The sequence below is a fragment of the Calidris pugnax genome, unplaced genomic scaffold (assembly GCF_001431845.1).
Source record: "Calidris pugnax isolate Ruff unplaced genomic scaffold, ASM143184v1 scaffold496, whole genome shotgun sequence".
Classification (NCBI taxonomy): Eukaryota; Metazoa; Chordata; class Aves; order Charadriiformes; family Scolopacidae; genus Calidris; species Calidris pugnax.
The window spans coordinates 302,764-364,601 of NW_015091286.1; the positions used below are offsets into that span (position 1 = coordinate 302,764).

General features: G+C 45.2%; 4 protein-coding genes across 5 annotated transcripts in view; 3 read left to right on the plus strand and 1 right to left on the minus strand.

Annotated features, from left to right (window-relative positions):
• LOC106899060 (scavenger receptor cysteine-rich domain-containing group B protein-like) overlaps positions 1–7,092 on the plus strand; it is a 7,494-nt gene extending 402 nt beyond the window's left edge. The window contains exons 2-7 of one of the 2 annotated variants that reach the window (XM_014960720.1): positions 1,389–1,415; positions 2,480–2,806; positions 3,221–3,550; positions 3,931–4,260; positions 5,604–5,933; positions 6,810–7,092. In XM_014960720.1, coding sequence (XP_014816206.1) covers positions 1,389–1,415; positions 2,480–2,806; positions 3,221–3,550; positions 3,931–4,260; positions 5,604–5,933; positions 6,810–6,844 — 1,379 coding nt within the window. In that variant the 3' untranslated portion in view covers positions 6,845–7,092. Of the gene's footprint in view, positions 1–1,388; positions 1,416–2,476; positions 2,807–3,220; positions 3,551–3,930; positions 4,261–5,603; positions 5,934–6,809 lie in introns of both variants that reach the window. The other variant, XM_014960719.1, reaches the window with a different exon arrangement.
• Positions 7,093–8,493: 1,401 nt separating this feature from the next.
• On the minus strand, positions 8,494–21,236 carry LOC106899058 (deleted in malignant brain tumors 1 protein-like). The gene is made up of 10 exons (XM_014960717.1): positions 21,043–21,236; positions 17,976–18,299; positions 16,542–16,865; positions 15,507–15,830; positions 14,745–15,068; positions 13,987–14,310; positions 11,753–12,076; positions 10,672–10,995; positions 9,073–9,396; positions 8,494–8,753 (listed from the first exon to the last, which is right to left on the minus strand). The coding sequence occupies exons 1-10, from the start codon at positions 21,143–21,145 to the stop codon at positions 8,743–8,745; spliced, it is 2,706 nt and encodes a 901-aa protein (XP_014816203.1). The 5' UTR covers positions 21,146–21,236; the 3' UTR covers positions 8,494–8,742.
• A 12,902-nt stretch (positions 21,237–34,138) lies between these two features.
• Positions 34,139–38,827, plus strand: LOC106899070 (butyrophilin subfamily 3 member A3-like). The gene is made up of 5 exons (XM_014960734.1): positions 34,139–34,249; positions 36,176–36,241; positions 36,999–37,271; positions 37,837–37,935; positions 38,580–38,827. Exons 1-5 carry the CDS (start codon positions 34,228–34,230, stop codon positions 38,630–38,632), a joined length of 513 nt encoding a protein of 170 aa, XP_014816220.1. The 5' UTR covers positions 34,139–34,227; the 3' UTR covers positions 38,633–38,827.
• A 5,714-nt stretch (positions 38,828–44,541) lies between these two features.
• On the plus strand, positions 44,542–57,323 carry LOC106899069 (butyrophilin subfamily 2 member A1-like). The gene is made up of 12 exons (XM_014960733.1): positions 44,542–44,652; positions 46,579–46,644; positions 47,402–47,674; positions 48,240–48,338; positions 48,983–49,009; positions 51,956–51,982; positions 53,010–53,036; positions 53,470–53,496; positions 54,330–54,356; positions 55,785–55,805; positions 55,922–55,948; positions 56,548–57,323. The coding sequence occupies exons 1-12, from the start codon at positions 44,631–44,633 to the stop codon at positions 57,042–57,044; spliced, it is 1,140 nt and encodes a 379-aa protein (XP_014816219.1). The 5' UTR covers positions 44,542–44,630; the 3' UTR covers positions 57,045–57,323.
• The last annotated feature ends 4,515 nt before the right edge of the window (positions 57,324–61,838 follow it).

Sequence of the window (61,838 nt, forward strand, 5' to 3'; positions counted from 1 at the left end):
TTGGGACTGACACCGATACCCCTTGAGAAGTGTCTAATTTGGGAACTGAATCCCAGCCCTCATGAGCAAAGGCTGCACCACACAAGGTGGAGTTCCCTGCCCCTGTTTCTCTGCTGTGTGTGTTCTCAGGATCATAGAATGGTTTGGGTTGGAAGGAGCCTTTAAAAGTCATCTAGTCTAACCCCCCCATAATGAACAATTAGGAATCTCAGCCTACAAAACTTAAATGTAGCTTAAAAAAAAAGGCAGGTGGAAAAATGAATTACCTGAGTAATAACTCTAATGCTTGTCCTGGTGTCAGCAGCTCTGCCCTTGCCTGAGGCCGTTGGTCAATGCTTGGGTTCTTGCCAGACCGATGCATTTAGGAGCAGAAATCATTGTATGTGTGGAGCTCTTCTTTGCTGTTGACCTTCTACAGTAGGTACAAAGTTCCCTTCTCCTGAGTTTCCAGGAAAAAGAGATCCTGGCAAGTTTTCCCTCAGGCTCTCCCTCCCACGGTTTGCCTCCACCTCTAGTTAATCCTCAGGGAAATCTTCCGAAGGGGAACAGCCTCTTTGAACAAGTCTCCAGATGCATTCAACTTTGAAGACGCTTCTTTCCATAACCCTATCAGCAGGCCCTTAGCTCTTCCTGTGGCATTTCATTGCTGCCATTAATGTCCGCAGGACCGACAGCAGTCCTGGGGCTAGTTTTGTCTGGTGTCTGCCTGAAGTTCAGAGATGCCAATGCTTCTTCATGGTCTGGCCCTGACCAAAAGGAAAAAATAAAATGCTGTGCTGCTTGCAACCCATCACATTTCCAGCAGTTTCATTCCGCACTGTACCCCATACCTCGCTGTTGGTAAGAGCTGGGTGTCACATTCAGAATCTCTAGGGAGAGACTAGCACCTCCAGATCCAATCTGATGCTCTGTTCTGGGCACAAGCCCTAAAATGAGATGGGTATCCATCAGCCATGACTTAACTCTTTCCACGGGATGTCATAGGAATCTAGATAATCTCATTGAATTGAATTGAATTGAACGGAACTGAATCTAATCTAACCTAACCTAACCTAACCTAACCTAACTGTCTAGTCTAATCTATCTGGACACTGACTTTAAGGTGAGTAAATCCAGATGAGAGAACTCCCAACCACTCTGTTCTGCTATTTTCACATTTTTTTTCCAGTAGACTTTGTTTTTTAAGTTTTCTCTCGTTATCTCTTTATCAAGAAAGACCCATGGACACGCACCAGGCAAAGCCCACTGACAGCTGGCCTTGGGAGACTGTGAGCAATGATGGGCTCTTAACAGAGCTCATGGTCTTATCTCTTGCCCGTTTTTTTGCTGTCCTGAACCCCCGTGCTCTGCAGAGCTCAGACTAACGTCCCATATTTCTTCTGTTTCAGCTTCTCTTGCCGGAGTCCTGCTGGCAGGTCAGTATTCATAGTAGAGCGTGGAGCAGCACGCACAGCTACAAAATGTGATGCAGAATGAGGCTGTGTCTGATCTGGAGATTTAAATATGTTGCTCGGGACCAAGAGACTTTGGTCCGGAACCCTTTTCTGTGGCCTATGATCTTCTCTCTCTAAACTGCATTCTCCTAATTAGCCAATGGAGAAGATCTGACCCTACCTCCTGTGTGCATCTGTAACTGATGAGTGAAAGGAGCAGTACTGACCCAAAACACTGACAAAACAGCTGTTCATTTTAGCAAAGTTAAACCAGAAGTTGGTATATCCTCATTGCTGGGGTCCCATCACCATGAGATGAAGGAATGCCTGGTGTCCCCTTGGCTCCATGAGCCAGCGTGGAGGTGCTTTAGGGTTTCAGACTCTGAATTTCTCTTGCCACAGCACTCCAGATCTATGCAAAAGGACAACGATATCCAGAGAGATTTGGTTCTTGGTATGAGGGTGGAAAACAGTGTTGTGATCAGAGGTTTGGCAACTGGAGCAAGGTTTTGAGAGGGACTGTGTGTCCTGGTGGGTTCAACAGCAGGAGCAGGCCTGAGTAGGTCCTTTCTGCTCCTGTGTGCTGGCTGTCTGGAGGTCCACAAGAGCACCCAGCACTCATTGTCAGTAGCTGACCAAACCCAACCCTTCCCTTGGGGAATGGGTAGAAATATCTCAGTTCTCTCCTCCCTGCTTCCAGTCCTTGTAGCAGCATTTAGTAGGAGAAACTGACCTTAGCTATGGGGAAACTTACCCAGAAACTAAATGCTGGGGTAGGTTTTGGGGTGAACTACACCTCTCTCTTTACAGCTGAAAATGCACCCTGTGATTTGTATCTCAAAACAGACTTATGGAGCCAAAAAACCCTGTGTCTTTTGGCCATTCCCAGCTCAATACCCAATTCCCAATCACCAAAGATTTCGGATGCTAAAATGTCCTGGGCTTTTCTTCCTCCTGGTTTGTCAATAAAGACAACCTGTCTGGGGAGGAAGAGCCCTCTTTCTCATTCCCTGCCCTCACCATGAGGTATCTGCTCTCTCCAGAAGATGTAGACACAACCAAACTTGAGATCCGCCTGGTGGATGGTGCCAATCAGTGCTCTGGGAGAGTCGAGGTGCTTCACAACGGTGTCTGGGGGACCGTCTGTGATGACCAGTGGGATTTACGGGAGGCAAAGGTCGTGTGCAGGCAGCTGGGCTGTGGGACAGCGCTATCAGCCCCTCGGGAATCTAAATACGGGGAAGGGAAAGGCCAGATCTGGCTGAGTGACGTGAACTGCAAAGGGACAGAAGCGTCCCTCACTGAATGTGAAGCGAAGCCGTGGGGAGACAACATCTGCAACCATGTGGAAGATGCCAGCGTGGAGTGCTCAGGTAACCCTCAGGTCTTTTCTACTTCGTACCACATTGGCCTTTCTGCTTCAAATAAGCCAGGGTGCAGTTTCTGACCCATCCAGTTAGGAGGTCAGAGATGCAGAATTACTCTGTTGAGCTCCAGCTTCCTACTCCACTTGACCCAGACAAGTTGCAAAACAACACCTGGACCTGGAACAACCTGAAGAGCTGGGAGTGGACACAGATAGTTCCCTCCCTCCCCTGACATCCTCCATCCTGATATTTATTTCCCTTCAACTTTTCTTCTCAAGCTAGAAACTAGGAGAGAGTCTTTGACAGCCATTTAGGACGAGAAGAGGTAGTTTTGGTGCATCATGGGTGATTCTGCTTTCTCCAGGTGATCAGGGGCACAGAGACTTGTCCGAAAACTTCTCCCTTGTTTGTTTTTGGCAGGAACAGAAATACCTGAGCCAGGCCCAATCCGGCTGGTAGGAGGCCCAAATCGATGTGCTGGGAGGGTTGAGGTGCTTCATGAAGAACAGTGGGGCAGCATCTGCCATGATGACTGGGATCTAAATGATGCCCAAGTCGTGTGCAAGCAACTGGGCTGTGGGGATGCGGTGCTGGCCCCCATTGGAGCCAAGTTTGGACGAGGATTTGACACCATCTGGCTGGATGATGTGAACTGCACAGGGACGGAAGCTGCTCTCTCTGAATGCCCGGCGAGGCCATGGGGGGAACACAATTGTTACCACGGGGAAGACGCCAGTGCAATTTGTTCAGGTAATCCTTCCATTCTCCTGCTTTTACCAATCATGCGTTAGGGTGTCCTCACAGTCAACACAAGCAAAACTTTGGACAGGAACAAGGACTTTCTATGGACCACTCCTCTCCTACTCAGTTGGTACTCAATCCTGATAGTCCTGCTGGTGGCCTGGGGTCCTTACACCATGGAAGAGGGCTTTAGTCTGGGAGGTTCTCTCTTCCCTGCTCCGTGGGTGCTCTGGGGTGATTTTTCTTCAGGTTAAGACTGCCATTGTGCTTCTTGCTTGGAGAGTTGCATGTCATATGTGGAGAAAGCTGTGGAGGAGAGGCAGGGAAGGGCAGGGATACTCAAGGAGAGGGGGGACACACACCAATGCCTTCTCTGGATGTGTTTGCAGAGTCGGGGATCACCGTCTCCACTTCAGTCCGCCTGGTGGGTGGCCCCAACCGCTGCTCCGGGAGAGTCGAGGTGCTTCACAACGGTGTCTGGGGGACCGTCTGTGATGACCAGTGGGATTTACGGGAGGCAAAGGTCGTGTGCAGGCAGCTGGGCTGTGGGACAGCACTATCAGCCATTCCAGAGTCAAAATATGGGGAAGGGAAAGGCCAGATCTGGCTGAGTGACGTGAACTGCACAGGGACAGAAGCGTCCCTCACTGAATGTGAGACGAAGCCGTGGGGAGACAACATCTGCAACCATGTGGAAGATGCCAGCGTGGAGTGCTCAGGTAAATTCCCCTCCATCCCCTATCCTGCATGTGCTGGGCAGTAGGATGGGCAGATCTCACCACACACATGCCCCCTACCTGAACCAGGGCTGGTCCTGAGCCCCAGTGTGGCTCTGTGGATATTGCAGTGAGGTGAACAGCAGTTTTTTCAAACAAGTAAAAAATGACAGGACAAGAGGAAATTTCACTGAATTTCACTGAATTTTAGAGTTGGAAGGGACCGTAGAGATCATCTAGTCCAACTCCCCTGCTGAAGCAGGATTGCCTAGAGCTAGAGCATGTCACTCAGGACTGCATCCAGGTGGGTCTTGAAAATCTCCAAGGAAGGGGACTCCACACCCTCCCTGGGCAGCCTGTTCCAGGGCTCCGTCACCCTCACCAGAAAGAAGATTTTTCTCATATTTGAGTGGAACCTCTTATGTTCCAACTTGTGCCCGTTGCCCCTCGTCCTCTCACTGGGAACCACTGAAAAGAGTCTGGCTCCCTCCTCCTTCAACCCTCCCTTGAGATACTTGTAGGCATTGATAAGGTCTCCCCTCAGCCTTCTCTTCTCCAGACTAAAGAGTCCCAGCTCTCTCAGTCTCTCCTCATAAGGGAGATGCTCCAGTCCTTGAATCATCTTTGTTGCCCTTCGCTGGACTCTTTCTAGTAGTTCCCTGTCCCTCTTGAACTGGGGAGCCTCAAGTTGCACCAGGGCAGGTTTAGGATGAATATTAGGAAAAATTCCTTCACCAAAAGGGTTGTCAAGAATTGGAACAGGGTTCCCAGGGAAGTGGTTGAGTCACTATCCCTGGAGGTATTTAAAAGATGGGTAGACGTGGTACTAAGGGACTTGCGTTAGTGGTGGACTTGAAAGTGCTAAGTTAATGATTGGACTCAATGATCTTAAAGGCCTTAACCAACCTAAATGATTCTATGATTCTGTGTCTGCTGGTGGGAACAAGAGTGGGACACAGCTGATCAACTCATCTCATCCCTGGGGGCAGTGCTTGCCCAGTGACCCAGGGGGGACACACGAATGTAGCTGACCCAGGGGCAGTATTAAATCCTCTCCTACCTGAGTCCTTTTTCTCACCTCTGGGCTGCAGGGTGATTAGCATCAGCAGACTCCTTCAAGCAGACACAGGATAGCCTGCAGCCATCCACGAAGACCAGGAAGACTTCTCCCTGCCCTTTCCCCACAGCCCCCCTCCCTGGGTTTTCTGTCTTCCTTCCCACCCCAGAGAAGCCCAGCCCTTGCCATATCTCCAGTCTGATGAGACACCTGAGCAAGGCAAGCTTTCCACAGATGGTGAGGTGTGGAGGACACTCCCTTAACATTTATTTTCTGGGCATTGGTGCAGAGGTGGACATTCCTGAGGAGGGGCCGATCCGGCTCGTGGACGGCCCGAACAAGTGTGCTGGGAGAGTTGAGGTGCTCCATGAGAACCGGTGGGGCAGTGTGTGTGATGACCACTGGGACATGAAGGACGCCAAGGTGGTGTGCAAGCAGGTGGGCTGTGGGTCACCGCTGTCGGCTCTGGGAAGTGCCCGCTATGGCCGAGGATCAGACATCATCTGGCTGGACGATGTCAAATGCAACGGGACGGAAGACAGCCTCTTTGACTGCATGGCCAGGCCATGGGGTGAACATAACTGCTATCATGGAGAGGACGCCGATGTTGTTTGTGCAGGTAACTACCCCTCACCGTGGCATCTGAAGTGATGTGGAGACACTTCTAGCAGAGCCAGCAGGCTGGACTGCAGGGGACAGAAGGGGAATCACATGGCTCCCCCCAGATCGGGATAATGCTGGTGGAGTCAGGGAAATGGATACAGCAGGGAGCCGTAAGGAATATAGAACATCTGGTTAGGGTGGACGCGGTGGGACCAACTGGTGGGAGAAGGGCATAAGCAGAGCAGAGGCAAACACAGTGGTGACAGTCTGACTATGGGATGGATCCTGCTGGGGAGATGCTGACAGAGGGGTTTTGTGTAGGGCAAGGCTTATAAAGGGCAGAGAGAGGGAAGGTAGGGTAGTTTCTGGGGCAGGACGTAATGACAAGCATCTGTGGGGGCAAAAGTGTCTGGGGCAAGATGTACATCATCCATATTCAGTTACTGGATGAGTTGGACGTCCTGAAGCTCTTGGGAGTTGAGTTCCTGACCCCTTGTGCCCTATTTCTTGGGCGAGAAGCTTGGACAGGCCCTGCACAGGTGAAGTGGGGGTCTTTGGCTGGTTTGGAGGAGCGGGGCTGTAGGTGCTTGGATTTCACCTGGGTTCTGCATAGGGTCATTCTGTCAGGACCATGTATTGCAGGCTTCTGGATCAAACAGTGCATCCTGCAACAGGGTCAGAGTCTGCACCTCCTGTGCAGTCCTGTTCTGGCTTCCACAGGGCCCTGTCCAAAGCTCAGGTGTTGGATTCCCAACAGCTGCAAATGTATGGAGCTGCAGACTCAACCTGCAGACCTTCAGGAGCAGAGTCCTTGTCACCTCTAGCAGGCAGTTCTGGTGTCAGAGAGTTTCTGGGAGCAGATTTTGCTTTATTTTGTTGCCTTTCTCTGCAGTTAACAAGAACCTGGAGGAACCAGAAGCACCATGAGTAGCCCCAGTGGGCTTGTCGCAGGAAGATGGGCCAGCAAGATTCAGCTGAAGGCGAAGGGCAGGGATGTTGCAGAACCATCAGCGTGCCGTAATGGGATCCAGAGTTTGGCAAAATCATCCTCTCTCACCCTTCGAAGGATCTACAAACTTGGCTATGACTGCACTGATGGAAAACCCAGCTCAACACATTATTCCCACTGAAAAGCAAATATCACCAAGTATCAATAAAGTTCCCCTAAAACAGAACACCTGGCAGTCTTATAAGTTGCCTGTAGACCTCTGCTGCCTGAGCACATATCTGGCAGGGAGCTGTTGGTCCAACATGGTGAATATTTATGTGCTGAGTGAGTGTGATGAATATTTATACCATTGGTGTGACAGCATACCATTTCTCAGGTCTGCAGAGGAACATTTGGCTCTGCTAACATTCAGACCAGTATCAAGGGCAGCCATAGGAGCCTTGGGAAGGGTGTTGAACATCACATAACACAAGTTTATGTCTGAAGGTCTGTCTGTCCCTCCTTAGCGGGGGAACTGCCCCCCACGTAGGGAACAATTCACCCCTTTTTCTCCTTCACTTTTCCCACAGTGAAAAGTGGATACATTTCCCGTTTCAGGGATGTCCATTCCAGGCTGACCCTTCAACATAGAATTTTCTAAAAAGCAATGTGCTTTGTGCCTGGCAGCACACACACAAAAAAAGGCTTTAATCCCAATCAAGCAAAGACCAAAGATCTTTAGCTCAATATTGACATCAGGTGTCTCCAAGTTAGTTGGCCACCTAAAGCTAGTTTTATGGGAAGGAGAGATGACTGGATTCTCTTGGTAACCTTCCCCCAGACCAGTCTGCCCCATTCCAAAGCAGGTCTAAAGCAGCTCATATCATCATGCTTTTGGGAGGTGCCTTCGTTCAGTGTAGCTCTGAGGAGGGCAGAAATGAGGTGAAGTTGGTGGTGATCTGACCACAATACAAAGCATCACACAGACTCACGGAACAGGAAGTTCAGGTACATGTCTACATTTGTATTTGTTTAAAACAGAAGGTGAGAAGAGGCACAGAAATGGTTTAAGGCTTGGAAGGAATGTCTCAGAGAGCCATGAGGTTCAGTCTGTCTTACTTTTGGGAGGGCAAGGTAGGTGATGACTTCATTGCAGTAACTGAGAACTTCTGGGGGAAGGGTGCTTGCTACCCAAGCTGTCCAAGCCCACACAGCAAGAGACGAATGTTTATATATTGTATCACTACAATCAGCACAAGACACATTTTATGGATTAGAGGCAATATCAGCAGGAGAGGATGAACTAACAGGGGAACCATATGACTTGTTGGGAAGAGAAGGCATGAGAATGTGAGATGTTTCAAGGATTCAAGTTGACTTCGGGTGCCAAACAGTCTTCTCCAAGTATTTCCTCCATCCATGAGAGAAGATCCCTGGACACTCATCTTGGGGCAGGAATCGAGGCCAGTGGGACTCTGTGCAGGCGTCCACAGAGGTACCCAAATTATAGAATTATAGAATGGTTAGAGTTGAAAGGGACCTTAAAGATCATCGAGTTCCAAACCCCCTAGATAGACATAACATCACCCAAAGCTCCTTCTACAGCCAGAGGGAAGAGAGTCATCTGAGGTGATTCAGAGGGTAGCTGGGTTGTCTTACCCCATGCAGGTGCCTCTCTCATTGCATTAACTGAATTGGCTTCCAGGGCAAAGATGCCCCTGATCTGGGTACGTCAGTTGGGTGCTTGAATTTGAGTGTGATAGATCTGAGTCTCAGTTCTTCTGTATCGTATGCTCTTTGGACTTCAGAAATCACTTTTGTTTGGATTAAATGAATGTCACGCTCATGTTGGTGGGCAATATCATCTCTCTTCTCCACTCTGGAACATCTGTGAGGTTTAGATCCCACCTGGAAGGAAATGTACACAATCCAGACCTGTAAAAGCCGCTTGTTTTAGCCTGACAAGCTACTGAAAGCTAGTGGTGTGCATATTTAGTGATATGTAAAAAATGCAAATAGGAAAAATGTGCTGCCACATGGAGAGATGGGAATCATCCCTCAAAACACCAAGCTCCAACTCCACGTCTCTGATATCACCCCATCCTACTTGTCTAAGTCGAGAAGGTTAGCCTGGGAAAGGACAAAGAGCCACCAGCCTCAACATCCAGCCTAGATGGATTAGGAATTAGTCTAATTCCTGATAGGATGGGACATGGATGAAGGTTACCTGAGCATACGACGCCCGCATCTTCCCCATGATTACAGTTGTGGACTCCCCAGGGCCTTGCCGCACACTCAGAGAGGGCTGCTTCTCTACCGGAGCATTTCACATCATCCAACCAGATACGACCAAAACCTTGCCCAAAATAAGCTGAACCTGGGGCAGACACGGCTGTCCCACAGCCCAGCTGCTGGCACACCACTGCAGCATCGCTCAGATCCCAGCTGTCGTGGCAGATGGTCCCCCACTGCTGGCTATGAAACACCTCAACTCTCCCAGCACAACGCGTGGGGCCATTCACCAGCCGGAGCGGAGGCACTTCCGGGGTACCTGCACAAAAAGCAACCAAAAAGGCTGAACGCACACAAATACACTGAGTTTGAACCCTGCTGACACATTGTAGGGGATGAGCACCACTCAGGATGTCCCATGGATGAAGAACAGATGGCTAAAGAGGATGTTTTGCGTGTCCAGTCAGGGTTGCCCCAAAGTCTGTGCGGCTCTGCACTGCCCACAGACTGGCAGAAATGCCCCAGTAAGGACTGGGAGTGAGATTTCAGACTCCCAGCCAGTCAGACGTGCTCATTCACCCCTTCCAAGCAGGCACGTTTCAGATGGTATGTTTGAATCGCTGCTGACTCTGGTGACATGGGACCCTGTGCTTGCTCTTGTTTAAATAGCAGTCTGCTGGGCTGAGCTCTGAAATAAATATCTACTGTTACCTACAGACAAAATCTGTACAAAGGGAGCAATTTGGGAGCCTCCCATTAGGTGTCGTTTCCCATCTGAGACGTGTTGGGACACCCTTGCCATCCTCCAGCTGTCATGTCGGAAGGGTGTGGGTCTCATAGCTCCAGGGTCACATCAGCCAGCCTCACGCGGGCGTCTGCATGATGCTAGGTGGCTTATATACCGTTAGGTACCTACGTCCAGGAACATGGAGCGTGCTCAAATAAACCGGGTCACATACATGAACTTTGTAATGTCCACCAGTGAGCAGACTGGCCAATGCCCATGTTCCAAAAACTTTCATTTGGCCTTTTATTTTACTGCAGTTACTGCAATACTCACCGTATGTGCTCTGGATAATTTGCTAGGAGAAAGCAGATTACGGTAATATATATATATTAATAGACACTTAATCACTTAATCTTCCTTGAAAACTCTCATGGCTAGTAAAACAGGCTGAACTGCACAATAAATTGTCTGAAAAAGCATCAGCCGACCCTTTCCTCCAATGAAGCAGTGTGCCAAATAAAATCAGTCAAAAGGGGAGGTTAAAATTAGGTTGATAACAAAGGGTCTGTCCTGTCACAGCTGAGAACCTACCACTGGGTGGCAGCAGTTCAACCAGCGCAGCTGCAGGTGAGTACTTTGCTGTGTTTAAGGCAGGGGAGATGCCTCCTCCAGAAGGAGCATTGAGTTCTCCTGAAGTTTCCCCAAGTTTTTCATGGAAGGAAGGAGGGACTCCAGAAAAGCTCTGCTAGCTTCTTACTCTGACTTCTCTACAGAAATGTAGAGAAGAAGGGTGAAAAGTTGTGATTTGTGTTTCCTCCACGTTTCCCTTCCGAACACCATTGAGACTGAGACACAGAGAGGAGTTACCTGAGCACACCACACCAGCGTCTTCTCCGTGCTTGCAGTTATGGGACCCCCAAGACTGGGCCCTACACTCAGAGAGAGCAGCCTCGTTCCCTGAGCAATTCACATCGTCCAGCCAGATGGGGTCAGGCCCGTGCCCAAAATGAGCTGAACCAGGGGCTGACAGTGCTGTCCCGCAGCCCAGCTGCCTGCACACCACGCTGGCTTCAGCTGCACCCCAGCCATCGTCACAAACGGTTCCCCACTGCTGGTCATGGAACACCTCGACTCTCCCAGCACAACGATTTGGACCATTCACGAGCCGCAGGGGAGCTGGTTCCACAACACCTGGATCAAAACACAGTTGAAAAGTGTTTGAGGAGCTTTGCCCGCCTCTGAGCTCTGTGGACAGGTCAAAAAAACCCTTCTTGCAGGGTTCTTGTGCCAAAACAAGTTATGGATGTGGATGCTGATCACCTGAACATGTGAGCTTTGCTACCTAGATGAGCAAATTTGTACCTGCAGCAGGTTACTACAGGAAAGAGCTTCCCGAAGCTGAACTCTTGGCTCAGGGCCCAGGGGTAAGCTGAGATGTGGCCAGAAAGTGGGAGTTCTGCCCAGCCAGGTCAAGGCGGGCCAGGGCAGCCTGTCCCGCTTGTTTTTCCTCCCTGGATCACCTTCCCAGGAATATTCCCCAGCCAGTGTGGCACAGTGTGCCGTTTTGATTTAGAGTGCAAAGTGCCCTTTTATCTCATCACTCAACACAGCCCTCCCACACATCACCTTCGTCCCACACCCCACAGCACCTTCGTCTGCCATCTCCTCACTTGGCCCATACTGCAGATGGGATTTTAGCTACTTAAATACACATGCTCTTTTGGGGAGCCATTTTATTTTGCCTTGTTTCCAGCTGCTGCTCCAGAAGAGCACAAAATCCCTTTTTGTACTTGCCAGCGCTGTGGAAATGTCTTGGAACCCCTATAAAAATCTAAAATAGCACTGGATTCATGCTTTCTATATCTCATCTAAAAGCAACACCCTAGTAAAATGTGTCCCTCGGGGCCAGAGAGGACTCTCCCTGAAACATTGCATTGCATAATGGTACCTGAGCAGATCACACCAGCATCTTCTCCGTGGTTACAGTTGTGGTCTCCCCAAGACCGTGCCCGGCATTCAGAGAGGGCAGTTTCAGCCCCTGCACAGTTCACATCATCCAGCCAAATCTGTCCGGTTCCTTGTCCAAACGGAGCAGAGCCAGGGGCTGAGACCGCTGTCCCACAGCCCAGCTGCCTGCACACCACTTGAGCATCCGTTAAATCCCAGCTGTCGTCGCAGATGGTTCCCCACTGCTGCTCATGAAACACCTCAACTCTCCCAGAGCAGAAATTCGAACCGTTCACTAGGCGGATTGGGACTGGTTCTGGAACACCTGGACCAAAGAAGCAAGACCAAGTAAATTTTATTCTGGCAAACAGGTTCCTGTTAGCCACACCAGCAAACACAGAGTGCACCCCCTGGCTTAGCACGATCTGAGGGAACAAGCAGCACGGAGAAAGAAAGTTTTATGCAGTTGTTTTCCCTCCTCTTGCCCCCAAACTCAAGGAATGTTGTTGTCCAAAATCTGAGACCTCTTTCCCTCTCTTTTTTGACTGGAAAGATACCTGTGGCAAGTGCAGATGACTTTACTGACCAAGGGAAACGCCTTCAGCAAGAAAGGCTTCTTTAGGAGAACAGTGAGAAAGCTGAGATACAATTATTCTCCACTAGACTTGGAGCCCTTAAGCATAAACTTCCATGAGATGATGGGCTTTCCTAAGCGTTGGTACCTGATGCCACCTGAGATGCCCAGGGAATCCTGGACAACCCAATGGAGTTAGCAGACTTAATGCAGGGATCAAAGGAGATTGGCTCCCTTCTGGATATGCAATTAAAGACTGGGTGGGATGTAGTGGGACATCTCAGATGACACTAGACACCTATGTTTAGGCAGCTGAACCTCACTTTTACAACTCTGCTGTGGACCCTCAGTACCCTTTGTAGTCAATGGAAGGAAATGAGCACTGCTGAGCTGCAACTTCTTTAATCTGCTTTGGGCAACTGCATCGGGATGGGTCAGATCCTGCCACTGACTGCACTGACTCACTCCTTGCTGGCTGCAAAGGGGAAGCAGGGTGTTTAATCCAAAGACAGGCATCTGCATTTAGTCAGTGAATCCCCAGAGTGTTTTCAAGATGTGGGCAAGTAACCAGAGGAAAGCACTTTACCTCCTGCAAGGGCTGGCAAAAATTTACCGCTTCAGGGAGGTAAAACGATCATATAGAGGATGAAGAAGAATGAATCAAGCAACAAGTCTTCCCAAAGGGATTTGTGAGATACAAAAGATTGAGAGTGACAATCTAGATTGTCAGGCTGTTCCGAGAAAGACATGGACATGCATAAATGGGAGTGATGACTACAAGTTATGCAAACCAAGCTTTCAGAACTACTCTTCACTGGCAAAGCCTTGGCTGGCATAACAATAAAAGAAATACGCCCAACGTTAAGGAGAGACCAGAGAAGAATAACAGAACGAGAAGAAGCTTTAAAATGTGTCTCAAGAGGGAAACGGGAAGAGGCTGAGGTAATGGAAAAGGGCTGTAATGTTCTTAACAAAAGGTAGATGCAAAGAATAAGTGGTAGCAATGCGCACTGCAAAGAGACAAGAGGCTGTAGAATGAATTTCAGGTAATGATAGTGAGCTCAGGGCTTCATTCTAGTGGCAACAAAGTGCAATACTGCAACACTGCGAGGAAATTTGTCTCAACTGTGGAGGTTTCAGAGAAGACACTGGAAAAACATTGGTGAAAAATGGTCTTATCAGGTGGTTCTAACAAGTGAGGGAGGAGAGATTAAGTGGAGTTCTGAAAGAGGTTTTCATAATCTTGTCTGGAAGTGGCAAGAGAGAGAAAAATGAGAGGTGTATCTTGATTTTTCAAGTGTGATAAATTCATTTGGGTTGTCACTCACAGCAGTAAAAGAGTCCAAATGGCCCTATACCCTCTGTAGCAGGGGGAATCACACCAGTCCGTCAATGCCACTGGCTTTACTGGTAACTCACATGGGAAGGAGTCCCAAATTTAAATTCTCTGCAGAGCCAGGAGCAAGCTGGACTGTGGCATCACTGTGCCATGATTACCTTTTGAATGGGAAGGATAGAGGAACACAGATGATCTACCCACAACCCCATTTCAAGCATTTTCTCTGTACAGTTTTAGCATGATAAGATGGGAAAGGGGTACCCTATGGCGTTTCAAATATCCTTCCACATACCCTAAAGCTGGTGACACAGAAGAGACTTACCCAAGCACACAACACCAGCATCTTCCCCATGGCTACAGTTATGGACTCCCCATAGAGTGGTTTTACATTGGGACAGGGCAGTTTCAGTCCCTGTGCAGTTCATGTCATCCAACCAGATAGGGCCAGATCCTTCTCCGAAATAAGCAGAGATTGGAATGGACAGTGCTCTCCCACAGCCCAGCTGTCGGCAAACAACTTCGGCATCACTTATATCCCAGCTGTCATCACATACCGTTCCCCACTGCTGGCCATAAAAAACTTCAACTCTCCCACTGCAACGATGTGGTCCATTCACTAACTGCAGTGGAGCTACTCTTGGTATATCTGAAGGAAAAAAAAACCACAAAGGCAGAGATATACATGAAGTTGCCATCTGTTTGATTAAAAATAAGATAAAATGTATGTGAGCCTAATGACATCCAGGATGCATTTTTCGAGTTGCGTAACGTTGGGATATTTTCCCCAGTTCTTGCACTCAGAGATAAGTGGACAACAGACAGCGTACTGTGTTCTGCAGAATATGTCAGAGATCCAAGCCAAGGACAGCACACAGCTTCTGTTTACAGAAACAGCTACACACAAATTTAAAAAAAAAAAAAAAGAGGAATTTTTGACAGATCTCCACTATGATGAAAGAGAGATCACAATCCAGATTCAGGACACTTCAAGACAGATCCTGCTGCTGAGGTGGTGCAGGAATACCCCACATGGATAGAAAAATCTTCCCCATCATATAGACAGACACAGAGAGGAGTTACCTGAGCACACCACACCAGCATCTTCTCCGTGCTTGCAGTTATGGGACCCCCAAGACTGGGCCCTACACTCAGAGAGAGCAGCCTCGTTCCCTGAGCAATTCACATCGTCCAGCCAGATGGGGTCAGGCCCGTGCCCAAAATGAGCTGAACCAGGGGCTGACAGTGCTGTCCCGCAGCCCAGCTGCCTGCACACCACGCTGGCTTCAGCTGCACCCCAGCCATCGTCACAAACGGTTCCCCACTGCTGGTCATGGAACACCTCGACTCTCCCAGCACAACGATTTGGACCATTCACGAGCCGCACGGGAGCTGGTTCCACAACACCTGGATCAAAACACAGTTGAAAAGTGTTTGAGGAGCTTTGTCTGCCTCTGAGCTTTGCAGAGAAGACAAAAAAACCCTCCTTGGAGAGGTCTGGAAGCCAATGGGCTTGCGTCCATAACGTGTCAAGTGGCAGTAGATGCCTATGGTCTCACAGCTTGATCCTGCATTCTTGGCTGGAGCTTTTGCAGTAAGTCACCTGCAGAGTGGTTATAGATGAGCACCCAGGTTACTCCCCGAACAGCAGAGCACTGAAACGGGGAGGAGGGAACGGTGCAGTTGAGAGTGCTGAGTCCCCACTCTACAAGCATGGCCATCAAGACTGGCCAACAAAGTCGCCAACACCCTAATCCCCACAAGAGGTCCAGGGCCACTTGCACCCTTCTGACAAATACAGGCAGTCCCCAGTACCCCACATTTCATGTCATGCATTAGTAATACCTGAGCACTCCACGCCAGCGTCTTCTTCATGGTTACAGTTGTGGTCTCCCCAAGGCCTGGCCCGGCACTCCGTGAGGATGGTTTCAGTCCCTGCACAGTTCACATCATCCAGCCAAATTTGTCCGGTTCCTTGTCCAAACGGAGCAGAGCCAGGGGCTGAGACCGCTGTCCCACAGCCCAGCTGCCTGCACACCACTTGAGCATCCGTTAAATCCCAGCTGTCGTCGCAGACGGTTCCCCACTGCTGCTCATGAAACACCTCAACTCTCCCAGAGCAGTTGCTGAAACCGTTCACCAGCCGGACTGGAAGCAGCTCAGCAAATCCTGTTTTGAAAAATAACGAAGACCTCAATTTCTGTTGTATTTTGTTCTACGCTGACAGGGTAGAGCACTGCGCTGCTCACTCCTGGATTGCATCAATCTGGCATAGACTTTGCTCCTTTTTTCCTACCAGCTCAGCAGATCCTTGCAGTAATTTCAGTTTCTTAGAGCGGTGGTCTCCAGCTGACTCCTCCTGTTGACTAGTCCCTACTGAAATCAGCCAGCTTTGCTTGAGCCTTTATCTCATCAGAACACAACAGCTATGCCTGCAGCCTGTTATTGTGGTGGAGGAGTCACACTGCACTGGCCAGCTGAGCTGGGAAGGGACCGGGACCTGTGGACTAACACTGGTCCAGGAGCACCAGGTTGCCTTATGGCAATTCCTGTGTCAAGGAGTCTTAGTATCTGGGATCATAATTTTTGGTAAAGCAGAAAGTGTTGACTGATGACTGCTAACAGCAGATGTTGAAGTTTTTTAGCTCTGGTGTTGGTGAACACCAGGTATCTGGTGCTGGGGACTGTGAGACAGGCCAGACAAATCTGACTGAAGGTTCTTATTTCCCTCACGCATGTGAAGTCAACCCACTTTTGAAGCATCCTGTATCACTTTCTTTGGAAGACCTGTCTGTGCTGAAGGAGAGGTCCTGCAGGATCTGTTTGAAAGGGTCACCCACAAACAGCTTCCCCCCCTGACATGCCATGAATGATGGGTACCTGTACAAACCACACCAGCATCTTCTCCGTGCCCGCAGTTATGGCTTCCCCAAGGAGTTGCTCTGCACTGGGAGAGAGCAGCTTCTGTCCCTGTGCACCTGATATTGTCCAGCCAAATGGGGCCAGATCCCTGCCCAAAGTAAGCCCCATGGGGAGCCAGCAAGGCCTCCCCACAGCCCAGCTGCCTGCACACCACTTCTGCCTCGACCAAGTCCCATTTGTCGTCACACACAGTTCCCCAGTGCTGGCCATAAGACACCTCAACTCTCCCAGAGCAGGGGGTCAATCCATCCACTAGTCGAAGCGGGGCAGGTTCTGCAAAGCCTAGAGGGAAAAAAAAAATGAAAAAAAAAAAAAAATAATCAGGAAAGTATCTGGTAACAGAGTCTGGTGTATCCGTCCTCCACCTGGAAAGGAACGTAGCATCTCTCACAGTTTTGCATGGGAAAACATTGCATAAAGAGGCAACGCAGGCACTTCCTCCATGACCACAGCGTGAAGTGCTCAGCAACGTATTTTACAAACTAACATTTGCTTGGGATGACAGAGAACAAGCCCCAGTCTTAATATGGATGTCTTGCACTTTTAAGATGCTCTGTCCTCTGTCTGCCTTTGCAAGGGGTTTCCAGCCCGCTCTGTCTTGCTGCCAGGCCTTTATAGATGTACCACGTCCCTCAACATGCACCAGAAGGTCTAGATACCTAGAGGTGCCAGAATCACTGTCATACTATCTAGTTCTATCCACCTCTCAACCTCGTGTTAATGCTGGTTTTGCACACAAGTCAATGAACAAAGTGTGGATTTCTCGATATACTAAGACCCTAAAAACTTGGCAAAACTCTGTACACGATTACAGAGGAGAGGCACTAATTAACACCTTCCTGTCACAGGAAAGGCAGGTGGAAACCAACTCTTCTCCTTCCGGTGTTGTCCAAGTAATCAGCATATTCATAATAACTAGCTCAGCATCAAATGCCTCGTTTAGACTTGAGGCTCCAGTTACATGGGAGGACGTGATACTGATGCACTGGGAGGGACAATGCTGACAATGGGAAGAACCTCACTCAATGCAAGAGCTTTCGGGGAACTTCAGAAGGAACTATGTCTACTGTCATGACGATGAGGTCGCGGGGCTGCCAAAGCCACTGCTCCCTGCAGTGAGAAAGGATGCTCTACCAAAACCATGAGCATGAGGAGCCCTACAAATAATTTCTGTAGCACCACTGTCTTTTACCGGTGGCTCTTATGGTGGTGGATTTTAATTTAGGAGAAGAGGCAAGACAACTCTATGGCTTAACAGTGTGAATCACCTTTTATCTTACAGTTCTCTTGGATGCTGGGGTCCGTGCTGCTCCAAATGGAGCCTCCTACAGCACCTCCAGCATCTCTCCACACCCCACAAAACCCAGTCATGTCACGCAGAGTGAGATTTACCTGAGCATACAACACCAGCATCTTCTCCGTGCACACAGTTATGGCTTCCCCAAGGTTTTGCACTGCATTCAGAAAGGGCAGCCTCAGTTCCTTTGCAGGTCACATCGTCAAGCCAAATGGGGTCAGGCCCTCTCCCAAAGTAAGCTGAGGAAGGAGCAGACAAAGCAGTCCCGCAGCCCAGCTGACGGCATACAACTTCAGCGTCGACTATATCCCAGTGGTCATCACAGACAGTTCCCCATTGATGGCCATAAAACACCTCCACTCTCCCAGCACAGCGACTTGAACCATTTACTAATTGCAGCTTAATTGGTTTTTTAATTTCTGGATTAAAAAAAGGAGAAAAAAAAAAAAAAAAAGAGCAACAACAAAACCGGGATCAGGTATTGCACATGGAAAGACTGCCTAGAGATCAAAGGAAAGGAAATATCTCTGCTGGCACCACCCAGGACTTGACAAGGTGAAGGCTGATGAGGCTCTTCCTCTGTGGTTTCAGAGCTCAGAATTAGAGACATAAATAGCATAGATTGGGAATCCCTTACGAAAAAGGACTCTGCAATTCCACTGTGATGTTACTCCAAGGGTGGGGACTCACCACACATCAAGACTTATAGACCTGTTGGTGTCTTCATGTGAGATGGATATTGAAATTCTAGTTGGCCAATGGCATCAGTGGAGCTGCTCAGCTGCCCAAATATTGGCATTGGATTTAGTTGCCCAAATCAGCATTCAGCAGCATTTGCAATGCCGTAGGTATTCCCTCTTAGGGTCTCCCTTGGGGCTGGTATCTCACCTGCCAGGTATATCACCCCAGGGCATAGAATCAGAGGATACTAGAATGGTTTGGGTTGGAAGGGACTTAAAGATCACTGAGTTCCAATCCCCTGGGTTGGCAGGGACACCTCCCACCACACCAGGTTGCTCCAAGCCCCATCCAGCCTGGCCTTGAACCCCTCCAGGGATGGGGCAGCCACAGCTTCTCTGGGCAACGTGTTCCAGTGTCTCACCACCCACACAGTGAACAATTTCTTCCTAATTGTTCAAATCTGATCTAAACCTCCCCTCTTTCGATTTAAAACCATTACTCCTCATCCTATCACTACATGCACTGATCAAGAGTCCCTCCCCAGCTTTCCTGGAGCCCCTTTTAGAACTGTTATAAGTTCTCTCCAGAGCCTTCACTTCTCCAGGCTGAACAATCTCAACTTCCTCAGCCTGTCCTCAGAGAAGAGGTGCTCCAGTCCTCTGATCATCTTCGTGGCCCTCTGCTGGGCTCATTCCAACAGGCCAATGTCATTCCTGTGCTGAGGACTCCAAAGCTGGACGCTGTACTCCAGGTGGGATCTCACCAGCGCAGAGTAGAGGGGCAGAATCACCTCCTGGACCTGCTGGCATCTCTGATTGCACTTGGCAACTCTGTGTTGGGAACTGACTCTACCCTAGATTTCCATTGCTTGCAACAGGAAACATCCAGTCCTAGTGGCAACTCCTGCATTTAGACACATATATATCTATGTCTTAATGTGGCCCCAAATCCCCTTCCAGATCAAACTATGGGAAAGTCAGTTTGGAAATTTGTTTTTTTTATTCAGTGCCGAGTGGAGCAGCATTTGGGAAATACTGACTCAAAAGTCTGTCAGCCTCCCAATTGCCTTTCCACCTCCTGGGGTCCATGGCCTGCTTGATTAAGTTTTACTCCCCACTTAACCATGATGTAGAGGGGTAGGATACACCTCCAAGCCTTCCTCACCCAGTTCCTGGAGCTCAGAATTCATTAGCATCATGCTGTGACACCCGAGTTAGGACTGGCTCCCACACATGTGACCCACCATTGAATTTGTCATACCAGTCTCAGTCTGGAGAATAAATGCATCCACCAGGAAAGAGCGATGTCACAAAATGCTCACAAATGCAAAATGTCAAAGATGATTCAAGGATTGGAGCATCTCCCTTATGAGGAGAGACTGAGAGAGCTGGGACTCTTTAGTCTGGAGAAGAGAAGGCTGAGGGGAGACCTTATCAACGCCTACAAGTATCTCAAGGGAAGGTTGAAGGAGGAGGGAGCCAGACTCTTTTCAGTGGTTCCCAGTGAGAGGACGAGGGGCAACGGGCACAAGTTGGAACAGAAGAGGTTCCACTCAAATATGAGGAGAAACTTCTTCACGGTGAGGGTGACAGAGCCCTGGAACAGGCTGCCCAGGGAGGGTGTGGAGTCCCCTTCCTTGGAGATTTTCAAGACCCGCCTGGATGCTCCTGAGTGACATGCTCTAGCTCTAGGCAATCCTGCTTCAGCAGGGGAGTTGGACTAGATGATCTCTATGGTCCCTTCCAACTCTAGAAATTCAGTGAAATGCAGTGAAAATACAAATGGAAAGAAGCCATGTAAATGTCCAAGTTCCCTGGTGTATTTCACCCATGAAATATGTGCACGGAAAGCATGTGCATCCAGGGGGTATCCTCCCTTCTCCCTGCCCATTCACTTCATGGTGGTGGCATAAGAAGCAAGAATAGTGTGGAACAGGGGAAAAAAACCCAAATCCTATGATCTTTGTTCTGCCCCACTAATAAAGCAAGCACAAACAACACCCCACACATGGTTTAACTGGTAGAACTGAGCTGGGTAACATTGTCACTGGCACAGAACCATAGAATTGTCTAGGTTGGAAGGGACCTTTAAGATCATTGAGTCCAAACATCAACCCCACACTGACAAAAACCGTCACTAAACCATGTCCCTCAGCACCACATCTGCCCATCTCCAGGGATGGTAACTCCACCACTTCCCTGGACAGCCTGTTCCAGTGTTTGATAAACCTTCAGGTGAAGAAATTTTTCCTAATATCCAATTTAAACCTCCCCTAGTACAATTTGAGACCATTTCCTCTTGTCCTCTCACTGGTTACTGGGGAGAAGAGACTGACCCCAGTGCTTGAAGCAGCCATCCCCATTCTGAGCCCTAAGAGTAGCACTGATGGAGAAATAAAATTTTGCAAACAGGCTTAAAAACCTCCCTCTACATGGCACAGACTCCTGGGGTGACACGGGGAGGGGTGTAAAAGTGAGTTACCTGAGCACACAACGCCTGCGTCTTCTTCATGATTGCAGTTATGTTCTCCCCAGGGTCTGGTCCTGCAGGCAGAAAGGTCAGCTTCTGTACCGGTGCAGTTCATGTCATCCAGCCAGATATGACCAGTTCCTTGACCAAAGTGAGCCGAGCCAGGGGCTGACAGTGCTTCCCCACAGTCCAGCTGCCTGCATACGACCATGGCATCGGACAGATCCCAGCCATCATCACACACGGTTCCCCACTGCTGTTTCCAAAGCACCTCGAGCCGCCCTGCACAGCGGCTGGGGCCGCTCACAAGTCTGATGGGAGCTGAGTTGGCAATACCTGAATCCCAAAACAAGCCAAGGTGGAAAATGGGCATGAGCCAGGTTCTGGCTGATAGTGGAGAATGTTAACATCTTGCTCTTGCAGAAATTGCATCTTGTTCTGTCTGGGAAAGGATTTCCGAAATGCTCACCACTTTTTTTTCCAGCAGGAACATTCTAAGAAAAGCTTGCTGGCTAATCAGTGGTGTAAATTTCTTGCACAGATAGTGTTAGGACCTCTAACACACCTGTGCATCTCTATAAGCAGCTGCAAGATCTTAGTCATCTAGGGCAGTTCTGATAATGGGATTCCTACTAACATGTCCCGCCCAGACACATCAGATATTCAAAATGTTGGATAAGAACCAATAATTTCCAGCTATGGAACAGTCCCAGCACATCCTCCAACATGGTATGTGACAGCTCCACAACGCAGAAACCCTACACTGTACCCTGCACACAGTCAGGAAGACAGGAGGAAAACCTTAGATTATGGTTTTAGGAAGATGGACATCCCAGAGTAATTGCCCAACCTGAGGTGCTGTAGCACCATGGGTCTCAAATCATCCCTCCCCACTCTCGTTGTGCAGCTCCCTGCTCCACGCACAAGACTGTGAATGTTCCTCCTGAGGTCTGCTGCTCTCCCTGTGTTGTGTAAGTTATAGAAGGAAGCTTTCAGGTCACTTCTCTGGGTACAAACCAGGATACACACATGCTTATCCAAAATGCTTGTCAGAGCTGTGCCAACTGGATCTCGCTCACTTGGTTCCATGTGGAGCAGAGTTTGTTCACCTAAATGAAGGTTTCTAGTGCCATTTGTAGACCTGCACCCTCCAAAGCAGTAGACGGAGTCCAGGATTGAGAAACTAGGGCAACTCAAATGGCTCTAGGCACCTACCTTAAGGCAACTGCCTGGAGTCTGTAGGGTAGGATTCACCTCCCAGTTGCTGACAGTTGCAGCATTGTCCATGCTAAATTGGACTCCCACACAATGCAGAAGAGAAGGTATTTCCAGTCAACATCCATCCATAAGGGAGGAAGACTTGAGGTAGAGAAGGGCGTCTTTCTCTAGGCTACTGTTGGGATCAAAGCCTGGCAGAAGATGCCAAAGACCTCTCCTTTTTCAGACAGGCCCTGACAGATGCTTAAACTGTGTCTACATCTTTGATCCTGAGCGCTGCTCCCCATGGCCTTTTTACACTTCTATCAGAGGCTTTACAGCAAGGGTTGCCACCTAAGGCTTGCCAGGTCCACTCTTCTATGCTGTTGGAAAGCACAGATATTTTTCTAACAAACTTTAGTTTTCCAGAAAATCCCCCTTGATCGTTTGCAGATCTGGCACAGCCTTCACTTCATCATAGCCCCTGAAACAGGCTCAACTAGTACCAGATTTTGTTAAAATCCAACATCATCATCTCAGGATAAGCCTTATCCAGGTATTTTATTACTTTTTGGTTTAAATTATTGGATTATTCTGATTTGCAGGATATAAATGCAGCTGCACTAAGCACTGCCTCTGACAGGGAGGCAACGAAGGTCTGCTATGCTTATTCTCCAACACAGGTCCTGGCTCCAACACAGACTGTGACTCTAGGGTGGGAGAAAAAAAAAAACAGGGCTATGTTCTGGATTAGACAGATCAGTCAAAGGAAGCTCTCTCTTTATGCTTGCATTTGTTTGTTCCCAGGCTTTGTCTCTGTATGTTTGCATTGTTAATGCCTCTAAATCTCTAGGTGACCTTCAGAAGCCAACTGATCATCTCTACTACTGTCTTCTCTTATCTCAGAAACGTCAAGCCCTTTTCCAGTGCCAGAAGTTAAAACCCATGCTTCCCGGATCTTCAGTCCTTTATTCCAGCCACAAAACCCATTTCCTTGCCAAGGCTGGAGATATGAGAGGGGTCAATCCACCACGAGTCCCATTATCAGGCTGCATCTAGAGCCTGGAGTAAAGGAGAAAACTTACCCCAAAGACAGGCCAAAAGAAAGATCACAGTTTCCATCCTGGTTCCAGCAAAGGCACTCATGCTCCCACTGCAGTCGTCCCTGGGTGGGAGAAGATTCCCTCGTGGTCCCATGGTACCAGAAGAGATCTTTACACAATCAGGCCTCAGTTCCTGAAGGCCTGGTTGGCAGGGTAGTGCAGGAAGACCGTCCGTGTAGGAGAGACAGAGTCAGTGGCTGGCTGGGGAGTCAGGAGAGAAGCCAGTAAGGACCAAGAAAGGAAGTAGATGCCAAATATTCCTTGCCTTGACTCCTCCCCTTAATTGGCCTCTCCCCCTTCACCCTCCAGTGCTGGCGCCATCCAGTTCCTTACATCTCCCTATGCTACTTCCCTCCTCCTGTGTTCATCAACATATTAAGAGAAAATAACCCCTGCTAGAAAGCACAGAATCTTTTCTCCTCTGTTGTTGTTTTGGAAAAAGGCAAACTGTTTCTAGCACTTCTAAAACTGCCATGTTCCTGGCAGAACTAGCTTGTGAACAGGCAGTGCCCTAGGAAGACCTGTTGGAGAAAGCAGGAGTGATCTCTGTGTCTGCCTGTTCCTCTGACTCTTGAATGCTGTCTAGGAACAGTCAGCATATGGAAAACAAGAAAATATATATTTATTTTTTTTTACTGTGGGGGTGGTCAAACACAGGAACAGGCTTCCCATAGAGGATGTAGAGTCTCCATCCTTGGAGATAGCCAAAACCTGACTTGATATTGTCCTTGACAACCTGCTGTGGCTGACCCTGCTTGAGTAGAGGCTGGAATACATGAGGAAGAAGAGATCCCTTCCCATCAGCAACTCTTTGGATGAACTCCTGCCTGAACTGGTGGGGGACTCAGTTTCCACTGAGTGGTGGTGGGGAAGGGTCTCTTAGGAACTGGCTGGGGCCACTCACATGAAGTCGCTGTAAACCACTTGCAATATTGAGAACTCCAGGATCAAAGAGTCCAACGTGAGACATTGGCCCAGGACAGTGACACGGCATGTGCAAGTAAGAGGCTGACGTAGGGAGCAGAAGGTAAACAAGGCCTCTGGAGAGATACAGCTTGCAGGGAGTCTGCTTAATATCAGCTTGGATAAATAAGACTAGTAAACCTACATTCCTGGTATTTAATACTGATGATTAAAATAATGTCTGTTTTCAGAAAAACTTTAAGTTAGCCTGCAGTTCATTTATTTTCAGGACTAAGCTTTCCCTTAGGGAAGTGTTTTTCACTGGTGCACTCCTGAGGAAAAGCAAACTTTCTGAGATGTACAGGGCCAAACGCACAGTCACCAGTTCAGATTCAGCCTGATGAAGATGCTTTTGATGCTATGGACCAGTCGTTTTCATTAACAGATATTATGGAGTAATTTTTGGGTATCCGTGATGCTATGATTGGCCTTGACTCTAGAAGATGTCCAAGATGGACATTTGAAAGCATGAAGAGTAATATAAGGTCCAGGACCCATCTGATTTCCTTGTTATCTATCCTGCCCCTGTCAAGAAGCTTTATTAATATGCCATCTTTCCTGTTGACCTTAGAATCATAGACTCATAGAATGGTTAGAGTTGGAAGGGACCTTAAAGATCATCAAGTTCCAACCCCCCCTGCCATGGGCAAGGACACCTCCCACTAGACCAGGTTGCTCAAAGCCCCGTCCAGCCTGGTCTTGAACACTTCCAGGAAACTTCAGGTGAACATTTCAGGAACTTCAAGTGTTCCTAAGCCGCTATTTCATCATCTTTTGCTTTCCCTTGTTCAGAGGAAACAAATCCAACTTGCTTGACTTCTCCTTATTGATCACGTGCTCTAGGTCCCTGGCCATCTTGGTAGTTCTTACCTTTGAGCACAGACCAAGGCTGAATGCAGAAACTCTTTGGATAATAGTAGATATTCAAGTGGCTCAATTTATTTGGTCTTTCCTATTTTTTTCTCCCCTCTCTACACTATGGGGGTATGGAAGATTCCTAGATAGAAGAGGAAGCACATTTTAAGTCATACTTGCACGGGAAAAGTAACGAGAAGTGGATATTACCTAATCACATGCCATGAAGGAAATTGAACAGATGAGCTGGCAACTGGAAAGAAAGGCTTGGAACAGAGCAGGGTGTAAGAGGGACAGAGACCATAAGCCAAGAGGAGGGATCCTATGAGATATCAGAGCAGCAATGAACAAATCTTAGCTTCTGTGGGTAAAATGTCAACAACACCTTCTATGTCTCTGAAGGGAGCCACTGAGTCCGCTGTTCCCAGATCTTTGTCAGAGGTGCCAATTAGTATCCCTGCTCTGCCTTAGTATTTCACATTTTCGATCAAGATATGTCTTTCTCAAGCAGCTGTTGTTTCTTCAGCTGGCGTTCTGAGCCTGCTATTTACAATTTACTTCAACTTCAATTGGCTATGTAGTTCCTTGTTTACCCTTCAATCCTATTCCTATTGACCTTTAATATAACCCTATATATCTTCTTTGTCCCCACTTACTGGAAACAATAGGTCTTTGGCCAAGTAGCGGAGCAGCTCTGCATTCTTCTGTTTCTGCATCTCCCTTTGCTTTTGCAAGCATCCTGCCTTGGCTTATTTCCCCTCCTTGTATTTGGAGGAGGGGAGTCTGGTGTATTGCTCTTTCCTAAAGTCTTCCTAGGAGCATGCAACACAATTTCTTCAAGCAAAGCCATGGTGCAGCATTGACGTAAATCTGCCCCATTAACAGGGTGGGAAGAAAAGCAAAACTGTGCTGGGTGTAGGATGAGCCACATGCGGCTTGAATGGAAGTGTTTGAATAGAGCACACGGACGCTTGGAGCACAGCACGTGAGTGAAGGCATTTGACCATAGTATATAGGAAAAGAGCTGCTGTCTATAGAAAAGAAAAGGCTGGAGCTGAGGGCAGCCACCACACAGGCAAACCAACGACCTCACCCACAGCACCAGAAGAGCAGAGCAGGATAATTATAGCCATGGGACCTACTGACAGTACAGCAATCATCAGGTGAAGAAAAGATAATGAGCCAATACCAAGGTAGGTACTCCAAGTCCATGAGTCAAGGAACTCCAAGCCAAAACTCAGCAACAAAGCTGGAAACAGGCACAATTACAACAGAGCTCAAGTAAGGATTGAATTTCCAACCCTGAGCTTAAATGGAGCCCCTGGTCCACCTGTGGGTGCAGGTGTAGGCTCCAGGCTCAGGGCAATTAAGGCCTATTAATGCATTCAGTATCCTGACAATAGAAGAAAAAAAGAAAGAAAGAAGAAAAAGAAGAAAAAAAAAATTGTTTTGATTTTAGTGGTTTTACCTTGCAATTTTATATCTCTCTCATTATATCTCAGGTCCTGACCTGGTGGTCATTGGGCAGAATGTGTGGGCCATGAATCAATGTGGAATAAAGATGTTGCCTGGACTTCACTGCCAATAAGGCCAGAAGGCTTTCTCTACGTCAGGTCACCTTCTGGCTGTGACATTGCTCAAGACTTCAACATGGATGTGACAACCTCACTGACAAGGAGGAAAGTTGCCCCTGCACCAGGACAACTTTCCTTTTCTGGACAACATCTTGCCAAACCTGGAGCCATCCCCTGGTGTCTCTGGCTGTCTCTACCAGGAAGTAAAGCTGTCATTAATTACAAGCAGTACTTTGGCAGCTGCATCACTGCAAGGAGCTGGGCTTCCCTGTGGGCTCTGTGGAGGCTCAGGGGTACACAAACCACAGAGCCATCTCTTGGCCAAAGTCCACAAAGGTCCTTCATCTTCTTAATTCTTTGAAGGTGCTCTGTGGTGATAATCATCCTAATCTGGTAGAAGTCTGATTACCTGTAATGCTTTTGGCAGCGGTCCCCTGGGAGATGCCGTCCTGCACGACACCTCTCTCAACACCAGGACAAGGCTGTGCTTCCTCATCCCACTGCATCTTGCACAAATGGCCTTGCTTCATTGAAACCCATCACCAGGGTTTCAGCTCTATCAGGCTGGATCAAGGGAGGTGCAACGGGACACTGTCTTGTCTGCACACCCTTTCCTAAATGCTTGTACAGCACCCCCGGCCCTGGAGCTGACCGTGCATGTTGGTCTTGGACAGGTCCTGTGCATTTGAAGAGTTCCCATTCTTGGCTTGGAAAGTGGAGAGGATATTCTAGTAGCACTAGTAGTCGTACCAGTGGGTATTTGTGTTACATCTACCTTTTTATTATTTTTTTTTTAAATAGCATTCACCATCAAAGGAGAGAACACCTCTTTTTTATTCTTATAAATACTCCTAGGCACTTAATCTTAGGGGGATTTTGCACCATTCATTTTTATTGTCTGAGCTATCCTATCTGCTATTGTCTTCTTTCATGGAATCTATAAGGAGCTTCTCTGACAACTGCTGTTCCTACAGGTCCATGGTCTCTTCTGCTTGTTCTGGTGGTCTGGGCTCCCTTGCTCCGACCTGGGAGTGCTGTCAAGGCTGCCTGAGATCTCGTCTGCTTCTATTCTAAACCCCTCCAGCCGGGCAAGCTCCTGGAGTGTCTCTCCATGCACAGCTACTTGTGGCACAGCTCAGGGTGACCGGAGTGCTCAGAAGGCCCTGCCCACCCTTTCCCTTTTCAACTGTCCCTGCTGGCTCCTCGGGAATCTGAAATTTTCAGGGCAGGTGTTACTTTTCCTCAGCTTTTCTGTCTCGGGTTGCTGCTTCTGCCTTTTGCTTCCCAACTTTTCAGCCCAACTGAGAGGTGGCTGCCGAGTCTTGGCTTAGTCTGCTTTTCTCTTGCTGAGGCCATCCTGACCTTTTGCTGAAATACTTATTTGTTTGTATAAATTCAGCCTCTTTGTGGCTTTTGCTGATTTAGTGCATGGCTTTATGGTCACAGGCTGACAGGGAGGTTTGTCATTTGGACGCTGTGGTGGCCAGGGCTCAGCCTGCCTGCCCTCACCGGCTCACCCACGTGTGGGGGCTTTGTAAGGAGCTCAGCATCTGCAGCGTGGAGACTGGAAACATATCTTTGTAATGGCATTTTAAAATATAGCTAATAATATATTTTTAATAGATTTCTCAATGACATGGACAAGTGGATTGAGTGCACCCTCAGCCAGTTTGCAGAAAACACCAAGTGGGGAAGGAGTGTTGACCTGCTTGAGGGTAGGAAGGCTCTACCGAGGGATCTGGACAGGCTGGATGGATGGGCCAAGGCCAGTGGTTTGAGGATCAACAAGGCCAAGAGCCGGGTCCTGCCCTTAGGGTCAGAAGAACCCCATGAAGACTACAGGCTTGGGGAAGAGTGGCTGGAAAGGTGCTCAGCAGAAAAGGACCTGGGGGTGCTGGTTGAGAGCTGGCTGAATATGAGCCGGCAGTGTGCCCAGGTGGCCAAGAAAGCCAACAGTATCCTGGCCTGTACCAGGAATAGTGTGGCCAGCAGGACTGGGCCAGTGACCACCCCTCTGTAGTTGGTACTGGTGAGGCCCCACCTCAAGTGCTGTGTCCATTTTTAGGTCCCTACCTACAAGCAAGACATTGAGGTGCTGGAGCGAGTCCAGAGAAGGGCAACGGAGCTGGTGAGGGGTCTGGAGGATAAGTCTTATTTGGAGCAGCTGAGGGAGCTGGAGGTGTTCAGCCTGGACAAAAGGAGGTTGAGGGGAGACCTCACTCTCTACAACTCCCTGAAAGGAAGGTGTACTGAGAGGGGGTCAGTCTCTTCTCCCAAGGAACATGCAACAGGACATGCGACATGGCCTCAAGATACCGCAGGGGAGGTTTAGGAAGGATATAAGGAAAAATTTATTCACATAAAGGGTTATCACAGAATGATATGGGGCTGGAAGGGACCTCTGGAGGTAACCTAGTCCAGCCCCTTGCTAGAGCAGGTCCACCTAGAGCAGGCTTTAAGTAGACATTAATTTGTTTGCAAATCTATTCTTTGCCCATATAGAGAAGTTTGATTAGTGCAAAATGCTCGATCCTTCGTATAAAACCACCATGTTCTAATGCACACACGTTTTCGTTTGGCATCAGTCATTGTAGACTGCTTATATCCCTCAGGTAAATTAGGAAAAGATTTTCTCTATAAACATCAGTTTGTAAGGGTGATGAAAGGCGCAGGAACTGATCACCAAATCTATGACTGTTAGAGGTATGTGCTGTTTACTAATGACTAGATCTTGATGAGGCTGTTTAATTGCTGCCTGAGATAAGGCAACAGTACAACTTTGCCAAGGGCTAACAATGGCCCAACTCTTGTGACTTGTTTAAGTTTGGTATCAATAATTATGGGTGGAGGTTTTTTTAAGACTGTAAAGTTCATTTGCTTTTTCAGTTGTTCAGTGATATTTGTAGCCAGGTTTTGTTGACTGACATCTGTCTTCTAAGTTCAAGTGCAGTCATCTTCTTACGTACAAAATAATACGATAGATTACTATGGAGGCAAATAGTATTATCTTAATATTTGATCTTTTCTTCTACTTGAGGAAGTTATCTACTGAATAAATTGCTCATCTTTTTGAAAAAAGTCTCTAGTGTAAGTTATTTCAATGACTTTAGTTCTCACTTCAAATACATAGCTTTTAATCTCTTCCACTGTTAATGCCAGTTCCTGAAGCATTAACATCTCTTAGTTTGTTCTTTCAACTTGAAACTCATTTACCCACTGGATCTGCTGCTGAATTTGCTTTAAATATCTCTACCACACTTACGTTCTCTAAAGAAATACTCATATGTTTACCCAAAACCTCATCATTCTCTCAGATGAAACAGCATTTCCTCTTCTTGATATGCTTGAGGTATCTTCCTGCTGCCTTAAGTTCTCGAGAGTAGAGAGTGTCATTTCAGGTGCTCAAAGAAAGACATGTTTTTGTGCCAAGGTAAACAGCATGTGAATGCCTCCCTGTTCTCCCTGCATCAGTCTGGTGAGGTGCCTCAGGCTTTCTCTGTTGGAAAACAGACCTGTCGTTATTCATTATAGCTGCTGGAAACCTTCCAACTAAGGACTAAAGCAAAGCAAATCTTTGTCAAGTGCAGTGGAAACAAGGCGGGTTCCTCATTTGTGAAGCGTATCTTGGGAGAAATCAACAGTGCCACATCTTTTTCCAAGAGCACCTTGCTTTGGACGAGGCTGTGGGGCTCCTGTTGCATAGACCTCCAGCAGTGACAACAAAACTCCTCTCCCCTTCTGCTCAGAGAAGTTTAATCCTCAAAAGAATAGCTACTGCGGAGTCATAGTCAGCTTCTTCCTGAGGATGCGTATGGATGATAGCAAATAGGGGCCAAAGCTAAATTGGGCATGAAGCAGAAAGCTGCCAGTAAGGAGCTGTTCAAGGGCATAACTGTACCTATGAAATCTGTGTAATTTTTTTTTCCTCTGAGCACCTGGAGGGCCATCCTGACCAGCATGGTGTCACTTCCATCTCTAATGCCCTACACTAGACCAGCAATGAGAAGCTCTGTGTTGTAGCTGTATACATCATGCAATGTCTCATGGATGACATGTCACATGTCTCCTCTGATGGAGACAGTGAGGACTCACCTGTGAGATCTGCAAGATTGAAAAGGGAGGGGGGAGGAGACATCCGTTAAGCTCTTGCCAAACCTTTAGAAATATCTCTCTGCAAACAACAGCCCATCCTCAATCTATGATGAGGATGACACCCGGAAGGTACATGGGTACTGGGGTGTGGTAAAACATTTAGCCAGCACTGAAGAAAGGCCCTGGACAAATAGTGGGGGATAATGTTTGGCTGGGGTGTGTCCAGACCATCCATCACTTCAACAGTGTACTTTTGTTGTCCACCAACTCATTAATTCCAAGACTCCATTAATAGGTCTCTGCTTCTTTTTCTACATCAACTTGTGATCCCTCTCTTCTCTGAGCGACACAACTGGGCTGACACCCAAAAACAGTCATGGGAGGGGGTCACAGCAGGTACACAAGTTGTAGGGTAATGGAAATGGAGGGCAGGGTGCTCCAGCTCTTGACTGATGCCTCACCCAAAGGCAAGGTTTTTGGCAGGCATATGCATATGTAGCCTGGTCACAGATGAGATGAGCTTTCCCAAGGCTGCAGAGACTTTCTAGGAGGTCCCTGTGTCTTGACTGACCATTTTCTATGTTAATGGGAATCTTCAATTAGGCTGTATTGCATGCAAAATGAACCCAGTCCTCCACAATAAGGTTTTGCACTTTGAAAGAATCCAAAGAGTTTTTCTCAGCTGAAGAGCAAGAAGCTGCTCAGATGCTCATCCATGCTCTTCTTCCAGAAATCTTGTGCAGATAGTCCACCACAGCCTGCAAGTGCCAGGGCAGTAACCCAGGATCAGTGGCTACAGACACAAACTCCAAATTTTGCTGGAGGAGAGACCTGGAGGTATTCAAGCTTCGGACCTTCACTTCACTGCACATCATCACAAGGTACTTTGACAGATCATAGAAAGGTTTAGGTTGGAAGGGGCCTTAGAGATCACCTAGTTCCAGACCTCCTGCCCTGGGCAGGGACACCTCCCACCAGACCAGGTTGCTCAAAGCCCCATCCAGCCCGGTCTTGAACACCCCCAGGGACGGGGCATCTACAGCCTCTCTGGGCAACCTGTTCCAGTGTCCCACCACACTCATAGTGAAAAATTTCTTTGGGATATCTAATCTAAATCTCTTCCCGTTCGAAGCCATTAACCCTTGTCCTATCACTACATGCCTTTGTATAAAGTGTCCCATCTCTCCTGTAGCCCCCTTTAGGTACTGGAAGGCTGCTATAAGGTCTCCCCAGAGCCTTCTCTTCTCCAAGCTGAACAAACCCAACTCTCTCAGCCTGTCCTCAGGGGATAGGTGCTCTAGCCCTCTGAGTATCTTCATGGTCCTCCTCTGGATTTGCTCCATCAGGTCGATGTCCAGACACAGCAAATTTTTCCAACTTCCCTTGTCAGCATATTTACATGTGTATGTGTTTTGTAGCATTAAAAAAAAATTAATAAATTAATGGTGAGGCACACAAATTATTGTCATAATTTTTGGTCCTAAGGGCTTTATTGGAGCAGGTAACAGAATTCTAAAAGCACATTTTATCATGGAACAACAGACATTCTACAAAGTTCATGCTTTATAGAAAAATATATTTATTGTTATTGTCATTGGGGGCGTGCGGTTGTAGTGACTGGGGGATGGAAGCGAACAGTTCATAAAGGGAACTGCACATCTCTAGGGAAAACATGTCATTTGCCAGAGACATTCAAAAGCTTCCCGTGACCTGTAGAAGGAAAAGGAGGCTCTTCTTGGTTTCCAAAACCATTAAAAGCAGAAGCACTGGCAGAAGTAGGGCTTGCGTTTTGGCTCACACCAAACTCAAGGCAGCTCAGCTGAAGTCGCGACTCCCTCTGGTGGGATGACACTGTCTTTTCATGGAGTATTTCATCAGACACAACAGCATGAGTTTTTGTTTGACTTCCGTTCCCCTTGCCTTTTCACTTGGTAAAACTCCCCCTCTGCAGTGTGTGCACGTTTTCATTGGGGGATTTTAATTTATTTTATTATTATTTTTTTTTTGGTTCATAGAAATAGCTTCAGAAGAACGAAAGATATCCAGAGGGGGAGGTTTTATGCAAAATATTTAACATTGATTTATGCGCAGACAGTGCTGTCAGTTTGGGGAGGGCATGTATTTTATCTTCTAATATCAAGACAAGTGAGTCCATAGATACCAGACTGCAAGTAGGAAGGCTTTTTTTCTCCCCAGAGAGACCTCCTCCAGCACATCTGTCCTGGTTTGAGGTGGAGCAGAGCCAACTTTCTGCTCAGTGAGAGAGGCTCTTGCTTATCCTTGTTGCTATGGCAGTGGAGTTGGTTGTTCACCCTGTGGAGGGGTGTCACCTTTGGGAAGGAGTGGACAGATCAGGTAAGCCAAACTGACCAATAGGGTATTCCATCCCATCTGCTGTGCTCAGTGTAAAAGCTGAGGGGTGGGGACAATGGAGTCAGGTTGGCTCTTTTTCTTCATTGACTGACATCTGAGGAGTAAGGACCTTGTCTGCTTCCCTGCCTTTGATCCTCACCTGTGGGTTCCTGAGTCAAGATCCGGAGTCCGGTTCCCATCCGTCACTGAGTCCAGTCTGGAACTTCCCCAGTGTCTGATGGTGACATCTCCCTGGGAGCCTGATACCATTTTGTATATATTGTGTCTATTTCATTATTTCTTTTAATTTTTTTTTTTTTGTCATTTTGTTATGAATATTTCATTAGTTTAGGTTTTTTTTTTCTAAACTTGTAAATCTCTTCATCTCTCTGCTTCCTCTCCTTGGAGCAGAAGGTGGGGTAGAGCATCTGTTGTCTTGTCATTGTCCAATGCGGCCCAAACCACAACAACATCCAACCTCAAGCAACCATTGTCACCTAGCAAAACAATTCCCCTGCCCCCTTTTCTCCTCGTTCCTCACCATGTTTTGTCTTTATATTAAAAGTAGTTTGAGATGGGAGATAGTCCACCCCCCCTGCCTTATCTCCAGGTCTTCTAAACCTGTCCTTGCACAAGCACTTTGGGGCATGACAAAACATAAGGTAACTACTGCAATGATAAAATGGTTTTTACAGCACAGTCAACTGCACTCATTCTTTTTTCTAGTGATTATTCTGGTTTTAGATTAATTTACTGGCCAGCCCTACCAATATCTTGGGGTCCATTTTCCACAGCATTATAGAAAGCTTCCACATTCTGATATTTTCTAAGGGCTCTTTACACTTCTTTTTAATTATGGTAGTTTAATTCACCACAGATAGTATAAATCCCCAGCCCCACCCACTTTTATTTTCTTTCACTCTCACTGTACTACGTTGCAAAGGTTAATAGCTAACCTTTGGAAATAAAAGGATTAGTTTTATGGTCAGGATTGAAGTGGCTGAGAGGGTCCAAAGGTACCAGCAGCCTTCTGAACATCGCCAACAGATGTAAGCGCCTGCATGTGGATTTCTGGAAATCCAGGTTTGTGTTTCTCTCTGCCAAAGCAGTGCTTTATTTGGCTGCATCTGTAGGGAATAGCTCTGAATGTTTTCTTAGCCCTCTGTTTGCTGGGAGGCTTTTTGTTGTGTTGGTTTGGCTATTGTCCTGAAAGATCTGGGAATTATCTTTGCTGAGCTCTGCTGTGGGTGTATTTTTGCATGGTGAAGTGCTGCTTGGGAGAGAGAGAGAATACCTTTATATCTGTCTACCCTGAAGCCACACGTAGTGTTAGATTTGGCTTTGGTGCTGAGGAGGGTGGAGAGAAATCTGTATTCTGACAGTGAGATGTGGATGTACAGACCCTTTGGAAAGCCCCAAACGAGTACCGGTATCATGTAATGGGCACAGATCCCACCTCTCCATTTAAAAAAAAAAAAAATTTTTCCTGTGATATAATGCATTACTTTCATTTTTGCTGTCCATTCTTTTCTTTGCCCCTGCTTGTAGTTGCCGTGCTCAGTGTGCAGTGTTTTTTTCCCCATTTGGGATGTTTGTTGAAGTCTTTGCATTTGCTACAGTGTTGGCATGGCAGTCCTAACAGAGTACCTGGCAGGTGCTTTAAGCCTTGCTGTTTGTGTTCATGGTTTCTTTCCTGTGTGTTTCACAATATGTCGTACTTATTCTATTCTATTTTTCCTTTCCTATTCCCTTGGATCCCAAGCATCTCAGTTCTTGGAGCTCTATAAGACTCAGCTGTGATACAAAATCAAAGTGGTACAATTTCTCTAGTTATCTTGGCAGCAGAGGAAGACCTGAAGACGGTGTGCGAAGGCTCAAAAAAGAGGAAATTATGAGAACAAATAATATGTTGAAATCTCACATTTTTAATGGCTATAGGAATGGACTATATTGTGTCTCAAAAAGATAAAAGAAGTAGGGCTCATACTAGGTATCATTAGCTAGCTAAGTGCTAGGCTTCTAACATAATTTCGTTTCCTGGTCTCCCTTAATTAGAGTGAATTAAAACAGCCACCTCTGGATCATGATGTATTTTCTCCTCCTTTTGAAAACATGTGTTGAGAATTTTTTGGCATCTTCGTTATTATGACCAGTGAAAACTCTGTAAATCCTTCAGGAAGTTTGGATGGGCCCTAACTAATGAGAGGTTCCATTTTTTTATTACAAAAAAAGAGGAGTGTGCGTGGTGGGGAGGAGAGAAGAAAATCCATGACCTTCCTGGACACGTGATGCAGAGCTTCTTGTGTTTGCTAGGTCAAAGTCAAAGGAAATGATTTTCCTTTTTTTAAATGGTGGTTTTTAAAAAATTAATTGTTACTATTGCCAAAGTGAAACATTTGTATTTGAGTTATATTTATATATAATTTTATATCTACATATGTAAAGAGAGAGAAAGGGTGGCTTTAGTTATATAGATCTTGGAAAATTCTGCTTTAAAATCCTGGTTAATTTAGAAAATTTTCTTTCATTGCAAATATTTGAGGGGAAAAAAAAATGGTTAAATTTTTTCCAAAATACCAATGTATCCTTTTTTTCGTTGGGTTGGTGTTGGTGTTGGGTTTTTTGGTTGGTGGTTTTGGGGTTTTGGGTTTTTTTTTTAAGGCAGAATTCATGTTCTGGGCTTTTCTACTTTGTCTTGTCTTTGCCTTTTAACTCCAAGGAGCCATCTCAGGTCCTGTAACTGGTACTACTAATGAGACACGTCTGCCCATCTGAGGATTTGAGCTTCATAACCAGGAACTAGTGTTGGAGCTTCTCCTTACAGACCATAAGAACTTCTCTAGCTACTGGATCACTCCCCAGGTTCATCTGGGGAGCACTAAGCATGTGGGTAGTGCAAATAAACAGGCAACGAGATGCTAGAGTGAGCCTGGGTGTGATGTAACTCAATTGTGCAAGACACCATGTCATTTATTTTGCATTCAAACATGGACTTTTGTCTTCATGTAGGTATGGGACAACTGGCAGCAGTCATCTTCATCTTGGTATTGGTATCTGCACACCATCTCACTGCAGGTAACTTTGCTCTGTAAAGGATTAATTTCACTCTGTACTTAATCCCTTTTAGAGACTATGAGTAGTTCTGAACTGATGCCCCCTATGACTTTCTTTTCCACTGAACTAAGTCCAGATTTAGATGATTTCTTTGGATTTCATGTGAACACAAATGCGTGTTCTGGGATTTAGTGTGCTCAAATTTAGGCATTCAAACTGAGCACTTGAGAGCTATCTATCTAAGGCAGCTGTGAAGACAGCTGTGAAGCTGTGAAGGCCCTCCCAGAACATAACATAACTGATTTATCCCAGATTCCCATCTTCCCGGGGAATGATCTGCTTTGTGGGGAATGCAGTTGCTCAATGATTTCTCTACAAGATGATTGCCCCAATGAGATACTTATCTTTCAGGTGGTTAAAGTCTGGTGAGATGAACATGTCTAGATAACCTAATGTTGTCAACATTACAAAGGGAGTTGGTAGTAATTTCGACTTGCATGATGTGTTGGACGCCGGTCATTTGACATAGGGATGGCTTTTAATGACTTGTGTTTCAAATGCATCTATGTGCTTTTCTTCCTTTTCCTCATCCTCAAATTTGCAGCTGCTGCTACTGATCGCAGCGGTGAGAGAACGTGCTAATGCCATGGGGTAAGGGCTGCGTTTTCAGTGAGGAAAGCACTCACAGAGCATCATACATGCAGAACTTCTCACAGATTTTTCCCTCTTCCATCACTGTGCTGACCACAGTTCACCCGCTTGTCTCTCTCTTCTGTAGGTGATGGCCATGATCCGTTGCTTGTCTTGGATGGTTATGAGGATGACGGTATCAGACTCAAATGTTTCTCTGTGAGGTCGTTTTCTGAAGTCCAGGTGTTGTGGACAGATGGTAGGGGAGGTAATCTCACTGGGACTCCTCTCACCACTGACACCACCACTGCTAATGCCAGCAGCTCCATCGTTCTGAAACCAGAATCTGGAAACTCTGTGTCCTGCAAAATAATTGATAAACTGCTGAAAACATCGACAGAATCTTCAGTTGTCATTGCAAGTGAGTATGAGCTTGTGTCCTAGTGTCATGGGAGGAAAAACAGTGAGCTGCTGCATGCCCCAGGAACACACATTTGTAGGGGAACAGAATAATCAATTTTAACAGAAGTTTTCTTCTGTGATATATCTTGGTCTTTACACTGAACAACCACTAGTTTCCAGGGGCAACTTCTAAACGTTGTCAAAATATTAATAGTAAAAATGCACTTTCGTGGGTGTAATACCATCTGGGGGAAATGAAATCTTGTTATCCAGTGGTGCTTGTTGTCAAATGCAAAGAGATTGCATTGTTATATTTCTCTCTCTTTCTCTCATTTTCTTCCACTTTCTATTTCTACTACTATAACATCTAATATTCTATTCTGTTCTAACACAGTGGTTTACACAAATCACTGGCACTTTGTGAAATAGTTGAGGGATGTGAAAGTCCCAGTGAACTGCTCCGGCAGGTGTCTAGGAATGAAATTGAGGTCCAAGTTAGTTTTATTTCACTTTAGCCATGTAATCGAAGCATAAAGTTTATTATTCATGGAAGTTTATAACCGATGATCTGAAATCATTTGCAGATGTCTTCTTTCCTGCCACCTCCCCTTGGCTGGCGGCTTTCATCGTGATCTTGCTCTTGGGCATATTCCTGGTTATTGCTGCAATTTATAAACTCAGAAGTAAGTTCCACTCAATGCTAAAGTGATAAATGCTTCGTACAATCGAGTTGAAAGGCAACATCAGCATGTCCAGAATTATCTGGGGAGGAGGTACAGGGTTATGAACAATCATCTTCGTGATTCTCCAACCATGGATTTTTACTGTATTTTTGCTTTCTTTGCATATTCACTTTTAAGCATCTCTTAATTACTCCCATATTTTTGGGGCATAAACCTGTACAATCACATTTGCCAATATGAACTGACATATTAGTGTCGCGAAATTATTGTTGCAAGTTAACCTCCTTATTGAAATAAGCAATTCTTGCAAGTAACTGAAGTATGTTCGTGTACCCAAATATACCCACTGGCTTAATTTATTTGTAAGTCATTTTATTGATTTATAATCTATTCTCTAACCAAAACGGGTCTACAACACAAATCTTTTGCCAAGACAACATGTCAAGTCTGCATTTTTTTCTGCTTTCAGTTTTATTCATTAAGTTCTATATGATTTCTTAGTATTTTAATGAAAGACACAAGTCAATGCAAATCAATATATTTTGAAAATAAAATATGAAATATGAAATGTCATTTGAAAACCGACAAGCAAGACATATTGTAACATTTTCCTTCTCTCTGCTTCTCTCTTTTCTCTCTCTCAGAGAACAGTAAGATTACTACTCGTGAAAGTAAGTCATATTATTACCTTATTTAAAAGTCATATTAATACTGTATTTCATCATGAACATCTTGAAAGAAATGTGAAACACTGGAAATGTTGGCCAGTGATAGAAACCATGGGAATAAATAGTTGTATTCCTAAGTTTTTTTTTATGACAGACTTCAAAAGATTGGGATTTTGACCTTATCTACCTGTAGGGTCCAGCAAGGGTTTCTTTGGGGAGAAAGTCACCTTATGTTCTGCCAACATAGAAAGACTGTCCTACTGCTGATTCCTGCTCCTGATGAGAAATGAGGGAATTCTTGCACCCCATTTAACTTAGGATTTTCTGCCTGCAGATGTTGAAAAAAAAAAAAAATGGCAATAAGATTTTGGTATGTGTCACCTTTTGTGCAAAAACATTCACAGGTTTTCTTGCCCCTACCCTGTCTATCTAAAACTTTGTTATTTCCAGAAAAATGAGTTTTTGACAGTCCCCAAGGTGTCATGTCCAGTCTCCTTCTAGCAGTAGAAGAATTTCTAATGCCCATATGTGAAAGCATGTTAGAAGGAGTCTTAGAACACGCCAAATATCATGTTGGATTTTGGTTAAAGCTACTGCAGGGATGTGATTGAGCAGGGCGTAGAAGTGGCAGCCTGTTCAGTGGGTCCACAGAAAAATTTTTCCCTGCAAAGACCCACTCCACCTTTCAGTAGATGCAAAATTTGCAATAAAAAATGTTGTTTCATTTGAAAATTGGAGGTGCTTATAAAACACTTTTTTCTAGAATTTTTTTTTTTTTTTTTTCAGTCTCTTCTCCCAAGGAACATGCAACAGGACATGCGACATGGCCTCAAGATACCGCAGGGGAGGTTTAGGAAGGATATAAGGAAAAATTTATTCACATAAAGGGTTATCACAGAATGATATGGGGCTGGAAGGGACCTCTGGAGGTAACCTAGTCCAGCCCCTTGCTAGAGCAGGTCCACCTAGAGCAGGCTTTAAGTAGACATTAATTTGTTTGCAAATCTATTCTTTGCCCATATAGAGAAGTTTGATTAGTGCAAAATGCTCGATCCTTCGTATAAAACCACCATGTTCTAATGCACACACGTTTTCGTTTGGCATCAGTCATTGTAGACTGCTTATATCCCTCAGGTAAATTAGGAAAAGATTTTCTCTATAAACATCAGTTTGTAAGGGTGATGAAAGGCGCAGGAACTGATCACCAAATCTATGACTGTTAGAGGTATGTGCTGTTTACTAATGACTAGATCTTGATGAGGCTGTTTAATTGCTGCCTGAGATAAGGCAACAGTACAACTTTGCCAAGGGCTAACAATGGCCCAACTCTTGTGACTTGTTTAAGTTTGGTATCAATAATTATGGGTGGAGGTTTTTTTAAGACTGTAAAGTTCATTTGCTTTTTCAGTTGTTCAGTGATATTTGTAGCCAGGTTTTGTTGACTGACATCTGTCTTCTAAGTTCAAGTGCAGTCATCTTCTTACGTACAAAATAATACGATAGATTACTATGGAGGCAAATAGTATTATCTTAATATTTGATCTTTTCTTCTACTTGAGGAAGTTATCTACTGAATAAATTGCTCATCTTTTTGAAAAAAGTCTCTAGTGTAAGTTATTTCAATGACTTTAGTTCTCACTTCAAATACATAGCTTTTAATCTCTTCCACTGTTAATGCCAGTTCCTGAAGCATTAACATCTCTTAGTTTGTTCTTTCAACTTGAAACTCATTTACCCACTGGATCTGCTGCTGAATTTGCTTTAAATATCTCTACCACACTTACGTTCTCTAAAGAAATACTCATATGTTTACCCAAAACCTCATCATTCTCTCAGATGAAACAGCATTTCCTCTTCTTGATATGCTTGAGGTATCTTCCTGCTGCCTTAAGTTCTCGAGAGTAGAGAGTGTCATTTCAGGTGCTCAAAGAAAGACATGTTTTTGTGCCAAGGTAAACAGCATGTGAATGCCTCCCTGTTCTCCCTGCATCAGTCTGGTGAGGTGCCTCAGGCTTTCTCTGTTGGAAAACAGACCTGTCGTTATTCATTATAGCTGCTGGAAACCTTCCAACTAAGGACTAAAGCAAAGCAAATCTTTGTCAAGTGCAGTGGAAACAAGGCGGGTTCCTCATTTGTGAAGCGTATCTTGGGAGAAATCAACAGTGCCACATCTTTTTCCAAGAGCACCTTGCTTTGGACGAGGCTGTGGGGCTCCTGTTGCATAGACCTCCAGCAGTGACAACAAAACTCCTCTCCCCTTCTGCTCAGAGAAGTTTAATCCTCAAAAGAATAGCTACTGCGGAGTCATAGTCAGCTTCTTCCTGAGGATGCGTATGGATGATAGCAAATAGGGGCCAAAGCTAAATTGGGCATGAAGCAGAAAGCTGCCAGTAAGGAGCTGTTCAAGGGCATAACTGTACCTATGAAATCTGTGTAATTTTTTTTTCCTCTGAGCACCTGGAGGGCCATCCTGACCAGCATGGTGTCACTTCCATCTCTAATGCCCTACACTAGACCAGCAATGAGAAGCTCTGTGTTGTAGCTGTATACATCATGCAATGTCTCATGGATGACATGTCACATGTCTCCTCTGATGGAGACAGTGAGGACTCACCTGTGAGATCTGCAAGATTGAAAAGGGAGGGGGGAGGAGACATCCGTTAAGCTCTTGCCAAACCTTTAGAAATATCTCTCTGCAAACAACAGCCCATCCTCAATCTATGATGAGGATGACACCCGGAAGGTACATGGGTACTGGGGTGTGGTAAAACATTTAGCCAGCACTGAAGAAAGGCCCTGGACAAATAGTGGGGGATAATGTTTGGCTGGGGTGTGTCCAGACCATCCATCACTTCAACAGTGTACTTTTGTTGTCCACCAACTCATTAATTCCAAGACTCCATTAATAGGTCTCTGCTTCTTTTTCTACATCAACTTGTGATCCCTCTCTTCTCTGAGCGACACAACTGGGCTGACACCCAAAAACAGTCATGGGAGGGGGTCACAGCAGGTACACAAGTTGTAGGGTAATGGAAATGGAGGGCAGGGTGCTCCAGCTCTTGACTGATGCCTCACCCAAAGGCAAGGTTTTTGGCAGGCATATGCATATGTAGCCTGGTCACAGATGAGATGAGCTTTCCCAAGGCTGCAGAGACTTTCTAGGAGGTCCCTGTGTCTTGACTGACCATTTTCTATGTTAATGGGAATCTTCAATTAGGCTGTATTGCATGCAAAATGAACCCAGTCCTCCACAATAAGGTTTTGCACTTTGAAAGAATCCAAAGAGTTTTTCTCAGCTGAAGAGCAAGAAGCTGCTCAGATGCTCATCCATGCTCTTCTTCCAGAAATCTTGTGCAGATAGTCCACCACAGCCTGCAAGTGCCAGGGCAGTAACCCAGGATCAGTGGCTACAGACACAAACTCCAAATTTTGCTGGAGGAGAGACCTGGAGGTATTCAAGCTTCGGACCTTCACTTCACTGCACATCATCACAAGGTACTTTGACAGATCATAGAAAGGTTTAGGTTGGAAGGGGCCTTAGAGATCACCTAGTTCCAGACCTCCTGCCCTGGGCAGGGACACCTCCCACCAGACCAGGTTGCTCAAAGCCCCATCCAGCCCGGTCTTGAACACCCCCAGGGACGGGGCATCTACAGCCTCTCTGGGCAACCTGTTCCAGTGTCCCACCACACTCATAGTGAAAAATTTCTTTGGGATATCTAATCTAAATCTCTTCCCGTTCGAAGCCATTAACCCTTGTCCTATCACTACATGCCTTTGTATAAAGTGTCCCATCTCTCCTGTAGCCCCCTTTAGGTACTGGAAGGCTGCTATAAGGTCTCCCCAGAGCCTTCTCTTCTCCAAGCTGAACAAACCCAACTCTCTCAGCCTGTCCTCAGGGGATAGGTGCTCTAGCCCTCTGAGTATCTTCATGGTCCTCCTCTGGATTTGCTCCATCAGGTCGATGTCCAGACACAGCAAATTTTTCCAACTTCCCTTGTCAGCATATTTACATGTGTATGTGTTTTGTAGCATTAAAAAAAAATTAATAAATTAATGGTGAGGCACACAAATTATTGTCATAATTTTTGGTCCTAAGGGCTTTATTGGAGCAGGTAACAGAATTCTAAAAGCACATTTTATCATGGAACAACAGACATTCTACAAAGTTCATGCTTTATAGAAAAATATATTTATTGTTATTGTCATTGGGGGCGTGCGGTTGTAGTGACTGGGGGATGGAAGCGAACAGTTCATAAAGGGAACTGCACATCTCTAGGGAAAACATGTCATTTGCCAGAGACATTCAAAAGCTTCCCGTGACCTGTAGAAGGAAAAGGAGGCTCTTCTTGGTTTCCAAAACCATTAAAAGCAGAAGCACTGGCAGAAGTAGGGCTTGCGTTTTGGCTCACACCAAACTCAAGGCAGCTCAGCTGAAGTCGCGACTCCCTCTGGTGGGATGACACTGTCTTTTCATGGAGTATTTCATCAGACACAACAGCATGAGTTTTTGTTTGACTTCCGTTCCCCTTGCCTTTTCACTTGGTAAAACTCCCCCTCTGCAGTGTGTGCACGTTTTCATTGGGGGATTTTAATTTATTTTATTATTATTTTTTTTTTGGTTCATAGAAATAGCTTCAGAAGAACGAAAGATATCCAGAGGGGGAGGTTTTATGCAAAATATTTAACATTGATTTATGCGCAGACAGTGCTGTCAGTTTGGGGAGGGCATGTATTTTATCTTCTAATATCAAGACAAGTGAGTCCATAGATACCAGACTGCAAGTAGGAAGGCTTTTTTTCTCCCCAGAGAGACCTCCTCCAGCACATCTGTCCTGGTTTGAGGTGGAGCAGAGCCAACTTTCTGCTCAGTGAGAGAGGCTCTTGCTTATCCTTGTTGCTATGGCAGTGGAGTTGGTTGTTCACCCTGTGGAGGGGTGTCACCTTTGGGAAGGAGTGGACAGATCAGGTAAGCCAAACTGACCAATAGGGTATTCCATCCCATCTGCTGTGCTCAGTGTAAAAGCTGAGGGGTGGGGACAATGGAGTCAGGTTGGCTCTTTTTCTTCATTGACTGACATCTGAGGAGTAAGGACCTTGTCTGCTTCCCTGCCTTTGATCCTCACCTGTGGGTTCCTGAGTCAAGATCCGGAGTCCGGTTCCCATCCGTCACTGAGTCCAGTCTGGAACTTCCCCAGTGTCTGATGGTGACATCTCCCTGGGAGCCTGATACCATTTTGTATATATTGTGTCTATTTCATTATTTCTTTTAATTTTTTTTTTTTTGTCATTTTGTTATGAATATTTCATTAGTTTAGGTTTTTTTTTTCTAAACTTGTAAATCTCTTCATCTCTCTGCTTCCTCTCCTTGGAGCAGAAGGTGGGGTAGAGCATCTGTTGTCTTGTCATTGTCCAATGCGGCCCAAACCACAACAACATCCAACCTCAAGCAACCATTGTCACCTAGCAAAACAATTCCCCTGCCCCCTTTTCTCCTCGTTCCTCACCATGTTTTGTCTTTATATTAAAAGTAGTTTGAGATGGGAGATAGTCCACCCCCCCTGCCTTATCTCCAGGTCTTCTAAACCTGTCCTTGCACAAGCACTTTGGGGCATGACAAAACATAAGGTAACTACTGCAATGATAAAATGGTTTTTACAGCACAGTCAACTGCACTCATTCTTTTTTCTAGTGATTATTCTGGTTTTAGATTAATTTACTGGCCAGCCCTACCAATATCTTGGGGTCCATTTTCCACAGCATTATAGAAAGCTTCCACATTCTGATATTTTCTAAGGGCTCTTTACACTTCTTTTTAATTATGGTAGTTTAATTCACCACAGATAGTATAAATCCCCAGCCCCACCCACTTTTATTTTCTTTCACTCTCACTGTACTACGTTGCAAAGGTTAATAGCTAACCTTTGGAAATAAAAGGATTAGTTTTATGGTCAGGATTGAAGTGGCTGAGAGGGTCCAAAGGTACCAGCAGCCTTCTGAACATCGCCAACAGATGTAAGCGCCTGCATGTGGATTTCTGGAAATCCAGGTTTGTGTTTCTCTCTGCCAAAGCAGTGCTTTATTTGGCTGCATCTGTAGGGAATAGCTCTGAATGTTTTCTTAGCCCTCTGTTTGCTGGGAGGCTTTTTGTTGTGTTGGTTTGGCTATTGTCCTGAAAGATCTGGGAATTATCTTTGCTGAGCTCTGCTGTGGGTGTATTTTTGCATGGTGAAGTGCTGCTTGGGAGAGAGAGAGAATACCTTTATATCTGTCTACCCTGAAGCCACACGTAGTGTTAGATTTGGCTTTGGTGCTGAGGAGGGTGGAGAGAAATCTGTATTCTGACAGTGAGATGTGGATGTACAGACCCTTTGGAAAGCCCCAAACGAGTACCGGTATCATGTAATGGGCACAGATCCCACCTCTCCATTTAAAAAAAAAAAAAATTTTTCCTGTGATATAATGCATTACTTTCATTTTTGCTGTCCATTCTTTTCTTTGCCCCTGCTTGTAGTTGCCGTGCTCAGTGTGCAGTGTTTTTTTCCCCATTTGGGATGTTTGTTGAAGTCTTTGCATTTGCTACAGTGTTGGCATGGCAGTCCTAACAGAGTACCTGGCAGGTGCTTTAAGCCTTGCTGTTTGTGTTCATGGTTTCTTTCCTGTGTGTTTCACAATATGTCGTACTTATTCTATTCTATTTTTCCTTTCCTATTCCCTTGGATCCCAAGCATCTCAGTTCTTGGAGCTCTATAAGACTCAGCTGTGATACAAAATCAAAGTGGTACAATTTCTCTAGTTATCTTGGCAGCAGAGGAAGACCTGAAGACGGTGTGCGAAGGCTCAAAAAAGAGGAAATTATGAGAACAAATAATATGTTGAAATCTCACATTTTTAATGGCTATAGGAATGGACTATATTGTGTCTCAAAAAGATAAAAGAAGTAGGGCTCATACTAGGTATCATTAGCTAGCTAAGTGCTAGGCTTCTAACATAATTTCGTTTCCTGGTCTCCCTTAATTAGAGTGAATTAAAACAGCCACCTCTGGATCATGATGTATTTTCTCCTCCTTTTGAAAACATGTGTTGAGAATTTTTTGGCATCTTCGTTATTATGACCAGTGAAAACTCTGTAAATCCTTCAGGAAGTTTGGATGGGCCCTAACTAATGAGAGGTTCCATTTTTTTATTACAAAAAAAGAGGAGTGTGCGTGGTGGGGAGGAGAGAAGAAAATCCATGACCTTCCTGGACACGTGATGCAGAGCTTCTTGTGTTTGCTAGGTCAAAGTCAAAGGAAATGATTTTCCTTTTTTTAAATGGTGGTTTTTAAAAAATTAATTGTTACTATTGCCAAAGTGAAACATTTGTATTTGAGTTATATTTATATATAATTTTATATCTACATATGTAAAGAGAGAGAAAGGGTGGCTTTAGTTATATAGATCTTGGAAAATTCTGCTTTAAAATCCTGGTTAATTTAGAAAATTTTCTTTCATTGCAAATATTTGAGGGGAAAAAAAAATGGTTAAATTTTTTCCAAAATACCAATGTATCCTTTTTTTCGTTGGGTTGGTGTTGGTGTTGGGTTTTTTGGTTGGTGGTTTTGGGGTTTTGGGTTTTTTTTTTAAGGCAGAATTCATGTTCTGGGCTTTTCTACTTTGTCTTGTCTTTGCCTTTTAACTCCAAGGAGCCATCTCAGGTCCTGTAACTGGTACTACTAATGAGACACGTCTGCCCATCTGAGGATTTGAGCTTCATAACCAGGAACTAGTGTTGGAGCTTCTCCTTACAGACCATAAGAACTTCTCTAGCTACTGGATCACTCCCCAGGTTCATCTGGGGAGCACTAAGCATGTGGGTAGTGCAAATAAACAGGCAACGAGATGCTAGAGTGAGCCTGGGTGTGATGTAACTCAATTGTGCAAGACACCATGTCATTTATTTTGCATTCAAACATGGACTTTTGTCTTCATGTAGGTATGGGACAACTGGCAGCAGTCATCTTCATCTTGGTATTGGTATCTGCACACCATCTCACTGCAGGTAACTTTGCTCTGTAAAGGATTAATTTCACTCTGTACTTAATCCCTTTTAGAGACTATGAGTAGTTCTGAACTGATGCCCCCTATGACTTTCTTTTCCACTGAACTAAGTCCAGATTTAGATGATTTCTTTGGATTTCATGTGAACACAAATGCGTGTTCTGGGATTTAGTGTGCTCAAATTTAGGCATTCAAACTGAGCACTTGAGAGCTATCTATCTAAGGCAGCTGTGAAGACAGCTGTGAAGCTGTGAAGGCCCTCCCAGAACATAACATAACTGATTTATCCCAGATTCCCATCTTCCCGGGGAATGATCTGCTTTGTGGGGAATGCAGTTGCTCAATGATTTCTCTACAAGATGATTGCCCCAATGAGATACTTATCTTTCAGGTGGTTAAAGTCTGGTGAGATGAACATGTCTAGATAACCTAATGTTGTCAACATTACAAAGGGAGTTGGTAGTAATTTCGACTTGCATGATGTGTTGGACGCCGGTCATTTGACATAGGGATGGCTTTTAATGACTTGTGTTTCAAATGCATCTATGTGCTTTTCTTCCTTTTCCTCATCCTCAAATTTGCAGCTGCTGCTACTGATCGCAGCGGTGAGAGAACGTGCTAATGCCATGGGGTAAGGGCTGCGTTTTCAGTGAGGAAAGCACTCACAGAGCATCATACATGCAGAACTTCTCACAGATTTTTCCCTCTTCCATCACTGTGCTGACCACAGTTCACCCGCTTGTCTCTCTCTTCTGTAGGTGATGGCCATGATCCGTTGCTTGTCTTGGATGGTTATGAGGATGACGGTATCAGACTCAAATGTTTCTCTGTGAGGTCGTTTTCTGAAGTCCAGGTGTTGTGGACAGATGGTAGGGGAGGTAATCTCACTGGGACTCCTCTCACCACTGACACCACCACTGCTAATGCCAGCAGCTCCATCGTTCTGAAACCAGAATCTGGAAACTCTGTGTCCTGCAAAATAATTGATAAACTGCTGAAAACATCGACAGAATCTTCAGTTGTCATTGCAAGTGAGTATGAGCTTGTGTCCTAGTGTCATGGGAGGAAAAACAGTGAGCTGCTGCATGCCCCAGGAACACACATTTGTAGGGGAACAGAATAATCAATTTTAACAGAAGTTTTCTTCTGTGATATATCTTGGTCTTTACACTGAACAACCACTAGTTTCCAGGGGCAACTTCTAAACGTTGTCAAAATATTAATAGTAAAAATGCACTTTCGTGGGTGTAATACCATCTGGGGGAAATGAAATCTTGTTATCCAGTGGTGCTTGTTGTCAAATGCAAAGAGATTGCATTGTTATATTTCTCTCTCTTTCTCTCATTTTCTTCCACTTTCTATTTCTACTACTATAACATCTAATATTCTATTCTGTTCTAACACAGTGGTTTACACAAATCACTGGCACTTTGTGAAATAGTTGAGGGATGTGAAAGTCCCAGTGAACTGCTCCGGCAGGTGTCTAGGAATGAAATTGAGGTCCAAGTTAGTTTTATTTCACTTTAGCCATGTAATCGAAGCATAAAGTTTATTATTCATGGAAGTTTATAACCGATGATCTGAAATCATTTGCAGATGTCTTCTTTCCTGCCACCTCCCCTTGGCTGGCGGCTTTCATCGTGATCTTGCTCTTGGGCATATTCCTGGTTATTGCTGCAATTTATAAACTCAGAAGTAAGTTCCACTCAATGCTAAAGTGATAAATGCTTCGTACAATCGAGTTGAAAGGCAACATCAGCATGTCCAGAATTATCTGGGGAGGAGGTACAGGGTTATGAACAATCATCTTCGTGATTCTCCAACCATGGATTTTTACTGTATTTTTGCTTTCTTTGCATATTCACTTTTAAGCATCTCTTAATTACTCCCATATTTTTGGGGCATAAACCTGTACAATCACATTTGCCAATATGAACTGACATATTAGTGTCGCGAAATTATTGTTGCAAGTTAACCTCCTTATTGAAATAAGCAATTCTTGCAAGTAACTGAAGTATGTTCGTGTACCCAAATATACCCACTGGCTTAATTTATTTGTAAGTCATTTTATTGATTTATAATCTATTCTCTAACCAAAACGGGTCTACAACACAAATCTTTTGCCAAGACAACATGTCAAGTCTGCATTTTTTTCTGCTTTCAGTTTTATTCATTAAGTTCTATATGATTTCTTAGTATTTTAATGAAAGACACAAGTCAATGCAAATCAATATATTTTGAAAATAAAATATGAAATATGAAATGTCATTTGAAAACCGACAAGCAAGACATATTGTAACATTTTCCTTCTCTCTGCTTCTCTCTTTTCTCTCTCTCAGAGAACAGTAAGATTACTACTCGTGAAAGTAAGTCATATTATTACCTTATTTAAAAGTCATATTAATACTGTATTTCATCATGAACATCTTGAAAGAAATGTGAAACACTGGAAATGTTGGCCAGTGATAGAAACCATGGGAATAAATAGTTGTATTCCTAAGTTTTTTTTTATGACAGACTTCAAAAGATTGGGATTTTGACCTTATCTACCTGTAGGGTCCAGCAAGGGTTTCTTTGGGGAGAAAGTCACCTTATGTTCTGCCAACATAGAAAGACTGTCCTACTGCTGATTCCTGCTCCTGATGAGAAATGAGGGAATTCTTGCACCCCATTTAACTTAGGATTTTCTGCCTGCAGATGTTGAAAAAAAAAAAAAATGGCAATAAGATTTTGGTATGTGTCACCTTTTGTGCAAAAACATTCACAGGTTTTCTTGCCCCTACCCTGTCTATCTAAAACTTTGTTATTTCCAGAAAAATGAGTTTTTGACAGTCCCCAAGGTGTCATGTCCAGTCTCCTTCTAGCAGTAGAAGAATTTCTAATGCCCATATGTGAAAGCATGTTAGAAGGAGTCTTAGAACACGCCAAATATCATGTTGGATTTTGGTTAAAGCTACTGCAGGGATGTGATTGAGCAGGGCGTAGAAGTGGCAGCCTGTTCAGTGGGTCCACAGAAAAATTTTTCCCTGCAAAGACCCACTCCACCTTTCAGTAGATGCAAAATTTGCAATAAAAAATGTTGTTTCATTTGAAAATTGGAGGTGCTTATAAAACACTTTTTTCTAGAATTTTTTTTTTTTTTTTTAAAGTCCTAGGTAAAGCAAAACTATTTAGGTTCTTTTAGTAGCTTTCATCTTTCATCTCTCACCAGCAATGAACAAAATCAGGATGCAGTTGAGAGGATGAACCCAGTTTATTCCTCTCAATTGTGCAAGGAAGTTTTTTTTTCTCTGATGACTATAGAAACAATTTAGAAAAAAAAAGTTTCTTGAGCTAAAGGTAACCTTTATAAACTTCTGGAGAATCCAACATATTCTGCTTGAAAAATACCACAGACTAGGAAGTCATTTTAAAAAATGAAAACATGATTGTTTGAATATTTACATGAATTTCTGAACAGTTTTATATTCGAGATTAGGTTTTCTTTTTTTTTTTAAGGAATTCTAATTTATATAAGAAAAGCATGATATATCTAGTGGCTGTTTCATACTGATGGTAACTTGGAAGTAAAGAAAACATCCCTTTGCCATAATAGGGGGAGTAGACTGCTGCCCAGGAACTGAAATCAGAAAATTGCATATAAACAAAAAAATTTTAGAATTTAAAAAAAACAAACAACAAAACCAAACTACAGAGTACATCTATGGATACTTTTATTAAAATTTGCATCCAGGCATCCCTGAAACACTTCTCATCCATTTCTCAGACCTTTGCCACCTGTCAAATGATAAGTCAGTATGATTTGTGAAGTAAACCTGAGTATGTACTAAATTACCAGAGAACAGAAAAAAAGGCTTTTTGCTGTGAAGATATTTGAATACTGGCACAGGCTTCCCTGGAGAGGTTGTGAAGTCTCCATCCTTGGAGACATTCAAAACCCAACTGGACACAGCCCTGGGCCAACCCTGCTTGAGTAGGGTGGGTGGACTAGATGGATCTCAAGAAGTCCCCTTTCAACCTCAACTCTTCTGTGACTCTGTAAAACGTGATTTTAGTTGATGGTCCCCAAATGGCTGAGAGTTTCTAACAGCAGAGAAAACAAGGCTGGATGTCACAGGGTGTTTCATGCTTAATCTCTAGTATGTTTGTTTCTAATGTTGCAACAAAATGGCTTAACTTGAGAGACAAGGGTTTTATTTTTGTTTTGGTCAATGCCTATAACACACTTGTTTAAACTAAGTCTATAAAAAACAGTTTACTTTTGAATTCTAGTTACCTAGTATTCAAATAAAACCAATAATTTATGTGTATTAAATGGGAGTTAAACGATGAATTCACAATCTGCACACACCTCCTTAGTTTTCTTCTTTTTTGGATTCTTTCTTGGGTACTACAGGAAATGGGATGACTTTTCCAACATTCTTCTCTTGCATCTGCCTCATGGCCTCTGCCACCTGATCTGTACAGGTTAATCAGCTTGGCTGTAACACCTCCGACAAGCTCAAATTCTTCAACCATATGTCCAAGGTGTTAACCACACACAGCCTTGTTATGCATTCAAATGCATACATACAACTATATGTATATCTATGTATAAATATATTTATATATAGGCAAATAGCATCCCGGCTTGTATGAGAAATAGTGTGGCCAGCAAGACTAGGGCAGTGATCATCCCTCTGTACCCGGCACTGGTGAGAGTGTGCCTTGAATGCTGCATCCAATTTTGGGTCCCTCACTGCAAGAAAGACCTTGAGTGGCTGGAGTAGGTCCAGAGAAAGACAATGGAGCTGGTGAGGGGGTCTGGAGCACAAGTCTTGTGAGGAGCAGCTGAGGGAGCTGGGGGTGTTCAGCCTGGAGAAAAGGAGGCTGAGGGGAGACCTCGCTCTCTGCAACTCCCTGAGAAGAAGGTGTTGTGAGGGAAGGTTGGTCTCTTCTCCTAAAGATCAGGCAATAGGACAAGAGGAAACAGCCTCAAGTTGTGCCGGGGGAGGTTTAGGAAGGATATTAGGAAAAATTTCTTCACAGAAAAGGTTATCAAGCATTGGAACAGGCTGCCCAGGGAAGTGGTGGAGTGACCATCCATGGAGGAGTTTAAAGGATTTGTACACGTGGTGTTGTGGGACATGGGATAGGGACGTGGACTTGACAGTGTTAATGGTTGGACTCGATCTTAATGGTCTTTTCCAAACTAAATGATTCTATGAGTCCATACAAATTGTGGCTTCATCACTTCTGTGTAGTCTTTAAAACTGAATGTTAGGTGCTTGAGGAATTATGTTTAGGACATAAAAATATTTCTCTGTTCACAGAAAATGCACAAGAGGAATTACAAAAAGGTAAGTGTAACACATTTTTGTCAGTGATTTCTATCTATGAATCTCTCTGATCCTTCAGAACCAGATAAAACCTGAGCTTAGGAAATATTAGTGACTGTTTTGCTTTTATAAAATAAAATTTAAAAAAAATCATTGCTTTTATATTGAACATTTAAAGATAATCGATGCCTACTGTGAAGAATACTAATTCCATGGAGAAGTTTGATCTATGGGCTGGTATTTTTTTTTGCTCAATATTTGAGTTTCCAAATTGTTCTGTTAGTTAATTTGGGTAAGTCAATGCGTTCTTACTTTGGGATTGTGGTTCGTGCTGAATTTCCCTCTGTGATAAAAGAAAGAATTAAGGTCCAGCGTCTGGGCAATAAAATAAAAAATATTTTCTGATCTTTTCATAAAGACGGGTTAGGACTTCACTGTACAAAAGTAGAACAAGAAGGTTGCTTTTCCTGTGAGGAGCAAGTGAGCTGGGTATGCCGGAGCATACAGTTTACAGTATCCAGTAAACTTTTTTCATACTTGCAGTAGTCTTTTTGGTACCATGGAGAAACAGCTATTACAGCTTTTATAAGGCCGTGTTTAATATTATCTGGACAGAGTTTGGTTGTTTCAACATAAGTATTAAGAACCATGGTGGTGTGGGTGTGCTAAGGCCCTTCAATCACACCCTCGTTAAAGTATCAGTTTGGGCTTTTCCCTTTATTTCAGTCACATGAAGTACTTTATTCTACTGAATGAAGGGAATTTCTTCACCTGTTCTTTTGTTCCCACTTTAAGGGAAGGTACCAACACAAAGAAGACAATAACTCCAGCTGCTTTATAGCTGGGGAGCATCCGATTATTTTTATGAAGCTCGGATTGTTTCATTTTCTCTTGCTATACAGAATGCAGTGGAACATATAGAAAATTCAACCTATTTGTGTTTGGGTTTTTTTATTGTTTTTTTTATTTGTTTGTTTTGGTTTGTTTTGTTTTTAAAAAAAAATGGAAAGGAAATGGTGTTTTAATATTTAAACATAATCTTTTGCAGAGATAGATGATATCAAAGAGGAACTGGGTAAGAACGTATTTTGACTTTGTTATGTCAGTGTTGAGTGTCCTTTGGTTAGAATAATCCTTTATATTTTAAAACATTATAATTCATGAAAGATGACCCATACCGGAAATGTCATTCTATTCTAAAGCTGGGATTTTGAATTAAATTATGATGTCTGTTATTATCTTCGATGTCACCTGATTTTAGCCAATGAAATTTACATACCTAGTCTAAACTGATAATCTAGGTTTTCTTCTATGGGATGAGTATCTTCAGAAGACAATTCATCTCCCACCTATTTTGAATGCATATTTTGAATTTAATGCTAAGCCACAATTTCGCTAAATGCAAACATTCTTTAAAACTGAAACTCTCACTTACATTTTGTGTTTTTTTTTTTCTTGAAAAATGTAACATTCTCTGCTATTTCTGGGTTTGTTGCTTTCTTTTTCAGAGGATGAAGAGGAGAGATTTCAGAAGGGTAAATGAGCATTTTTTTTTCCTACTTTGCATTTTAACCATACTTTTATAACCATACCTACTTTTAACCGTACCCTGAAGGATGCATTGCAGGTGACTGTTCTAAGAAAACAGTTTTGTTTTATGCTATTTTGAGTACTAGAGTTGGAAAATGCTCTCAGAACTTCACATTTCCAAAGATTAACTCCCCTATTCCAAAAAGATAATTGAAAAGTTGTGCATGCCCTTTTTCTCTATAGATGTATGTCTATATATCTATAAATGGAGAGTATATCTAGCTATTTATATATATATATTTTTTTTTTCCACTGCTAGAAAATATTTAAGTGGAACATTTTATTTATTGCGTCTCAGAACAAAGTAACGACTAAAGCATCTGATTACAGCATCAAAAAGAATATAATGGGAAAAATCCCAGTGCAATTCCTATCGAACAGTGAGAATAAAAGAGTTCTCAAAAAGCAACTGTGACAAGCTCTGTCTACAGGTGAAGCTAAGAACAATAAAATGGTGACACTGGGTTTTATTTGTGTACAAGAAACAAATATATTCTCAATATATTCCCCTTTGTTTATTCTGTCATACCTTCTGTGCAGGAATATTTGTGCGACACATTATTTAATACCATAGAAAAACTTATATAAGGCATGCGTATTCTTCTACAAAGATAGACAGATTAATCCTATATATATTAACATATAGAAAAACATATATATAAAGAGATTAATCCTATATATGTGAATAACCTACATATTAGTATTCCAAAATGCATATTGAGTGTACCATAATTTTCCTGACTTAATCATCCTAACTTTTAGTTTTGTTTCTTTGTAGAAAATCAAGATATGTTGACCAGAATTGGTAAGGATATTAAGTTAATTTTTGTCCTTAAAAATTATTTAAATTATTTGAGATCAGAAATACCATTTTGGAACTGAACTGTGCTGCTGTTTGAGAGCTATTGCGGCACTTAGTTCTCTTCCAAACTTAGACTTAGCTGTCCCTAAAATCCAGTGTTTACCTGACACAATTGGGGACTCCTAAACACCTGTTTCCATAAAAAGGGAACATCTTTTCAGACCTTTAGGTGTTTAATTTTTTTCTGTAGTTGAGTTAAAAACAGATTTTCCTATTTTTGAAAGGAAGTAAAAAAAAATAAAAAATTGTATGCGTTTTGTCATGTTGGCCATATCAAACTCCTGTTTGTCATCTGACAGGGTCTGGAAGCATGGTCATGGGTTCTGTATGTATTCAACCCTGCTGCTAGGGAGGAATAACTGCCTGCACCAGTACAGGATAGGGGTTCACCTGCTGGAAAGCAGCTCTGCCCAGAGGGACCTGGGAGTCCTGGTCAACAACAAGTTGACCATGAGGTAGTCATGTGCCCTTATGGCCAAGAAGGCCAACGGTCTCCTGGGGTGTGTTAAAAGGACCGTGGCTAGAAGGTTGAGCGAGGCCATCCTGCCCCTCTCCTCTGCCCTGGTGAGGCCACGTCTAGAGTGCTGTATCCAGTTCTGGGCTCCCCAGGTCATGAAAGACAAGGACGGAAGAGAATGCGGGACAGGGCTGTGAAGATGATCGGGACTGAAGCATCTCTCTGATGAGGAAAAGCTGAGACACCTGGGGCTCTTCAGGGGCTGTTCATCCTGGAGAAGACTGAGAGGGGATCTTATCAATGCTTATAAATATCTAAAGGGTGGGCTTCAAGAGGATGGGGCGAGATTCTTTTAAATGGTGACAGGACAAGAAGTAACAGGAACAAACTGGAGCGTAGGAAGTTCCGTCTAAACATGAGGAAAAAACTTTACTTTGAGGGTGCCGGAGCCCTGGAACAGGCTGCCCAGGGAGGTGGTGGAGTCTCCTTCTCTGGAGACATTCAAAACCCACCTGAAGCCGTCCCTGTCTAGCCTGTTCTGGGTGAACTTGCTTTTGCAAGCTCACCTAACTAGTTACCTACATTCTAGGTTTTGAGGCTAAGGCAGCATTCTTGGCTCCCTCATAGAGAGATGAAATTATCCTAGAGTAGTTTCAGATGGTGGCTGAAACAACAAAGAAACAGTTTCTGTTATTCCATTCTTTCTCCTGACTCTACACAGAGCCCAATCGAGTAGCTTGGGTTTAGGTAACCTCTAGCCCTTCAAGGCTAAGCCAGCTTTGTTTCCCAAATCCTAGGCCAGATAGGCCTTAAGTACTTTACTTACTATTTAAGTAGTGTTGGAAATACTCACAGATACCCTCTTGAAGAGCCTTGCCATGCATGAGGATAACATAACTTTATGTCCTTTTCAGAAAACGTCCAGAATGAACTGGGTGAGTTGAAAGCTGGAAACTATTTTTATCAAATCTACACCCTGCTGACCCCATGCTGTAATAAAATACGGTATATTAACATCCTGCACTAATTTTAATCATATCTTTTCTTGCAGATTTCAGAAGAGCTCAAAGCAATGCAGGTAAGTCAAGTCTCACCTGCCATTAGCCTCATGTTCTTTCACGCACGTTTCATAGTCTATTCCTTGTGTCATGAAAAATTCACAGGCTATCGGGATTTGGGGAGATTTTGAAGCCCATTGCTTGCAAGAGGGAAGTAGGTTTTCTTATGCACCTCCTATCTACACAGTTCTCAGTGTCACAAGTTGGGGTGAATCGTTTCTGTACCAATTAGGACCTTTTTACATGCTATCTATCTTTGAGAGATTCAGCTTTGTGTTTTATTTCAAAAAATCCCTCTGCAAGATGGGTCTGACCAGAGAGCTTGGATCCCATCAATCAGAGCAAAGACCAATTAGTAAAGGCACAGTGAAGCCAGAGAAGAGGCATGTCCTGCTGGTACTGTTTCTGCTATTGAGTTTTTGTCTGACAAAAGCACACCGTATATTCCTAGGGTATTTAGTTGTTTGGGTTGATTTTTTGGTGTGGGGTTTTTTTATTTATTTTATTTTTGTCTTATTTTAGAATTTCTCTCCTTTATTCACTTCTTTTGAGATTACTGTTTCTGAAAATCAGAAATAATTTGGTGCTTTCTAATTTATTTTTTTTTTTCTTTCTCAAGTTAATATCACTCTGGATGAGAAGTGCAAACATCCCAGCCTCATCATTAAGGATAAAAACAGAGTCATGTCCTCCACCCAGAAGGAGATCCTGCCCAAACCGATGGTAGTAGCCACTAAAGGGTTTTCAGAGCAGAAACATTACTGGGAAGTGGAGGTGGGAGACAAATCAGAGTGGGAGCTGGGTGTGGTGTGTGAGGAAATTAGAAATACACTGAGGAGCAGCTCAAGCAATACTTTCCCAAAGGAGAATTTACTCAGTCTGCGGTTTTCTCAGGGAGAATACACTACAACTGGTGGGACTGATGCGAGCAATTGCAAGCCCTGCAGTGTGGTAGGTGTTTTCCTGGATCAGGACCGTGACACGCTTTCATTCTTTGATGTTGAAGAAAAGTGCCTTCTTGTGTCTCTCCCTGTTGAGCTTTCTGGGAATCTGTACCCATTCTTCAGTCCAGGCTCTGATGGCAAATGGTTGGGAGTACGCCCTGTATATACTTAAAACACATTACCCTCTCTGTGACATCCTTCCACAGCTCCAGGAGGAGATTAATAAATTAATAATGTAGTGAATCACAGAGGACGTGAAAGCAGAGAGGAAGGAAAAAAAGGAATATCAGCTTTTAAAACCATGGTCAAGAAGGAAACAGTCTCTGAAGTGCTTCTTCGGGATTCGTCTTGTACTATGGAACTAATTTTGTAAAAACCCAGATCTGTTAAATGTTGCAATTTTAATCCATTCTGCCTGGACTAAACAAACACGGATTTATTTCAGTTTTTGTTGCACTTGTTTTCTATTCATTTTTAAATAATAAACCCATCAGAATGATTTGACAGGAAGAGTACAAATACACATTTCAAATTTTATGCAAAGTCAGAAAACTATGACTAGCAATCACATTATGAACTATTAAATGCAAGTAGCCTTTTTGGATATCTGCTATCAGAGATGTTAGAAGATGGTTTAGTTAATTTGACTTAAGGAATGGGAGTCAAGAGTTAGATTCAACAGCCCAAATGTGGAAGCCTAATGCGATTTGAGCTCCCACAGGGCTATCACAGAATCACAGAACTGCCTAGGTTGTAAGGGACCTTTAAGACCATCTAGTCCAACCATCAACCTAACTCTGATAAAAAAATATTACTAAGCCATGTCACTAAGAAATGTCAACCCATCTTTTAAGTACCTCCAGGGATGGTGCCTCAACCACTTCCCTGGGCAGCCCATTCCAAGGCTTAATAACCCTTTCAGTGTCAAAATTTTTCCTAATATCCAATCTCATCCTCCCCTGGAGCAACTTGAGGCCATTTCTTCTTGTCCTATCACCTGTGACTTGAGAGGAGAGACCGACCCACCCTGGCTACATTGTCCTTTCAGGGATTTGGAGAGAGCAAGGTCTCCCCTCAGCCTCCTTTTCTCCAGGCTGAACACTTCCAGCTCCTCAGCCTCTCCTCATAAGACTTGTGCTCCAGACCCCTCACCAGCTTCGTTGCCCCTCTCTGGACCCGCTCCAGCACCTCAATTTCTTTCTCATAGTGAGGGGCCCAAAACTGGACACAGTACTCAAGGTGTGGCCTCACCAGTGCCCAGTACAGGGGGACAATCACCTCTCGGGTCCTACTCACCACACTGTTCCTGATACAGGCCAGGATGCTGTTGGCCTTCTTGGCCACCTGGGCACACTGCTGGCTCATGTTCAGCTGACAGTCGACCAACACCCCCAGGTCCTTTTCTGCCAGGCAGCTCCAGACATTCTTCCCCCAGCCTGTAGCGCTACTGGGGTTGTTGTGACCCAAGTGCAGGACCTGGTACTTGGCCTTATTGAACCTCAGACATCAGCCGATTAATCCAGCCTGTCCAGATCCCTCTGCACAGCCTCTCTACCCTCCAGCAGGTCGACACTGACACACACCTTGGTGTCGTCTGTGAACTGACTGAGGGTGCACTTGATCCCCTCATCCAGATCATTGGTAAAGATGTTAAAGAGAACTGGCCCCAATACCAAGCCCTGTGGGACACCACTCGTAACCGGCCACCGACTGGATTTAACTCCATTAACCACCACTCTCTGGGCTCTCCTCACCCAGAGGAGAGCAGTCCCATCCAAGCTGTGGGAGGCCAGTTTCTCCAGGAGGATCCTGTGGGAGACTGTATCAAAGGCTTTGCTGAAGTCCAGATAAACAACATCCACAGCCTTTCCTTCATCCAGCAAGCGGGTCACTTTGTCATAGAAGGAGATCAGGTTTGTCAAGCAGGACCTGCCCCTCATGATCCCGTGCTGGCTGGGCCTGACTGCCTGGGTGTCCCTTCACGCACCATATAATGTCACTCAGGATGATCTGTTCCATGACCTTCCCAGGCACTGAGGCCAGACTGACAGGCCTGGAGTTCCCCGGATTATCCTGACAGCCCTTCTTGTGGTTGGATGTCATATTTGCTAGATGCCAGTCAGCTGGGACCTCCCCAGTTTGCTAGGACTGCTGGTAAATAATGGAGAGTGGCTCAGTGAGCACTTCTGCCAGGTCCTTCAGGTGGATCCCTGGATCCCATCTGGGCCTATAGACTTGTTTATATCCAGGTATTCCTTCTTCTGCTTGAGTTTTTTTCAGAAGCTCCCAGTTCAACCATGCAGGTCTCCTTCCTGATTTTTTGCTCTTAGAGATGCACTGATCCTGAACTTGGAGAAAGATATATTTGAATATTGTCCAGCTCTCCTGGGCCCCCCTGCCTTCCAGAGCCCTAGCCCATGGGATTTCTCCAAGCAGTTTCTTGAAAAGGCTGAAGTTAGCCCTCCTGAAATCCAAGGTTTCAGTCCGACTTGTTTTGTGCATATTACCCACAATCCTGAATTCTATCTTTTGATGGTCACTGCAGCCAAGGTTGCCCCCAACCTTAATGTCCTCCACCAGTCCCTCTTTGTCAGTACTAGGGCCAGTAGTACACCTCTCCTTGTTGGTTTCTCCACCATCTGAGTCAAGACGTTATCATCAAACACCAGAGGAACATCCTGGACAATAGCCTTGATAGGCTTGGGGGAATCTGGGGGGCATTTGGGAGGCCCTAGGGGATTTTGGGGGAGCTCTGGGGGTTTGGGGGGGCTCTGGGGAGTTTTGAGGAAGCCCTGGATGGGTTTTGGGGGTGGCTGAGGTGGGGTAGGGCTGGTTTTTGGGGGCGGGTTGGGAGGGCCCTGAGGGGACAGCTGGGAGGGAGCCTAAGGAGGGTTTTGGGGGGTTCTCAGGCCCAGGGGAAGGTTTGGGGGAACCTCATGTTGAGCCCAAACAAGTGTCTCCAGAGCTCCAGGAGTCACTCCCCTGACCTTGGGGAACCCTGACTGTGGGGTCCCAAACCTTGGGAACAACTGGCCTTAGAAACAACCAACCTTTGAGACCCCCAACTTGGGGGGACCCCAACCTAGAAGAGCCCCAACATTGAAAACTCTCATCATTGAAGACCCCTAGCTTTGAGGACATCAACCCTGGGACCCTCTGAAATGCTCCTGGGGACCCCACACCTTGGAGAACTCCAACCTTGGTGCCCCCCAACTTGGTTGGCCAAATGTCAAACCCCAATTCTAATGGGGAAGGTCTCCTTTGGCAGAGGTGTATTCCTCCAGGAATCACACCCAAAAGAAGTCCCAGGAGCAGTGTGAGCCACTCATGGGTGTTCTGGGAACTTTCACCCCACCCTCCTCTTCTTCACCGCTCCCCAGGGTGTCGTCCAAACTAGTCAAAACCCAGGGGTAGAAGACTGAAGAAAAACCTTCCACCCCCCCTGGCATTTTTCTCCTTCTGGGCAACTGTCCCCATGACCTCCAAGCCTACCCTTGGGAAACCTAGCCCTCCCCCCTTGCCAGGCCCTTCCAGGCCCCTCCAAAACTTGCCTTTAGGATGGCAGGTAACCCCCCCCCAGCCATTTCAAAACAACTGCAAACCCGCCTTGTGTTATCTGGGCTCCCCAAATTGTCCCTGGGACCCCGAACTGCCCCTGGGACACCAAATGGCTGTCCCCCCATGTCCCCCCCATGTCCGGCCATTACAGAACCCCCCCAAAGCTTCCTTGTTATATCTGGGCTCCCCCAAACTTCTTGCGGGAACCCCAGCTGCCTTTTGGGATTCCCCCCAGCCTTCCTGTTTTAGCACAATCAGGACACAAGAATGGTTTCACTCAAGCCTTTATTGAGGGGGAAGAAGGTCCCTCTTGGTGTCTGGGGTGACACGGACAGGGGGTGTCTTTCCCTTTGGGTGCTGTCCCCCAAGGTTGAGGTGAGGCGAAGGCTCTTGGGTCTCCATGATGACTTTGACGATGGACTTGGTGGAGTTGGACATGGTGGCCATCACCCTCACGTGGCCAGCGGAGACAGTGACAGGCTCCTGGCAGGCACCCAGTTTGACGCGGTGGTAGCCCGTGTTCTTGTCAGTGGTGGCCGGTTGTCCCTTGTACATGCGGGTGTAGGTGGCCTCCAGGTCACCCAGGTGGACCTTGAGGAGAGAGATCTCCATGGCCAGCTCCATGGGGTAAAGGTTGTAGTTGGAGGGATTGGAGAAAAGGATGGCCAAGGTGAAGGTGTCAGCCTCATAGACCAGGAGCCCGACACAACCTCGGACCTTCATGAAGGAGTTGGTGAAGTGGCAGCTCTCAGTGACACCGGTTGGGATGCGGGGACTGGGGGGTATGGAGCTGTAGCCGCTGAAGCAGAAGCTCCTGGGAGGAAGAGGATGGGTGAGGAAACAATGGAGCAATGGGGAAACTGGGTAGTGGTGGGTCAACCAGTGGGACATGGGGCAAGCACTGGAAGATAGTCCAACCACTGGGAGATGGTTCAACCAGTGGGAGACAACTCAACTGGTAGGAGATGGTCCAACCAGATGGGGTTGGCCCAAGCAACAGGAGGGGGCCCACCTCGAACCCTCTCTTTGAATACTAGGGGAGGTCTCCACCCACATCAAAGGCTGTCCCCTCCCACATTCTCCCCTCTCCCCGGTGTTACCTGGGGCTGTGCAAGGTGACATTCCGGATTTTGTTGGTGATGTGGATCTCCACACTCCGTTCCAGGGACTTCCACAGAAACCTCTCACTCATCTCTGGGGGCTTCTCAAGAATCTGGACTCAGCTTTCCTCACCAGTTCCTTCCAGTTCGTCACCAGTTCCAACTGGAGACCCTTTCACTGTCAGTAGAAAAAGGTTTTGGGACAGAAAAACCCCAACTTCCTGGTGACGTTGGATCAAAGTCCTGAACTTGATGATTTTATGGGTCCGGGATCTCCAGGAATTCAAAGTCCTTGCCCAGGAATAGTG

Excerpts from the sequence above, each read along its gene's own strand:
- LOC106899070 (XM_014960734.1), top strand. The coding sequence starts at position 34,228 with ATGTGGATTTCTGGAAATCCAG. Across the intron at positions 34,250-36,175 it reads GTGGATTTCTGGAAATCCAG|GTATGGGACAACTGGCAGCA; the intron begins GTTTGTGTTTCT and ends GTCTTCATGTAG. Across the intron at positions 37,936-38,579 it reads TGCAATTTATAAACTCAGAA|AGAACAGTAAGATTACTACT; the intron begins GTAAGTTCCACT and ends TCTCTCTCTCAG.
- LOC106899058 (XM_014960717.1), bottom strand. The coding sequence starts at position 21,145 with ATGAACTGCACCGGTACAGAAGCTGACCTTTCTGCCTGCAGGACCAGA. Across the intron at positions 16,866-17,975 it reads TGCTGGTGTTGTATGCTCAG|GCTTTGCAGAACCTGCCCCG; the intron begins GTAAATCTCACT and ends TTTTCCCTCTAG. Across the intron at positions 9,397-10,671 it reads CGCTGGTGTGGTGTGCTCAG|GTACCCCGGAAGTGCCTCCG; the intron begins GTAACTCCTCTC and ends CTTTTTGTGCAG.
- LOC106899069 (XM_014960733.1), top strand. The coding sequence starts at position 44,631 with ATGTGGATTTCTGGAAATCCAG. Across the intron at positions 46,645-47,401 it reads TGCACACCATCTCACTGCAG|GTGATGGCCATGATCCGTTG; the intron begins GTAACTTTGCTC and ends TCTCTTCTGTAG. Across the intron at positions 55,949-56,547 it reads AAGAGCTCAAAGCAATGCAG|TTAATATCACTCTGGATGAG; the intron begins GTAAGTCAAGTC and ends TTCTTTCTCAAG.